The sequence below is a fragment of the Mesoplodon densirostris genome, chromosome 10 (assembly GCF_025265405.1).
Source record: "Mesoplodon densirostris isolate mMesDen1 chromosome 10, mMesDen1 primary haplotype, whole genome shotgun sequence".
Taxonomy (NCBI): Eukaryota; Metazoa; Chordata; class Mammalia; order Artiodactyla; family Ziphiidae; genus Mesoplodon; species Mesoplodon densirostris.
This window is the reverse complement of record NC_082670.1, coordinates 67,348,695-67,409,642: the sequence shown is the minus strand read 5'-3', so window position 1 is coordinate 67,409,642 and position 60,948 is coordinate 67,348,695. Positions and strand designations below refer to the sequence as shown.

The 60,948-nt window shown below is 44.6% G+C and overlaps 1 protein-coding gene and 2 pseudogenes across 1 annotated transcript; all 3 read right to left on the bottom strand.

The window, feature by feature from the left end:
* Positions 1-8,154: 8,154 nt before the first annotated feature.
* Positions 8,155-9,150, bottom strand: LOC132497943 (protein SET-like; annotated as a pseudogene).
* Positions 9,151-11,076: 1,926 nt separating this feature from the next.
* TMEM42 (transmembrane protein 42) lies at positions 11,077-14,787 on the bottom strand. The gene is made up of 3 exons (XM_060110231.1): positions 14,565-14,787; positions 12,310-12,456; positions 11,077-11,691 (listed from the first exon to the last, which is right to left on the bottom strand). The coding sequence occupies exons 1-3, from the start codon at positions 14,754-14,756 to the stop codon at positions 11,551-11,553; spliced, it is 480 nt and encodes a 159-aa protein (XP_059966214.1). The 5' UTR covers positions 14,757-14,787; the 3' UTR covers positions 11,077-11,550.
* A 39,614-nt stretch (positions 14,788-54,401) lies between these two features.
* Positions 54,402-54,849, bottom strand: LOC132497556 (single-stranded DNA-binding protein, mitochondrial-like; annotated as a pseudogene).
* Between the last annotated feature and the right edge of the window lie 6,099 nt (positions 54,850-60,948).

The window sequence follows — 60,948 nt, the reverse complement described above, 5'->3', positions numbered from 1 at the left end:
TGGATGGATAGGTAGAAGTTGTTATAGCCACAGTGGCTTGTTGTTGTCACAAAACAGTTCTGTTTGTGACCCAGGATCTCCCCCCCACCAAAACCTGTGAGATGCTTGTTTTTATAAGATATCTTATAGGAGCAGTGGGCTCTCGGTTGCAATCCCAGCTCTCCCTCTTACCAGCTGTAGAACCTTGGCTGGTTACTTAATCTCTTCTGTGCCTCAGGTTTCTCATTTAGACACTTGGAATGACCATAGTGCTCCCCCCGCCCCAATAGGACTATGAGATAAACATTTATTAGCTCATTAAATGAACTATTGTTAGTATTTTGCTGGTGGGGAAGCAGGCTCAGAGAGGTGACACGGGAGGTGAAGTGGGGACAGGACTCCCCTGACACAACTCCGCCTGCACCACTCTGGCTCCCCGCACCCCCCTCACCTGCAGCAAAAGGAAGGCGCTGAGCCCCTGCCCCCAACCCACCAGGCAGCTGACCCACACGACTGATCCATGCGGGGCCGGGACTCCGTGAGGGGCATGTCCTGGCACCAGCAGAGCTGTGACAGTGCCCTATTCCGCTAAGCCACAGGGCAGACCTTAATTTTGCCTTCCCGGCTGCATCCCCATCACCACCCACAGTAGGCCCTCCTTGATATTACAAAGGAGTGCAGGTGACCCTCCAGGATGTGGGAAATGTTATTCACCTTGACCTGGGTGGTGGTTCCATGGGTGTATTTATATGTAAAAACTCATCGTAGGGACACTTAAGATATGCATCCTTTATATGTGTTGTACAGCAATAAAGTTTTTAAAAATAATACTTTGTTGAATGAAGAAATGCAGCTCCCTCCCCCACCCCACTTCCACCTCTCAAGCATAACCAAGAAGGCAACTTTCCCACCAGACTTCTTACAAAAACAGAGACTTCCAAATGAAAGGAAAATTAAATCAATGGCCTTTTCCTGGGAGGATTTTCATGAATCCCTGAAAAACACTCAGATGCTGCAAAAATCAGGATTGGGAGTCTGGGATCTGGACTGGAGGCCAAGGGAGGAAGAACACACAGGCCAGCAGTTGGCCCACTTACCTCCTCATTTCCAGCTGAAAATTCTGCTTCTGAAGAAAAAATCCTGGAATTAACCTCACAATTAAATTTCTGGGGATTTATCCTAAGGAAATATTCACAGATTAGTCCAAAGATCTGGTTGAGAGAGGGTTTATGACAACCCTGGGAAGACTGGACAACTATAAATCCTCAGAGCCCCCAAGAGGAGATGGGCCGATCGGCCACCATGAGCCCACATACCAGAGCAGGAAGCCGCCATGAACAGTTCTCTTGTAGGGGAACCACTGAACGAGCAGAAGCATTCACAGTATCTTATGACATGAATGAAGTGAGAGGCAAAACACTTCTACTTCTGTATCTAACCATTATAGAGTCATAGAGAAAAGCCTGGAAGCAAGGATTGACAACTGTTCATTGGTGGGATGATGGGTTACTTTTATTTACTTCTTGCTTGTTTACTCCAATGAACATTGTCCCTTCTGAAATGAAAAGGGGAGGAGGTGAGAGGTAGGAGGTTTGACCACAGTCAGAGCTGCTAAGAGCCTCGGGGAGGGTGAGGGAGCAAACGCTGAGACGTTTGGAGACGCAGCCCCTGCTACACTCTGCTGGGGGTTGGTCTTCAGCACCGTTATTGACTGAATGTCCTAGAACATCCCTGAGAGGTTTAGGCCTCTTGGACAGGAAGTGAAGGTGTCACCGTGGGTGGGTGGCCTCCCCCTAAAAGCAGATGGCCCACTGGGTCTGGGCTCAGGTGTTGAAGGCATCATGGGAGTGAATATTCAGCACGGCAAGGAAGGGGCTCCGCAGATTAGGCAGGAACCTGCCAGAAGCCAGCCAGCCACTTACGCAACAGCCTGGGGGCCCTGACCGCCACACTGGACTCATTGTGAATGGCTGCCTGCCAGGGACGTCTGTCTGATGATCTCGGGTCCAGCTCCATCACGATGTTGTTGGAAACACCAAGATTCAGCCCTGGAAACACCCGAGGGGCACAGAGTCTTGATGGTGGCCCCCAGAGAGGTTCCCTCGCTTCAAGACACGTGCTGCCCCCTCAGCCCAAGCCTCAGCTCCCAGCCCCCTTCGAGCCTCCTCACTTGTGTCCTCTGCCTCTTGGAGCCCTGCGTCCAGCTCTGCAACCTGCAGCCTTTCCCCATCCAACTGTCCTCGCCCGCCAGGGCCGCAAGGCCTCCCTCTGCCCCGAGTGTCCAGTTTTCACTTTCTGCTCAACTTGGATGAGTCTCCTCTGCCTCCTGTTCTCCACGGCCTCCCTGTTCACCACAACGGAACCCAGGCCTCCTTCTTGTCTTTGCGTGTGGCACTTTCCGGTGCCTCTGCCACATACGTGTCCCCCACCTGCTTCTTTTCCCTGCCTGTTTAGCCCTCGCTGGGCTCTGCCCAGATGCACAGGCTCACTTGCTTTGGGCAGCCAGTGCCAGCGGCTTAGCCTCTGTTTCTCTCACCTGGAAGAGGCAGATGCCACTGCCCACCATGCCAGCTTAAGGACTTAAGAAAACGTTGGTCAGGTTATGTCATGACCTCCGGGAACTCCCTACTGCTCTTGGGATCAAACCCAACCCCTCCTTATAGCCTGCACATGGTTTCCGTGCAGCTTCTCCAGCCCGCCCAGTCCCCTCCCTCTCCTCCCTGCAATGACCAGCCTCTGGTCCTCAGACACAGTTCATGACAATGCTGATGGCCAGTGTAGCCTCCCTAGGGGTCACACACTGTGCCCCCACTGGGAACCCTGCTCTCAGGTCTTTAGTGGTGACTCCTGCATGGGGTGTGGGTCCCATCAGGGAGGCCACCTCCCAGGAGAACCCTCCTGCCTTGCCCTGACCCTCTTGTTTTGGTTTCTTGGGCCCATGTGTCCCTGTCTGAAATGACCTTGTGCTCTTGTTGACTTCCTGTCCGACTCCCTCCACTAGAATGGGCAGGTTTGGGAGGCCAGGCACTGCTTTCCTTGTGGATTCCTGGAGCCTGGGATGTTTCTGGGCACACAGTAGGTACTTGGCATTATTTGCTGAGTGAGTGGGTGAGTGATACAAGGTAAATGTTTGTGAGAGGGATACACGTGAACTCAGGGGCACTATATATTCCCTGATGTTGGGGACCGTGATGTCCTGTCGTCCATGCTGAGCAGGGGGCCCTCAGCCCAGAATATAGTAGGTACTTATCTTGTCTTGACTGAAGAGAATGGAGACCATTCTGACTGTAAGGTCCCCCAGCACATCTGAGGAGACCCTCTGCCTGTCCCTCCCTTGGAGAAGGAATGAAAGCTCTCTCCCAGGAAGTGGTGTCATATACCCTCTTGTGAAGCTGATCTACTAAATCTATTTATAAAACTTAAAAAACAGCATTAAAGAAGCAAGACCCTCCCCCTTATCCCATTCCCTGTCACCAGATCTGTAGATCTGTTCCCCTAATTGCACATATGCCCATAGATATAGCCAATCATAACCAGCAGCTGAGCCATTTCCATTATCTATTACCCCAGGTGTGGTGTTTTAATCACTATTGCCCACTTGCCTCCAGCCCACACTTCCATGGTGTCAGCAAACCTCAGCCCTATGATTCATCTCTAGAAACATCCCAGACCCTTCTAAAGCAGCTGCCCAGCTGAGCCTCTTCTCTTTTCTCTGCCCCTCCCCAGCCATCCTCCAGCTCCTAGCCAAGGAACAGGAGCATCTGAGGAGGGAGGACTCACCACGGGCCAGGTCTCTCCCATCTCCCACTGCATCCTCATTGCACCCCATATCATTCCCACTTTACAGATGGGGAAACTGAGGGCCAGGGAGGCGAAGACACTCCTGGCTCAGACTTGAGGATCAGAATCCACATGGTCCGGTCCCTGAACCCCGTGCACAGGTGAGCTGCAGGTGCGCCGTCCCAGGCCTGCAGGGCCTGCAGAGCGCCAGCCACAGGTAAACACCAGGCCTCACCAGAGCAGAGTTTGCACATCTGGAACTGCAACGTGTGGTGAGGAATGGCGTCTCCTTTTTCAGGAAGTCAGCATGGAGAACCTTCAGACCTGTCAGCAACACACCGTGTGGGATAAAGAAAGAAAAGAGAGGAAATTCCAGGCAGTTCGGTGGTTAGGACTCTGTGCTTTCACTGCCAAGGGGCTGGGTTCAATCCCTGGTCAGGTAACTAAGATCCCACAAGCCGCACAGCGCAGCCAAAAGAAAAAGAAAAGAGAATGTTCATTTCTCCCGTTGTCTCTTTTTGGCTCCAGAATCTGACGTTGCAGTGAGGTAGAGCCGGGCAGAGCTGGGTTTCCAGCCAGGTGTGGGCCTCTCTGAGACTCAGTTTCCTCACCTGTAAGATGGGGGTGAACATACCTACCTTGTGGGGTTACACAGATGAGCTGAGACAAATGAGCATTAAGTGCTCAGCTCAGCACTTCTGTTGTAGCCCATCAGGTGCCACCTCTATGTTACTGAACCAGGTCCACTAGCCCAAACGCAGTAAAGCCAAGCTACTGACCCCAGGTTGTGGTGAAGGAAAGCACAGCGTTTCTTGCCGATGCGCCCAACCTGGGTCAAGCAAGGAGAATAGGCAGCTCATACTCAAAAGACCCAAACTCCCCGATGGCTTTTGGGGGAAGGGTTTTTAAAGGCAAGGTGAGGGAATTCCCTGGCAGTCCAGTGGTTAGGACTCCACGCTTTCACTGCTGAGGGCGCAGGTTCAATCCCTAGTTGGGAACTAAGAACTAATCCTGCAAGCGGCGTGGCGCGACCAAAAAAAAAAAAAGGCAAGGTGAGGGAGAGGCTTGTGAGGTGTGTAATCAGCTTGTGCACAATTCTCTGATTGGTTGATGGGGAGGTAAGAAGGTGGTATCACGGGGTCAGTATTATCAATCCTCAGCTCCAGCTAGTCTGGGGGCTATGTGCTGGTGGTCAGCACACAATTAACTTCCACCTGGTGGGGGTTTTAGTATCTGCAAAGCTTAAGGAGGAACTAAAGGCCCTTGACTTTCTTTTATATCTCAACTATTATTATTTTGTCTTGCTTGACTCTTGAGGCTCCATGACCTCACCCACATGTGGCTGGCCATCCCAGTTACCATCAAGATCAACTCTAGAAGAGCTGGACTAACAGAGCTGTTGTTTGAGATAATGTGTGAGGAAAGGCTCTGCACCACGAATCTCTGAGTGCCGCCAGCACCTGGCACACAGTAGGGCCCAAACCATGGAGGCATCACTGACTTCTTCCTCTCATAGGCACATCCAACCCATCAGCAAATCCTTTTGGCTCCGCCCTCAAACTGCATTAGAGTCTGATCACTTCTTATCACCCCCACTGCCACCAAAGGCTCCTCTCCCTCATCTGCAGTGGCAGCAGCCTCCTGACAGGTCTTTCTGCTGCTGCCCTTGCCCTCTGTAGTTTGCTCTCAATGAGAGGGACTCCTTTAATATATGGCTGACCAGCTCTCTCTTCTGCACACTCACTCAGAGTCAAAGTCCTTTCAATGATCTAAGACAGGCCCTGCATTATCTGGGGTCATATTCTGATGTGGCAACGGATATAACACCAAATGCACAAGCAAAAAAGGAATGGATAAACTGGACTTCATCAAAATAAAAACTTACATGCTTTAAAGGACAATATCAAGAAAGTGAAAGAGACAATCCACAGAATGAAAGAAAATATTTGCAAATCGTATACCTGATAAGATACACTTGTATTTAGACTATTTAAATAACTTTTTCTTTTATTTACAGAACTTTTACTAGTCAATAATAAAAATATAAGAAACCCAGTTTTAAAATAGGCAAAGGCTCTAAAAAGACATTTCTCTAAAGAAGATACACAAATGACCAGCAAGCACAGAAAAGACGCTTGACATCATTAGTCATTATGGAAACGCAAATCAAAACCACAATGAGGTGCCACTAAGATGACTACAATAAAATTATGGACAATAAAAATTGTCAGCAACAAGGTGGAGAAATTAGAACACTCGTATTTTGATGGTTGGAATGTAAAATGGCGTGGCTGCTTTGGAAAGCAGTCAGTTTCTCAAAAAATTAAATACAGTTATATATGACCTAGCAATTCCACTCCGAGGTATATACCCAACAGAACTGAAAACACAAATCCACACAAAAACTTATACACAAATATTCTTTTTTAAAAAAATATTTATTTATTTGGTTGCACCAGGTCTTAGTTGCAGCAGGTGGGCTCCTTAATTGCGGCAGGCGGACTCCTTAATTGCAGCTCCAGGGTTTCTTAGTTGTGGCTCGCCAGCTCCTTAGTTGCAGCACACAGGCTCCTTAGTTGTGGCATGAGAACTCTTAGTTGTGGCATGCACGTGGGATCTAGTTCCCTGACCAGGGATCAAACCCAGGCCCCGTACATTGGGAGCGCGGAGTCTTATCCATTGTGCCACCAGGGAAGTCCCCACAAATATTCTTAACAGAATTATCCAACAGCCAAAGTGGAAACAATCCATATGTCCATCACAAGATATACTGATAAACAAAATGTGGTACATCCACACAATGGAATATTATTCAGTCATAAAAAGGAATAAAGTACGGATACATGTTACAACATGGATGCGCCTTTAAAATATTGATACTATGCTAAATGAAAGAAGCCAGACACAAAAGGCCATATGTTGTGTGATTTTATTTATATGAAATGTCCAGAATAGGCAAATCCATAGAGACAGAAAGCAGATTAGTGATTGCCAGAGGGTTGGGGGGAAGGTGGATAGAGAGTGACTGCTAATAGTGTGGGTTTCTTTTTGTGGTGATAAGATGTTCTGGAATTAGACAGTAGTGATGGTTCAGAACTTTGTGAATATAATAACAAACTATTGAATTATACACATTAAAAAGAAATAAGTAAAATTCTAAAACCAGAAAAAAAAATACCAACACTGGCCATTGGCTGTTAACATGGATGTCAAATTGCCAGCTCCAGAGCAAACAAACTCCAACCCATCATCCAGGGTGCACACCAGAAAGACAAATTCAGATACACAGTTCATTCTCTTATCAAGATTTGATACCTCTGAAATGAGTAAAGAGACACAGTGAACACTTCCCCATCTTCTTAGATGGAGACACATATCTCTCTGCTTTTTGAAAAATGACAAACCTTCCTCTTAGACAAACATCTCATTGTGTCCCGTAGTCTCCTGCAGGCACATCTGTTGAGTTGAGAGTGAGAGGGTCTGGGTCAGCAACAAGCGCTTTGTGTGTGTGTGTGTGTGTGTGTATACACGTTTAGTTTTATTGTAACAAAGCAACTTGTACACTTTTAACGTTTAAAACTGAGCATCATCTTTTCTTTCCAGTGAAACAAAAAGAAAAATTTTTAAATAAACAGGAACAAAATTACAATAGAGAATGTCAATTGCAAATAAGATCCTACAGGTTCTGCTGATTCTCCCATTGAGTGGCAGGGCTCAAGTCATCATTAGGAGAGAATTTTATTTTAAAAGTGTCATCTTAAACTACAAGGATGTCCATTAAACATCACAATTAAACATGTCAAAGGAGAAACCATGATGTCAAAATGCCCACTTAACCCACCCAAACATCTCAAACCCACCCTTTGCTGACCTTCTATAACCCCATTTTTTAAAGTTTTTTTTTCTTTCTTTAAATAAGAGAAAGTAGGCGGATACATGTTGGTAAATGCTAACTGTCCATATTCACATAGAGACACAGTGTAATCTCTGAGCCCAATCAATATACAGAGAAAGGAGGAAAAAAGCTAGAATTCTATGCATTACTACAGAGGGGCCTAGCACCCTCCAGCTTCCAGCAGAGCTAAGGGAGCAGAAGGTTTTTCTTTTTTCCCACAGAGCATGGTGGTATTGATTCCATAAAGTTTTTGTTGAGACAGGAAGGGATAAAAGTGAACTTGGAACAGAAGGGGGTAGAGATCCTTTTCCCACTGAATTCTGCTCAAGGTATTTCCCCCCAAATAAGCTGTGAGCCATGGTAAAAAGAAGAAAAGAGACCTCAAAAACAGGGCTACTGAACACAGGAGGAGGAGGAGGAGAAAAAAAAAAAAGACTGCAACATCCTCCCAGGGACTGGTGAAAATTTAAAAAGGAGGGTCAGAATCCATCAGTGTTCCATTAGTCATCTTCTCCTTCACCTTCCTCTCCTTTCTCCCCCTCATCATCATCTTCATCTTCTTCACCTTCAGCCTCATCCCCTTCTTCATCAATATCTTCCAATCCTTCTTCCTCTCATCGTCATCATCATCTTCTTCCCCTTCCTCATCATGCATGTCCGGGACCAAGTAGCACTGTAATGGATTTGACCAAATATCATCTTTGATGACCTCGCCTAACTCATCTGCACCTGCAGCAGAATGATCAGTAAACCAGGTGAAGAAGCTTTCTGGTTCCTCATACTGTCTCTTCCTGCTGGCTTTATTCTGCGTTTGACTTGAACGTTTTGTCAGATCCTTTCTGGATTTCCATTTGATTTCAGTGGACTTTGAAGATGGATCACCACTCTCATTCAGGTGAAATTCTTTGGAGAGAATTTTATTTTCGAAGTAAGGGTTTTCATCTAAATAAAAATCTATTCTGTAACCTGATTTAGTATCTTCAAATTCTGTCACTTAGACTCTTGTCAAATAATGCAGCGCCTCTTCATCCTCCTGCCCAAGCAGTGCAGACACTTGTGGATGGTTAACAAACGTTGTTACCCCAAAATTTGGGATTTTGGCGATCAATGCCGACCTCTTCTGAAAAAATGGTTGACGGAGTTTGTTATATTTCTGTTCTACTTTCAAAATCTCCTCACTGGCTTGTTCGTTAAGTCTATTTCATTATGTACTTCATCAATATGTTCAATTGCTTCTTGCTGTTCTTTTTCTGAGGTCTCGTCAGCCGCCTCCTCCTGGTGCTCGCTGGCTCGCTTTCCCCTCCCCCTGGCTCGCGCGCTGCCCTCACGGCCTGACGACGCGGGAGGGGCTGGGGCAGCATGCTGGGCCCAGCCCGGGCTCCTGCTTACGGAGGGGAGGCGATGGCGGGCGGGCAGGCGGCTCAGCTCTCTCACTCACGCTCCGTGCTCCAGCTCGCTGCTCCATCTCCCAGAGCCGCCTCCTCCTCCTCAAGCATCTTTATGTATCCGGCAGGCGTCTAGATGGGAGGCTGGGTCCCCTCGTGGCAAGTCCGAGATGGACTTCTTCCTGCCCTTTTCATGAACTGCTCAGGGAGGCCAGGCCACCAGCTCTCAGTAGCCTTCACGGCTGGCCTTGGATGGGTGCCTGACTCACATATGTGAACACACCCTGCAGAGCCTTGAATGGCCTTCATCTTCCTCACTGGTAGAATAATGGGGTCAGATTTGACCAGGGAGATGTGAAGAGTGTTCCAGGGAGCATCACCTTCAGAGGGGTAGGAGGTGAGACTTGGGGAGTGCTATTAGACACTGTAAAACAGGCTTCTCGTCCACAGGACCTCTCCAGGGCTTTAATGTGCTGAAGTGGGAGGCAGGATGTTTATACGGATTAAGAATCAAACCCTGGAGTCACACAGTGATTTGACATTCATTAGCTGTGTGACCTTGGGCAAATGACCCAACCTCTCTGAGCCTTAGTTTCCTCACCTCTAAAATGAGAGTAACAAGAGTACCTCCTTTGGGCTTCTTCCTTCATGGCGCAGTGGTTAAGAATCCAGCTGCCAATGCAGGGGACACGGGTTCGAGCCCTGGTCCGGGAAGATCCCACACGCCGTGGAGCAACTAAACCAGTGTGCCACAACTACTGAGCCCGCGTGCCACAACTACTGAAGCCCGCACGCCTAGAGTCTGTGCTCTACAACAAGAGAAGCCATCGCAATGAGAAGCCCGCGCACCGCAATGAAGAGTAGCCCCCACTCGCCACAACTAGAGAAAGCCCGCGCATAGCAACGAAGATCCAATGCAGCCAAAAGTAAAAAAAAAAAAAAAAAAAAACTCCCTCCCAGTGAGGCTGGGAGGCTTCAATGTGTCAAAGTGGGGCTAGTCAATTACCATTCTGTGAATCACAGCTTGGCCTTGGTCCCTGCGGGAGCTCAGAAAGAGCAGCAAATTGTGCCCTGTTGGATATGAAGGAGGAGCTTTCCAGGGACAGGGGAAGGAGGAGGGAATCCAAGGCAAAGGGAAAAGCAGGCACAAAAGCATGGAGGCACGACTGGCTGTGGTGGCCTCGAGAACTGCTGAGATGCAGACGTGTGGGTGACTCAGGCACGGTGAGTAGGGGAGGGAAGGAGGCAGCAAGGGAGCAGCTGGAGAGGGGGCTGGGTCACAGCAAAGTCACTGGGAGCCACAGAACAGCTCTGGAGAGCATCCGGCCACTGCCACGAGTAATGGAGGAGAGCAATGAAGGTGCTGTGTGCGTGGGGAGGAGGGGCCAGCTGGACACGACCCTTCTCTCCCCCAGCCTCGTGGCTAAGAAGGCCTTCTCTCCTGCAGGGGATGTGAAAGGAGACCTCCTGGGGCCGGCAGTCAGGCTCAGGAGAGCTGAGAGGGCTCTCAGACAGCCAGGGGAGCCCCGGGGAACTGGGGCAGGTGAGCATCGCACTTGAAGTTATGCACGGGGACAGGGTGCAGGCAGCAAACAGACTGTTTTGAACTAGGAATTAGATTCACGTGGCGTAAGATACAAAAACGTCACGGGACCAAAAGGCAGAAGAGGTAACATGAGGGGGTGGGAGCAACCTCTGGGCCAGTTTCATTTCCTAATAAGTAAAATAAAACTAGGCCCCCGAAGTAAGGTCAAGCTTTTCTCCTTGGGACCAAGAGAATGGACAGATGCTCCTGAATTTGAAGAGCGCCAGCCTGGGTGAAGTCAGGAAGGAACCACGCAGGCAGGCAGAGAGCAGTCAAGCCCCAGGCCTGGAAGCAGGGGGAGGAGTTTCAACTCCCACTCCGGGAATTGCAGCTCACCCTGGTTGCTCTTACTCCAAAAAATTAGGAAAGGAAAAAAAGTAGGAAAGAATTGAGATTCCACACCTGGCAGTTTTAACTTACAAATAAAGTATTTATTAATCTAATTTTCCTTCTCTTGCCATAATCCAGAAGCATGACGCTGACAGCCTGACATATCAGTGTGAAGTTGTCAAAAGCCCCACCAGTCACTGATTCCAAAATTCCATGACTGGCCTTTGTTAGGCAACAGGACTGCAGTTACAGCATGGTTTCAAGTCCATACAGGAAGCCCACCAACCCCAGGGTCTCCCACACCTGCCATGGCTCACTGGGTGGGTTGTGGAGCGTGAGAATCAACAGCACCGAGCAGACGGACCGAGAAGGCTTCGGGCAGAACACTGCTGCGGTGTACTTCCCCTGACAGAAGCCGGAGCTGTCCACCAGCAAGGCTGCTTGGTCACAGGCCTGGTTCCCTGGGAAGCATCTCTCTTTGGTCGAGGGTCAGAAGGCTGCACACCTAGATCGCCCTGAGAAGCAGTCCCCACACGCCAACCCGAGCCTGAGCCGCCATCACTGTCTTTCCAGCGGGTCCGCCCAGCCCGCTGGTGCTACTGCTGTTTGTGTGGAAGAGGCTTCCTCGGTGGTGGGAGCTCCCTGTGGATCAGGGTGAGTCCGCAGAGGATGAGGAAGACTCCTCCCCACCACAAAACCTCCTGGCACTCTCCATACAACACAAAACCCAGGAAGGCCTGCAGGACAGAGACAGCTGTGAGGCTGGGCAGGCACGTGCCCGCAGGATGCCACCACGGTGGGTGGGCACCACCTGACTCCCCTGTGGCTGAGTGCCCTCCTAGGGCGGGAGGAAAGGTCTGGAGCTGGAAGTCTTGGGCCTGAAACCCATCTGTTACCTTCAGCATATCTCACCTGGAGAAGTGGGGAGGGTACCTCCTCACAGCATCGGACCCAGCAAAGTGCACAAGAAAGCCCAGCAGAGGCCGGCAGCCAGGCCCAGCACACAGCTGGTCCACCAAGTCCTCCCTGCCTGGACTGCAGGGCTGACTGGCTCAGCCCTACCTGGGAGAGAAGAACCTCGACCCTCCACATCTCCTGCCTGAGTTCACAGACCCCTGAGGAGCAGCAAGCAAGTAGGCTTTTGACAGTTGGACTTCATCCCCGTGTAACTTGAGAATTCCTCCAAGTTAGAGATTAGAGGAGCAGCCACCGGGAGTCAAGACACAGCCCAACCTCTGCTTCAGTTCCTGACCCTTCTCCTATGTGGAAAGCAGGGGTTGCCCAAGGACAACCCACCCAGAACCCTCCCAGAACCCAGGTTTGGGACAGAGGAACTGTACGCTCAGGCTACTTACCGAGCTGAGGATATTTGAAAAAGTCACTGTGACAGATGCAATGGCTGAAGACATGGAGAAACTGAGGCCCCGGCTAAAGAACGTCCACATCAGAGAATTGGTGGAAGCCATCACAATAATGCCTAAGACGCAGAAGCCCACGTTCACCTGCAGGAGAAAGTGTCACTGCAGCTACGGCCAGCCCTGGGCAGCATGACCGGCAGACCCCCTCACAGCACCCAGGGTCATGGTTACTGCTGGCAGCCGGGCCACCACAGCCTGGGGGTCCTCAGAGCTTTCCTGCACAGGGCTTCACTTAACCCTCAGCAGGGAGCACACCCATTTAATAGCTGAAACAACCTCAGAGAAGACACTTATTTGGCCATCTTGCCAGCCATGTGACCTTGGGCAGAAGTAAAATGCGAATCCATACCAGTTATCTTCTATTGAACACCAGTCCCTTACTGGCCTCACAGTGACCAGTGCATGAAGTTCAGTCTCAGCAGGCCAAGTGGTTATTGCTCAGTCTGAGGGATGAGTAAATCAGGGGCGGAGTCGTCACTTCCCGGGATCAGGTAAAGCATGAATTAGTCGTCTCCCCACCCCCCACCCCCACCCCCATTCTGTGAAGGCTAAAACCCACTCAGGCCGGTCCCACCGGGCATTCTTTGTTTTTTGTTTGTTTGTTTGTTTGTTTGTTTTTTGCGGTACGCGGGCCTCTCATTGTTGTGGCCTCTCCCGTTGTGGAGCACAGGCTCCAGACACGCAGGCTCAGCGGCCATGGCTCACGGGCCCAGCCGCTCCTCAGCATGTGGGATCTTCCCAGACCGGGGAACGAACCCGCGTCCCCTGCATCGGCAGGCGGACTCTCAACCACTGCGCCACCAGGGAAGCCCCCACTGGGCATTCTTGAGCTTTTACTCTGTACCAGGCCCTGTGTTAAGTGTTTTAAGTACATTTTCATTTATTCCTTAACTCATTTTAACAGATAAAGAACCTAAAGCATTAAGTAACCTGCCTAAAACGCCACAGCTGGGGGAAGCCGCCAGGATTCAGGCCCAGGAAGTGTGGCTCCATGATCTAAACTAGGACACAGCCATGCCTAAGGAAACCACACGGGGGACTATTTGACTGGTGACCCCAGGCATCACTTGGAGAACTTGCAGATTTTTTTTTTTTTTAAAGGAGAGCACTGAAAGAAGAGAGGATCTTTAGAAGCCTCCTACACAAAGGATATGCAGACCCCTTGCTTGGTTTTGAGTTATAAACCTGCCTGCAGACAGAGCTGCTTCCCCTGGGGATGGTGCCCATCCATACCTCATCCTCTTACTTCTCATCAGCAGCTGAATATACAGAGTCTTGAGGATGGAGTGTCTCTATATAATTTACACAGAAGCATTTTATGTGCCAGTGCCAGCCTGCTTATGTAAAGGCTTATGAAGGTCTGATGCACAACTGAGAAGACTAGAAAACCTCATGGCTCATAGTCACTCATCTTACTTTGGACCACTTACTCCAAGAATTACACCCAACAGGATACCAACCTCGAGCATGGCAGCTCCCACTGGATTAGCTTAAACCTAAAGAATCAACCTGTCTACTGTCCAGGTCAGGGCCTAACCCTGGGTTGCAGATGCCATGAAATCTCTTTAACAATCAGAAGGTGGCCTGTGACTCGCGATGGGAGAGGCAAAGGTACACCTTTAGCAGACATGGGGAGGCAGTTAAGGAGCTCTCAACATCTGGGTTATGTCCAGAGTGTTTCTCTCAGTCTCCCTTATACCTAGGATATCCCAAATTCCCAAGTTTCCGCCAGCAGGGGAGACCAGTCAAAAACAGCCATTAACTACGGAGTTAAAGAGATGGGCAACAGGTGTCTCACCTTTAGAGTCACGTGAAGAGAAATGTTCGGGCACAAAGGGCTTAAAAGGAGAGGTAGAGAGTGGATGTAGGAGGTGTGCGTCTTCCCCGAGAGTGAACTAGCCCAGTCGGAGGACAGATTTTAGGTCCCTGGTAAGGGAACAAGCCTCAGTCCCCGACGTCTCTTACCACCTACAATGGACGAGGGTGGGCGTGATATGGAGTCGAGGGATGCCTTCCTGCCCACGATGTAAGTAAGTAGTGCCCGGCTGCGGAGTGGGCCAAACAGGCCAGCGGGGGTGAGGCGGTCCCCTGCGCCCCCAGCCCCGCTCCATCCCGAAGCCCCGCTGCCCCGTAGCGCCCCTCCTGCCCCGGCCCCACCCGCCGGCCCGCCGCAGCAGCGCCCCCGGCTCGACCTCGCTGCCGAAAGCCAGCTTGGCGGAGGCGGCAGCCAAGGCCCCGAACGCGCCGGCGCACAGGCAGTTGAACACGCCCCAGAAGCGGCGCCGCATCGCTCCCGCCTGGAGGTGCGGGGGGAATCCGGCGGAGGCGTCGGGGTAGGCAGCCGCGCACACCCCTCCACCGGCGAACTGAGACCTTCCCTCCATGGTGCCCGCCAACACCTCTCCGTGCGGCCGCCGCGCCAGCCACCGGCTGGGCCGAGAGCGCTCCGCGATTGGACGGTGGCCTCACGTGATGAGACGCTCACGTGAGAGGGGTGACCAATTGAGGCTCCGCGAGGGCCTTGAGGGGCGGGGCCGCCGGCTGAGCCACGGACAGCCTTCTCCCGAGGGTGGGTGGCTTTCCGTGTTAGGTTTAGGCTTTCCAAGGAGCACTGCTGGACCGGTGTCCAAGGCTGACTGTGGTACTGTGGTTGCTGTTGTAGAATAACTCTTCGCTGCCTAGCAGTTTCAATCCTTGTCACTCGGTGTGGTCCAGCATCAGCTTCCCGTGGGAATATGATTAAAACGCCCAATCCCAGGCTCCGCCCCACATCCATTAAATTAGCATATGCATTTTAGCAAGACCCCCAGGAGTCTGGCCTGCACCTTCTAGTTCGAGAATCGCAAAACGTAGAGATGCTTCGGCAGAGGGCGCTAGAGACCGGCAGATTCAGAGAGAAAGCGTGGGTGGGGGGCTCGGGGGGTAGGGGTGGTTAGGGCTTTTTTTTTTTTTTTTACATCTTTATTGGAATATAATTGCTTTACAATGTTGTGTTAGTTTCTGCTGTCTAACAAAGTGAATCAGCTATATGTATACATATATCCCCGTATCCCCGCCCTTTTGCGTCTCACTCCCACCCTCCGGAGCTATCCCACTGCTCTAGGTGGTCACAAAGTACTGAGCTGATCTCCCTGTGCGATGCGGCTGCTTCCCACTAGCTATCTATTTTACATTTGGTAGTGTATATATGTCAATGCCACTTTCTCACTTGGTCCCAGCTTACCCTTCCCCCTCCTCGTGTCCACAAGTCCATTCTCTACCTCTGCGTCTTTATTCCGGTCCTGCCCCTAGATCCATCAGAACCAGTTTTTGTGTGTGTGTTTTTTTTAGATTCCATATATATATGTGTTAGCATACTGTATTTGTTTTTCTCTTTCTAACTTACTTCACTCTGTATGATAGACTCTAGGTCCATCCACCTCACTACAGATAACTCAATTTCGTTTCTTTCTATGGCTGAGTAATATTCAATTGTATATGTGCCACATCTTCTTTAACCATTCACCTGTCGATGGACACTCAGGTTGCTTCCATGTCCTGGCTATTGTAAATAGTACTTCAATGAACATTGTGGTACATGACTCTTTTTGAATTATGGTTTTCTCAGGGTATATGCCCAGTAGTGGGATTGCTGTATCATTTGGTAGTTCTATTTTTAGTTTTTTAAAGAACCTCCATACTGTTCTCCATAGTGGCTGTATCAATTTACATTCCCACCAACAGTGCAAGAGGAATCCCTTTTCTCCACACTCTCTCCAGCATTTATTGTTTGTAGCTTTTTTGATGATGGCCATTCTGACCGGTGTGAGGTGATACCTCATTGTAGTTTTGATTTGCATTTCTCTAATGATTAGTGATGTTGAGCATCCTTTCGTGTGTTTGTTGGCAATCTCCAATGTTCTTTGGAGAAATGTCTATTTAGGTCTTCTGCCCATTTTTGGATTGGGTTGTTTGTTTTTCTAATATTGAGCTGCATGAACTGTTTATATATTTTGGAGATTAATCCTTTGTCCGTTGATTCGCTTGCAAATATTTTCTCCCATTCTGAGGGTTGTCTTTTCATCTTGTTTATGGTTTCCTGTAGCCTCTCTGCTAATGGGTGGGGTTGTGTTCCTGTCTTGATACTTGTTTGGCATGGGGCATCCAGCACTGGAGCTTGCTGGCCGTTGGGTGGAGCTGGGTCTTAGCATTGAGATGGAGATCTCTGGGAGAGCTCTCACCGATTGATATTACATGGGGCCAGAAGGTCTCTGGTGGTCCAATGTCCTGAACTCAGCTCTCCCACCTGAGGCTCAGGCCTGACACCAGGCCAGAGCACCAAGACCCTGTCAGACACATGGCTCAGAAGTAGAAAAGGGAGGAAAAAAGAAAGAAAAAAAATAAAAGAAAATTATTAAAATAAAAAATAATAATGATAATAAGAAAAGAAGAGAGCAACCAAACCGCTAAACAAATCCACCAATGATAACAAGTGCTAAAAACTGTACTAAGATAAACATAAAAATCAGAAACAAATCATTTGCAAGCAGCAAACCCCAAGTCCACAGTTGCTCCCAAAGTCCACTGCCTCGATTTTGGGATGATTCGTTGTCTATTCAGGTATTCCACAGATGCAGGGTACATCAAGTTGATAGTGGGGATTTAATCTGCTGCCCCTGAGGCTGCTGGGTGAGATTTCCCTTTCTCTTCTTTGTTCGCACAGCTCGCGGGGTTCAGCTTTGGATTTGGCCCCGCCTCTGTGTGTAGGTCGCCCTCAGGCAACTGTTCCTGCCCAGACAGGATGGAGTTAAAGCTGCGACTGATTAGGGGGCTCGTGCTCATTCAGGCTGTGGGGAGAGAGGGGTATGGAAGTTATAATTGGAATGTGGGGCGAGCCTGCAGCAGCGGCCAGCGTGACGTTGCAGCAGCCTGAGGCTCACTGTGTGTTCCCTCTGGGGAACTTGTCCCTGGATCACAGGACCCTGGCAGTGGCGGGCTGCACAGGCTCCCGCGGGTGTGTGGATAGTGACCTGTGATTGCACACAGGATTCTTGGTGGCTGCAGCAGCAGAGTTAGCGTTTCATGCCTATCTCCGGGGTCCAAGCTGATAGCTGTGGCTCATACCTGTCTCTGGAGCTCGTTTAGGCAGAGCTCTGCCTTCTGTGGGCAGACAGGGAAGGAATCCCCTCTCCTAGTGCACCCTGAAACAAAGGTTTCTTGCCTCTTAGGCAAGTCCAGACTTTTTTCCAGACTCGCTCCCGGCTAGCTGTGGCGCACGAGCCCCCTTCAGGCTGTGTTCATGCAGCCAACCCCAGTCCTCTCCCTGGGATCTGACCTCCAAAGCCCGAGTCTCAGCTCCCAGCCCCCGCCCGCCCTGGTGGGTGAGCAGACAAGCGTCTCAGGCTGGTGAGGGCTGGTCCACACCGATCCTCCGTGTGGAAATCTCTCTGCTTTGCCCTCCACACCCCTGTTGCTGAGCTCTCCTCCGTGGCTCCGAAGCTTCCCCGCCGCCACCCACCATCTCCCCCAGTGAAGGGCTTCCTAGTGTGTGGAAACTTTTCCTCCTTCACGGCTCCCTCCCAGTGGTGCAGGTCCTGTCCCTAATCTTTTGTCTCTGTTTTTTTCTTTTTTCTTTTGCCTACCCAGGTACTTGGGGAGTTTCTTGCCTTTTGGGAAGACTGAGGTCTTCTGCCAGCGTTCAGTAGGTGTTCTGTAGGTGTTGTTCCACATGTAGATGTATTTTTGATGTATTTGTGGGGAGGAAGGTGATCTCCATGTCTTACTATCTTGAAGGTCCCCTAATTAGGGCTTCTGACAAATCAAATGCCCTAGATGGATACATGCTAATTGTAGGAAATTTAGAAAGTATAATTAGAAGAACATGTCATCCATAATCACCCTGCTCAGATAATCAGGATTAACATTACTTCCAATTTCCAATGCACTTAAATACTTTTAAAATGTTTTCGTTTAAGAAGTATACATTTGTTTCAAAATAAACTGCTGTTGAAGTATATAAAGGCCTACTTCTGCCCTCCAGGAAAGTCATTGTTCTTACAGGTCTTCTTCTCTATGTATAGTTTCATATATAGTACATGTTAAAAAATAGTTCATATAATATGTATGGGGCTTTTTTCTAAACCTCATTTCACAGTGCACATACTGTCCAGCAGCATTCTTTTTTTCCATTCAGTAGGTTTTCATGTTAGTCCTTACTTGCCATCCTCTCTCACAAGGTGGCTTTGTGGCTCCAATAAAAGCATGGATAACCCTGATAACTCCTATGTGGTACAAATTATCCTATTTTGCAGTTGAGAAAATTGAGGCTCAGAGAGGCACTGTGCCACTGAACAAAGAGCTGTGTGAACCCCAACTCAAGGGTGATCCCAGCTCTTATGTTACTTGGAACCTACAGGAAATCGAATTGTGTTGCACTGGATCAACTCTGCATGCACTATAAAGAGTTTTCTTAGAACAAATGATGCCTGTACTAGCACTAGCAGTTGAGCATCTCAGAGCCACCACCTCTGTAAAGCAGATTCTGCTACCCCCCTACCTTTGCACCACTCCTGTGGTTGTGTGTTTGTTTCCCTCTTAGCCTCCTAGAGGGCAAGGACACATTTATTTCTTCTCTAGGTCCCCAGCACAGGGCCCTGTTCTGGTGATGATGGTTGAATTGATGCCATCTTTGGACACTCTGCAGGGAAGTGATTTCTGTCTCCTGGACAAATCTCCTGTGTGCATAAGTATCAACTGCTAGCAGTCTTGTTAAATTGAAAATTCCGATTCAGGTCTGGAGCTGGATTGAGGTTCTGCATTTCTAACAGACTCCCAGATGATGTTATTGCTGTGGGGCAGTGGGGAACACACTGAGTAGCAAGGCTATAATTGATCTTTGCCCTCAGCGCACTCACACGCCTTGCAACATACTTGCCTCCTTAACTGGGCTCCATCAAGCAGATGCTATGCATGTTTTCTCTTTGTTCCTGCCACAGTGCCCAATATTGTGACCAGCTCATGTCCTTGCTACAAATGTCTGACTGAACAGACTATGATTTGATTATAAAAGATAAATAGGGCTTCCCTGGTGGCGCAGTGGTTGAGAGTCCACCTGCCGATGCAGGGGACACGGGTTCATGCCCCGGTCCGGGAGGATCCCACATGCCGCGGAGCAGCTGGGCCCATGAGCCACAACTACTGAGCCTGCGTTTCTGGAGCCTGTGCTCTGCAACAAGAGAGGCCGCAACAGTGAGAGGCCCACGCGCTGCGATGAAGAGTGGCCCCCGCTTGCTGCAACTGGAGAAAGCCCTCGCACAGAAACGAAGCCCCAACACAGCCAAAAATAAATAAATAAATAAATAATTAATTAAAAATGAATGTCTGCTAAAAAAAAAAAGCAATGAAAACAAACCTCAAAGATGGCTTATGGACAAAAGATGACCTATTGAGTTCTGGGAGACCCATTCAGACTCTCCCTCACCTTTAGGAGCTAAAGTTACAAATTTAAGAGGCCTTAGGGGCCAAGCAGGTAATTTAAATATGAGAACCACCCCACCCCCACCCCCACGTGCGACAAGAGGGATGGGTGTGGCCTGTGACAACCTAGGGAGTGCATGTCTTGTCTCTCTTAAGCCTTCACTCCAACCTTACCTCAGTGTCTTCCTCTCTCTCGTCTCTTTTCACTCTGTGTCCATTTATTTCTCTGCCCAGTTAAACAAATGAGTACATACATCCTCTGGACCAGGCCTGTTCCAGGCAGCAGAGTTGCCAGGATGACTAAGATCCTTGCACTCCTTGGGTTCTGGGTTTTTGCAAAACATTCAGTTCTAACTCCCTGTCCTGTACTGGCTGAAGGCTTTAATCTCCTTTTTCTTGCTATGACTGATGTTATGAGCTGAATTGTGATACACTGGGAATTCCCTGGCAGTCCAGTTAGGACTCCGAGCTTTCACTGCCAAGGGTGCCGGTTCAATCCCTGGTCTGGGAACTAAGATCATGCAAGCCGTGCAGCAAGGCAAATACATACATACCTACATACATGATATATTGAAGTCCTAATCCCTGGCACCTGTGAATGTGAACTTATTTGGAAGTGGGGTCAATTGCAGGTGTAATCAAATTAAGATGAGGTCATTAGGGTGGGCCCTAATCTGACTAGTGTCCTTAGAAGAAGAGACAGAGACATGGGGAGAATGCCATGTGACCACAGAGGCAAAGATTGGAGTGATGCATCTACACGCCAAGGAATGCCAAGTGTTCCCAGCAACACCACATGGTAAGAGAGGGGTGGAACAGATTGTCCTCTAGAGGCCGGAGCCTTGCCCACACCTTGATTTTGGACTTGTAGTCTCCACAAATGTGAGAGAATATTGTTCTGTTGTGTTAAGCCACCAGGTTTGTGCCAATTTGTTGTGGCAGACCTAGGGAACTCAAACAGGTGATAAGACACAAGCCTCTTTATTACCAGCTTCGCTACTCCACCTTCTCCCACCTCCAAAGCAGTCACAGGCAGGGAGGAGCCATCCCCAGTGGGACATGCTGGGCACCGCAATCAGCCCCGTGGATCACGTGACTTCTGTTGTTAAATCAGTCACCAGTAATTAGTGACTCCCATTGATTCAGTCAGCACCCTTGTATCACGTGTCTCCTGTATATTAAACCAGCCCCCTAAATTAATCACTCTCCCTTTCATGGAAGCATAATAAAGGAAGAAGAAAATAGTGTCCAAAAGTGGTCAGTGTGTTAAGGTTTCCTTTTTCAGTATTCCTATATCATGGTGTTTTATTTATTTAATTTTTTAAAAAGATTTTTTATTTTTTGATGTGGACCATTTTCTTTAAAGTCTTTATTGAATTTGTTACAATATTGCTTCTGTCTTAAGTTTTGGTCTTTTGTTTGTTTGTTTGTTTGTTTGTTTTTTTGTGGTACGCGGACCTCTCACTGTTGTGGCCTCTCCCATTGCGGAGCACAGGCTCCGGACACGCAGGCCCAGCAGCCATGGCTCACGGGCCCAGCCGCTCCGCAGCATGTGGGATTTTCCTGGACCGGGGCATGAACCCATGTCCCCTGCATTGGCAGGCAGACTCTCAACCACTGGGCCACCAGGGAAGCCCCGTTTTGGTCTTTTGGGCTTGAGACATGTGGGATCTTAGCTCCCCGACCAGAGATCAAACCAACACCGCCAGCACTGGAAGGCAAAGTCTTAACCACTGGACCACCAGGGAAGTCCCTCATGGTGTTTTAATAGACTGCAAATCTATGGAAGTTGTTCCTACTTGATAGTAATCTTGTTTTAAAGGGGGTATTAATTTTTGGTGTCTTAGTGGGAAAATATTTAGTGTAAAATTATTCCTAAATTATAAAAATCATAGAAATGTTATAAGCATGCAAATCTCAACTTTCCTTTAACAAGATTACAAAGACAAATTATTTGTTTATATCATAAAACTAAAGTATTGTTTCCAACACAAATGTAACTTTGTAATCTTGGAAAACACTAATCTTGTTACCTTTAACTTAAATGCAACTCTATTTTCTTAGTTTCTTGCTGCAGTTATTTATACAAATTAATATTTTTAGTAAATATGCAGAAAAAGTCAATTCTGAAATATTCTTACAAACCAATCTCTTTTAACATAATCTTTAAGTCCATAATCTTGGACTTCCCAGTTACTTTAGTACTTAGTAGATCCTTAACTGACATGGTTCCAAATCTCTTTACAGTTCTTTTTTTTTTTTTTTGGCCATGCTGTGCAACATGCAGGATCTTAGTTCCCTGACCAGGGATCGAACCTGTGCCCCATGCAGTGAAAATGTGGAGTCCTAGCCACTGAACCACCAGGGAATTCCCCTGTATTATTTTTTTAGATTCTACATATAAACAATATCATCTCTAGGTCCATCCGTATTGCTGCAAATGGCATTATTTCATTCTTTTTTATGGCTGAGTAATATTCCATTGTATATATGTGCCACATCTTCTTTATCCATTCATCTGAATTTTTTTTTTTTAGCTGCAGTGTGCGGTTTGCGGGATCTTAGTTCCCCAACCAGAGATTGAACCCAGGCCCTCGGCAGTAAAAGCTCAGAGTCTTAACCAATGGAATTCCCTGTTCATCTGCTGATGGACATTTATGTTGCTTCCATATCTTGGCTATTGTAAATAGTGCTTCTATGAACATTGGAGTGCATGTATATTTTTGAATTAGAGTTTTCATCTTTTCTGGATATATGTCCAGGAGTGGGATTGCAGGATCATGTGGTAACTCCATTACACTTGGTTTCTTAATCTCTGATACAAAAGAGTCAAAATGGATGCTCTCTCACATGACATTATATTGATATTATTTGGTACTCAAAATTTTTCACATGAGAACATGGTTTCCTTTGAATGGTAGGCTTCTTCCCTTGGCTATGATCTCCTATAAGGCTGCAAATGTTTAAGCAATTCTTATTAATTTCATTGGCAATCCTTGCTCATATCTTCCTCATAGTTGAGGTTCAATTGTTGATTTATTGAATCAAGATAACACCCAATAAGATTTCCATGCTCAAAGAAAGCCACAGACTAAGTTATCAGAATGCAGTTTATGAGAGAGAGGAGAAATTTAAGGATATACAAAATTGGCTTCACTAGTTTTATGCAGCAGGCCAAGGTTGACATGCAGTATGGAAAATCTTAGGTGAAGCATGTGTTATAGTTCAGTTCCAGTTGTGTTACTCTAAGAGTGAGAGACCCAAAGTTATTCCTGTAAAGTAACTATAGTAGATAATAGGGCTGCTAAGGGCTTTGGACTACATGTAGATGTTGGTTATCCCTACCTAACAGAGTTTATACACCATTTTCAATGTAGATAATTTATAATATACTATTCCCTTCTTTTTAAAGATCATTTCAGAGTTAGTATGAAGAAAGGTGAAAAAAGCTCCCAGATTAACAAATTAGGCATTAACCAGCACCATGATATTGTCTGAAAATCAGAAACACTTACATGCATAGGCATATGTATAGGATACAAAAAATTTTTCTACTGGACTCAGCTCAGATTGGGCTTTTGTTAAAATGTACTGTAGATAGACCTGCTCTATAATGTGAACTTCAGATTGTAAATGGATAACATAGAAAAGAGTCAAAGAATAGCCATATACATGATGAAGAACCTGGTTGTGTTCTAGGAGGAGTTATTCCTTACTTTTTTCACTGGTTATTTCCTGACTTTATCAGAGCCTGATCAGAACTCCAGCCACACAAGGAATTGGGTTCTCATGAAGTGAATTACTTGAGAATTACAGATAGGATAAGGATATGGGGGTCACTAATATAGGTAGCAAAGGACCTTTCTAATGTACATATTCAACATAACTAAGCTGGGTAATCTCAAAGACCTTTTAATTGCCAAGGGGATAGATGTACTTCCACAGTATGTTCCATATGTGCCCTAGTATTTGAAACCTATCATTAAATCAGCTATATTTAAAACAGTGTACAATGTGATAATTTTAAAATATGTAATTGCATGATCCTAAGCTCTCAGTAATCACAAAGGGTATTATCATAACACACTAATCCAAAAAGAGTATTTTAAATATACTAGTTTATCAATTGCTTCTTCATGAAAATGGAACAGTGGAAGAAATTTCAAAGTTTCCATACACCGTAGCTTCTATTTGTATTACACACATATCTGATAATACATATTATATAAACACACTTTGAATATGGGAATAAGATTCTTAATTTTTCAACTTATGATACTAGCAAAGAAAAATCTATACAGCAGAACTTTCTTCTAGATGCTGGATACCTGCAAAATCTTTAATATCCATTTGTCATTTAAGATTTAAAAGCTCCAAAGGAGCCATTGTAATGTGTAATATGCAAGCATTAAAAATAATTTGTAAGATGCATCAATAGTAATTGTTTTATGTTATCAACATAGAGCTTATATACAGTAAGTTCCCTACATATGATGAGTTCCATTCTAAGAGTGCATTCGTAAGTCCAATTTGTTCGTAAGTCCAACAAAGTTAGCCTAGGTACCCAGCTAACACAATTGGCAATATAATACTGTACTGTAATAGGTTTATAATACTTTTCACACAAATAATACATAAAAACAAACAAACACAAAAAATAAACATTTTAAATCTTATAGTACAATACCTTGACAGTAGTACAGTACAACAGCTGGCATACAGCAGCTGGCATCGTGTGAACAGGGAAGGAGAGTTGCTGACTGGAGGAGGGAGAGGAGATGGGAGATGGTAGAGCTGAAGGATCGTCAGCAATAGGAGATAGAGGGCAAGCTCTAATTTCACTCACACCTGACTTTGATGGCATAGGTTCTGGTTCCTAGTTGTATTCAATTCTATCCACCCTCTTGAAAAAATGATCCAATGATGTTTGGATAGTAGCTCTTTTTTTCTCATAATAGATGACACGGTACCACTGGATTGCATTCTGAATGGCTACTGCAACCTTCGTGTACCGTTCTACGTTCAGGTACAGTGCCTCCTCAAATAAAAAAAATCCCTTTGCCATTTCCTGCATCGTGAATCTCTTCGGTTCTTCAGTTACTTCTTATTCCTCTTGTCTCTCTTCATCCTTTCTCTGGGCCTCCAATTCTATCTTTTTGGCAAATTTGGCAATTCTATCTTCTTAGAAGTACCAGCTACATCACTGCTGCTTATACACTTGCTTCTGGACATCCTGGGCTTGAAATAAAAATACTGTACTACTGTACTCTATAAAGTACTTACAGTAAAGTACACAAAAGCACAACCAGTTGTAAAGGATTCACACATGTGACAATGTATACCAGACACATGAACTAACTTACGTGATTGGACATGCAAATGCACTTTGAAAGTATACAACTTGAAAGTTCTTATGTAGGGGACTTACTGTATTACCTTTTAGAATGCCATGACATTTTTAAAAGTTTTAAATCTTTATAAAGATATATAGATATAGACATATATACATATATTATTTTTCAAACCCTTCTGAAGTATAATTTTATTGAAGCAAAGAATAGTATGTCAAAGAATAAGTTAAAGCAAACTACTTTAACTTGCTCCAAACCTTCCACTGCCAATGTCTTTCCATCTCACTGTGAGGTCCCACTCATCGCCATAACATTTCTGCCTTCGACTTCTGCTACTCTCCCCTTCCTCACTCACTGGCCTCCTTGTCTACCTGAGTAGTCTCTGGAATATTCCAGAATTAGAACACTTGCATGTGGGTTCCCTCTGTCTGGAATACTTTCCCCAGGCATCTACATGGTTTGCTGGATAACTATCTTATTTATTCAAATGTCACTTTCTCAGGGCTTTTATGGTTTCCTCTGGGTTTAAAAATATGGGGAATCCCCCGGAAGTCCAGTGGTTAGGACTTGGTGCTTTCATGGCCGGGACCTGGGTTTGATCTCTGGCTGGGGAACTAGAATCCCACAAGCCATGAGGCACAGCCAAAAAAAAATGCAATGGCCATACACACAGCCTATTTTTCCCTTCTCTGATTTAGTTTTTCTCCTCGTCATTATCACTTGCAAAATACATGTATTATTTTAATTTTGCTTGTTATCTTTTTTCTTTTCCCCACTAGAATATAAGAATGTAAGCCACAAAAATTTATGAATGCTTTTTTTTTTTTTTGCTGTGGTTTCCCTGGCGCCTAGATCTGTATCGGTCATATGTTAGGTACATGATAATATTTGTTGAATGAATGAATGGCTATAAAACAAATATAAAGAGGTAATGCACAGGGTTTTGATGCTGAAATGTGTGTGGTGAGATTGTTGGAACTAGAGTTTAGGGCCATGAAGAAACCAGGACCAAAATATTCATCAATATTAACAATTTGGTTAGTATTTTTAAAGTTATTGACAGAGACTATAATGGTGATCATTTTGTTTTACTGTCTTAATGTTTGACTTTATGAACATTATGTATATTAAAAAGGGGTTTATGGTACTTTAAAGGAGTACTTTAAAGATTAGAATGCTATTCCATCATGAGTTAAAGAAAGAAAGGTCTGGAACACTGCTATAGGACAAGGCTCAAGGATTTTTTTTTTCAGAAAAAGAGAAAGAAAGAGAGAGAGAAAGAAGGGAAAGAAGGAAAGAAGGAAGGAAGGGAGGGAGGGAGAGATTGGGACCGAGTAAATGGACAAAGTAGGTAATTAAATAGTTAATCCCACTAGGGGATTGTAAGTAAAGAAAAAAGTATGGGAGACCCCTGTAAGTTAATGATCACTCAAGAAAGCAGGTTAGACAATATGGTACTGGCACAAAAACAGAAACATAGATCAATGGAACAAGATAGAAAGCCCAGAGATAAACCCACGCACCTTTGGTCAACTAATCTATGACAAAGGAGGCAAGGATATACAATGGAAAAAAGACAGTCTCTTCAATAAGTGGTGCTGGGAAAACTGGACAGCTACATGTAAAAGAATGAAATTAGAACACTTCCTTACACCATACACAAAAATAAACTCAAAATGGATTCGAGACCTAAATGTAAGACCAGACACTATAAAACTCTTAGAGGAAAACATAGGAATAACACTCTTTGACATAAATCACAGCAAGATCTTTTTTGACCCACCTCATAGAGTAATGGAAATAAAACCAAAAATAAACAAATGGGACCTAATGAAACTTCAAAGCTTTTGCACAGCAAAGCAAACCATAAACAAGACGAAAAGACAACCCTCAGAATGGGAGAAAATATTTGCAAATGAATCAACGGACAAAGGATTAATCTCCAAAATATATAAACAGCTCATGCAGCACAATATTAGAAAAACAAACAACCCAATCCAAAAATGGACAGAACACCTAAGTAGACATTTCTCCAAAGAAGACATACAGATGGCCAAGAAGCACATGAAAAGCTGCTCAACATCACTAATTATTAGGGAAATGCAAATGAAAACTACAGTGAGGTATCACCTCACACCAGTTAGAATGGGCATCATCAGAAAATCTACAAACAACAAATGCTGGAGAGGGTGTGGAGAAAAGGGAACCCTCTTGCACTGCTGGTGGGAATGTAAATTGATACAGCCACTATGGAGAACAGTATGGAGGTTCCTTAAAAAACTAAAAATAAAATTACCATATGATCCAGCAATCCCACTACTGGGCATATACCCAGAGAAAACCATAATTCAAAAAGACACATGCACCCCAAAGTTCATTGCAGCACTATTTACAATAGCCAGGTCATGGAAGTAACCTAGATGCCCATCAGCAGATGAATGGATAAAGAAGATGTGGTACATATATACAATGAAATATTACTCAGCCATAAAAAGGAACGAAATTGGGTCATTTGTTGAGACGTGGATGTTTCTAGAGACTGTCATACAGAGTGAAGTAAGTCAGAAAGAGAAAAACAAATATCATATATTAATGCATATATGTGGAACCTAGAAAAATGGTATAGATAAATCGGTTTGCAGGGCAGAAATTGAGACACAGATGTAGAGAACAAACGTATGGACACCAAGGGGGGAAAGCAGCGGGGTGGTGGTGGTGGTGTGTTGAACTGGGCTATTGGGATTGACATGTATACACTGATGTGTATAAAATGGATAACTAATAAGAACCTGCTGTATAAAAAATAAATAAAAAAGAAGAGAAGAAAAAAAGCAGGTTTGCTTAACCAACAAAGCCAAGCAGGCTTGCTTAGCAACAAAACCATGCAAGAGAAGCATGAGACATGCCCTCAAACAGTAATACAGCTGTGGCATGAGACCCACATCCTTCCCAGTGAGCTCAGTAGGTTAATGATTCCCAGGACACGCTTCTCTGTGTGCACTAAAAACAGAAATATAAGGAAAAGGTGACATTATACTAAAACCTGAGGTGATTTACCATTTTAAGCATATGTTACCAGCTCTTTGCTCATTTCCATTGTGCCATGACAGTCCCAGCTTTACGATGTAGGGACAAGAACACTCCCCTGCCTGACATGGAGGAGGAGCTAATGACGGATGCGTGACGACTACTCAAGAATGAGGAGGAAGGTAGTCTTTCCCCCCTCCCCACTTTTCCTTTGATTATGAAACTATAGCCCACTAAGTTTTGGGGGTGCGGCACCTTCTTGCCCACCTGCTTGTAAGCCTCACAAGCGTCCTTTTCTAATAAATCACTTCTTATCTATCACTTTGCCTCTTGCTGAATTCTTTCTGAGCTGAGACATAAAGAACCACAGCTCCTTTTGGAGTCCCTTAAATGCCACCTAGCGGTTTCAGAAAGAAGGAAGGGAGGGAGGGAGGGAAAGAGAGAGAGGAAGAAAGAAAGAGGGGAAGGAGGGAAGGAGGGAGGGAGGAAAAAATAAGTAGTGTCAAACATTTGAGAATTCTATGCCATGGGCTGAATGTAACAAGAAAGAGATAAAAGTAACCTTGTGACCAAGTCCAAGCTCATCCTGCTCATTGCAGGACAGGCCAATAAATCAGGGGACGAGGTGTTGGGGCAGGAAAAACAACTTTATTTGGAAAGCCGGGATTCCGAGCAGATGGTGGACAAGGGTCCTAGAGAACCATCTTGCTGGGGTCTGAATGCTAGTTTCTTTTATAGAACAAAGAAAAAGGGAGGTGAGGAGGTAAAGTAAGATGACCAGTAAAAGTTACTGCAAAGAGGTCCTGGTTTCGGCCTAACTCCGGGAGGGAGTGTGTAAATTTCTTCTTTCCTGCAGCCATTCACAGGTGGGCTGGGTCAGGATGTTTCCTGTGAGCTGAACAAAGGTATGTTAGTTTAATCTTTGGGCATGGGGGACAGGGCTCCCAGAGACGAGCCATTATGTGTATTTTCAGCTATAGGCAACATCCCTTTAGTGAGTAACTTGTAGCAAAAGCAACAGAAAACAAAGGTTAAGGTAAAAGAAACAGATCTAATATGGAGTCAGATTTGTTATTCCCTATTTCAACCTAATTCAATTAATGAATTTTTAATTAGGTGAAGGTAAATCTGCAGGTCTGGATATAAATGACAATCAGTTTGTTTTCAGAATCATGTCAGAAAGTGATAGAATTACCAAAATATATTGTAGCTTTTCTTTCTGTATCAGAAGAGCTAAAGGAAGGCAGTTTTGATCAGGCCAAAGGTAAAACTGAAAAAGTCATTACCCTATAGCAAATGACTACAGGGGCACCATACTGAACTTGTTTTCATCGATTTAAGAACAGCAAGCTGGAAAGTATTCTGATAGAGAGGTGTGTTGTAATAGACGAAGGGCAGTTCTGGCTCAGAGGAAGGAAGGGGCCTGTCCAGAGTCTCTCAGGATAGTCTCAGCAGACCTTGAACCAAAGTGACTTTAAGAAGTTCCTAGATCAAGTATTTGTATTCTATTTATTCTTATTAATTCATGCTTCTATTCAACTAACATTTTTGAAGCCCTACTATGTGCCAATTACCATTCTAAGCACTGTGCATATAGCATTGAAAACAATCCCTGCTTTCTTTCCTTCTAATGGAGGAAGACAGACATTAAAAAATAATTCACATGTTCAAAGCTGGGCAGGTAGTTTGAGAGCAGCTGTGGTAGGAGTGGGACTCAGCGAAGGGAAGTTTGGCTCTGGGGCTCAGATCTGCAGGGGAAGGGGGGGCAAGGAGATCTGAGGAAAGATGGCTCTAGACGCAGGAAAGAGCAAGTGCAAGTCTTCGAGAAGGGGCTGCCTGATCTGTTGGACGAATGCAAGGAGGTTAGTGTGGCCAGAGCCCAAGTAGCAAGGTGGAGATTAGCGGGGCGGCAAGAAGGAGCCAGATTGCTGAGGGCCTTGGGCTATTTTAAGAACTAGACTTTGACTGTGGACAAGACTGGGTGCTACATGAAGACTTTGAGCTGTGTCAGAATCTGACTTGTATTTGAAAAGGCTCAGCCTGGCTGCTGTGTTGACTGTAGGCATCAGGGTGATCTTGGGTGGCCTTGGCCTGCAATGGCTTGAAGCACAGTTTCAGTTCCCTGGCCAGAGATTGAAGTCTGGTCAAGGCAGTGAGAACACTGAATACAAACCACTAGACCACCAGGCACAGTGGCCAGTGACAAGGCCCTGGCCTGTCAGCTGTGTAGAAATGAATTTCCACATAGAGATGGAAATTAGTGAAGCAAGTAAAGTGTTTCTTAGGAGGAAAAAGAGTACAGTACGTGTGGATAGACAAATGGGTGGGCTCAGAGAGAGACTCGCACCCTCGTGGTAGTTTGAATCACTCTTGTGGGGCATTTATTCCAGGTTTCCTTTGGCCAATCATCTTGCTTTGCCCGGTTTTGAGTCCATATTTTGTTTATCTCAGGGTCCTCCCTATGTAAGTGTGAATCTCTTAGCCAAGATGGATTCTAGAGAAGAGGCCTATGGGTAGTTGACCTCACTTACAGTGGGGTAGCACCCCCTCCCTTTTTGACCTCCAGGGAGCCTTTTTGCACATGTGTATTTGAGGAGGTTTCCTTGATTTCGAGAATGAGGGATATGTGGTCTTTTATCTCTTATCTGGGCAGGGCCCAGCCTCCTCTCTCGATTGTCCTGCTATTGATACTTTGGAGTCTCTGTCCACAGGGAACAATTCCAGATGCTCAGCCTGGGGCCCATCTATCTCCTGCCTCAAGGGTACAAGGGTGGAAAGAGGGGACTGTTTAGAGGTTCCTGTGGGATGCAGGCGAGGGGCCCCAGGGACTTCGACCAGAGCAGTGGTGGGGGATGGGATGAGGGGTACCCAGATTCTGAATACATGGAGCAGATGGGAGTCACTGACAGGCTGCATGCAGAGGTAGAAGAAAAGGGAAAGTTAAGGGCAATTCCAAGGCTTTTGAGAACTGGAGGGATGAAGTTGCCATTTCCTGAAATAGGAAGACCTCACTCCTATTGCCCTTGCCTAAGGGCAAGTTGAGGTCATCTCTTTAAATCTATAGCTCTGTGTGTGTGTGTGTGTGTGTGTGTGTGTCTGTCTGTCTGTCTGTCTGTCTCTTCCCTTGTAATTTATTGCTTACCTGTTGAAAAACTAGATTGTATGATCTATATGGTTTTCCACAGCATGGATTTTGCTGATTATTTCCCTTTGGTGCCATTTAACATGTTCCCCTTTCCTCAATATTTTCTAGAAGTTCGCAGGTAGGACTATAAGCTTGGTGAAATTCCAGTCTGATTTGTGTCTGCCTTGCTTCATTGTAGTGCTGAGTAAGTGCCCTCCCCTCCCAACCCCATGAGGCACACCTCCTCTCCTTTCACTTGTGGATATGTTAGCAGCCATGAATTAGCCTCCTTAGATCCTACTAACTTGTTACAAGTTACAAAATGATGACACACAGTCCAGTGGTTAAGACTCCACACTTCCAATGCAGGGAGTGCAGGTTTGATCCCTGGTTGGGGAACTAAGATTCCACATGCCATGGGGCCAGGCCAAAAAAAAAAATGGTGACACTCTAATTTATCACTTAGCCTTCATTTATGAGATGAAATATTTCCATAAAGGGAGTATTTAGTTATATTACAGTTCATATAGGTAACATGGACTAAACGCTGGATTTTTTGCCTTCTTTTACTGATATTCAAAATAATGTCTTAGCTAATCTTCCAAAATTAAACATTTCTTTTTTTTCAGTGAACTCATATAATTAAATATCCTTGATGTATTTTAATTCATTGCAGGAACTTCTGATTGATGTCTTTGGCCCTGGGGGTTTTTGAACAGCCCTCTGTCTCCAGTAGTTTATTTGTTTCTGATGTGACAATATGTTCCAGGCTCCTCTTATCCAGTTCCAGCCCTGGAATCAGCCATTTCTCCAGGAGCCTAGTTTTCTCTTAATGGAAAGTGGTATTCAGTGATGACAATCTGGTGCCAGAGGTTTGTCCTTGTTTGGGGACTTTTTCAGTGGACGGAGCTAGGACACATATCAGCATTTTAAAAAAGATAACATCATCAAGGGTTTATAGTGATACTTCTAATTCAAATACAGAACTATATAGGATTTTTTTTGACCATGTTGAGGCATGCAGGATCCTAGTTCCCCTACCAGGGATCAAACCCGTGCCCCCTGCAGTGGAAGCGGGGAGTCTTAACCACTGGACTGCCAGGGAGGTGCCTATAGGATTTTTTTAAAATTTATTTTTATTTATTTATTATTTTTGGCTGTGTTGGGTCTTCGTTGCTGCACGTGGGCTTTCTCTAGTTGCGGCGAGGGGGGGGTTGCTCTTCATTGTGGTGTGCAGGCTTCTCATTGCCGTGGCTTCTCTTGTTGCAGAGCACAGGCTCTAGAGCATGCGGGCTTCAGTACATGCAGCATGTGGGCTCAGTAGTTGTGGCTTGCAGGCTCTAGAGCACAGGCTCAGTAGTTGTGGCACAGGGGCTTAGTTGCTCTGCGGCATGTGGGATCCTCCCGGACCAGGGCTCAAACCCGTGTCCCCTGCATTGGCAGGCAGACTCTTAACCCCTGCGCCACCAGGGAAGTCCTCCTTTTTTTTCTTTAAATATATTTATATTTACTTTCTATTGCAGTATAGTTAATATTCAATGTTTTGTTTATTTGGGTTCTACAGCAACTTGATTCAGTTATACATCTAGTTGCACCTGTTCTTTTTCCAATTCTTTTCCCAGGTAGGTTATTACAGAGTGTTGAGTAGAGCTCCCTGTGCTCACAGGTAGGTCCTTGTTGATTAACTATTTTAGATATATTAGTGTCTGTGTTAATCCCAACCTCCTAATTTTGCTTGCCCCCTCCTTACTTCCCCCTAGGGTAAACCTACGTTTCTTTTCTACGTTTGTGAGTCTGTTTTGCTTCGTACGTTACTTCATTTCTATCAGTTTTTAGATTCCACATGTAAGTGATATCCTGGAATATTTGTCTTTCTCGGTCTGATTTGCTGGAATTAGTGTGATCATTTCCCGGTCCATCCATGTTGCTGCAAATGGCATGATTTCCTTCTGTTTTCTGGCTGAATAATAGTCCATGGAGTATAGGTAGCACATCTTCTTTATCCATTCATCTGTCGATGGGCATTTTGGTTGTTTCCATGCCTTGACTATGGTAAAGAGTGCCACAATGACAATTGGGGTGCATTGACTTTTCTAAGGATGGTTTCCTCTGGATATACAAACAGGAGTGGGATCACCAGTTTTCCATGTAGGTCTGTTTTTTATTTTTTAAGGAACTTGCATACTGTTCTCCATACTGGCCATTACCAATTTACATTCCCAACAACAACATAGTAGGGTTCCCTCTTCTGCCTGCCCTCTTGAGCACTTACTGTTTTTAGACTTTTGAGGGATGGAGCCAGGGAACTCCTCGTCTATGTTTATTTGCATTCTCTAATCATGACAGATCCTGAGCATCTTTTCATTTTTTTTTTAAAGAGTGTGAGTACAGTTGAACTCTTGAAACTGGCTTCTTGAGAGCTGGGCCTGATTTGAATCCATTTTCGATTACCTACCCCAGGACATTTCTTGAGGGCAGGGATCATTTCCAGCCCTGCAGGCCTTGTGAATATTAAGTGCCCTTGAGCACCGGTTTTAAATTTGTTGTTAAGAGAAACGGCCACCAGGCGGCATCACTTCTTCATGCTCACTCTGGGAACTTGGGGAAACAGCCTCAGAGAGCATCCTGTTCCTGGGTTGGAAATTAGAGTGGAAGTTGCCCGAACACACACACCAAAATGTTTGTGTCTTAATTACCTCTTCCCCCTTACCCTTCACCTCCTCCCCCAGACAAATCCCAAGCCCTGAAAATGTGCTATGGTGAGGGTGCGTGGTTCGTAGGTGGGATGAGTCTAAGGAAGGAGGATGGAAGTGGGAACCCCACCAGCAGGAGCCATGGAGATCCGGTACCTTTTCACAGCTCTTCCCTCCAAGTGGGTCCATCATCCTTTGGGTGCACTAGGCTTCATTCGGCTGTAAGAGGACCAGCATGGATCTGGAGATTGTGGTCCCATGCAGAGGTGAATGGGCACTACAGGTCCATGGTGGGGGGGCTCAACTGATGGCACATCCTTCCCCTAGCTCCCTCAGCCCCAGGCCTGTCCAGCCTTGAAACCCAAACCTGCTCAGGCTCCTGGGATGTAAGTCCCACCCAGGTTGCCGAGTCCTGAGGGTAATAGAGTAGGCATTACTTTCCTTTTCTTTCTTTCTGGCTGCGTTGGGTGTTTGTTGCTGTGCTCAGGCTTCAGTAGTTGTGGCATGCAGGCTCAGTAGTTGTGGCTCGTGGGCCCCAGAGCACAGGCTCAGCAGCTGTGGCACACAGGCTTAGTTGCTCTGTGACATGAGGGATCCTCCCGGACCAGGGCTCGAACCCGTGTCCCCTGCATTGGCAGGTGGGCTCCCAACCATTGCACCACCAGGGAAGCCCAATGCCTATAGGATTTTAAATTAACCTCATCAATCTTATATCTGCTTCTCCTTTTCACATAGTGAAATTTTCAGGGTCCAAAACACCAAGATAATTACTTATTTGCATCTTCCCACATGTGTAGAACATTTCAATAACAGAGCATACAGTGTCTCCTTTTACCTGAAAGGTCAGAGTGAAAAGAACCGTTGTTGACAAGGTGAGGATGCATATTCTGATGAGAGCAAACACCATGTACAAAGATCTAGAGGCTTGAGGGCACATAGTTCATTTAGGGAGGAGCTGATCCTGTTCTACGTGAGGAGTGAGGGGCTCCAGAGAGGGGAAGGCACTGGAACAAAATGGGCTTCATATTCAATGCTGTGGACATTAGAGCATCAACCAAATCTTGCATTTGTTTTTAATAAAAAACATGAATTTTCTACTTTGTCTATAGAAGCAGCATGTAGGTGTGAGAAAAGGGTAGGGGTTACTTTAAGGATTACTGTCCTTAAGTCTGTTCTACAGCAGTTCGGGGAAAACACCAGTGAAAGCATAGCTCACTTATTTTCTGACATTTGAAGATATATTTGCATATTAATGACCCATCATCGTGGCATTTTTCTCTCCACAGAGGACAAAGTATGGACCATAGTGTCTCACAACTTGCAGATGCAGATGACGTTGGTGGGCTACAACCCAGAAGAATACTCAGCTCATTTACAGCACCTCCATGTGAACAATATGTCACCTATTTCTGCAAGATGTTGAGTGAGTTGAACACCCCAGGTAGGCTGTGAATGGAGCTGTCTCAGCTGGTGGTTGGTATGACTGAAACAATATAATAGGTGTGGCTTATTATCTTAACAGTCCAGTCTAAAGTGCAGGCAGCTGTGAAAGTAAAATATAACCACTTGGGCTGTTTTCTGGGAAAGGAAGCTAAGAATGTACGAATTTAAAAAACAAATTCCATTGTTTTTATAGAATTTTTTCAATTTTCTATGCATATATATGTGTGTGTGAGTGTTTCTAGTGTTCAATTATCAGTAATTGCTTTGGGCAAAAGTTTATCAGAGCTCCTTGTGAGCTTTCAAGTAATTCCCTTTGAGTTCTTCAGTTGTTTTTAATGTAAAGATGAAAGAATTCCAAAGACTGTCTGCAGGTAAATAGCATATAGAATAGCATATAGAACAGAGCTCTTTGTTGTCTGTAGTCATTTAATAGTATCTGGTGGTCTCAACAAGTCCTCCCTAAATTTTTTTTCATGATGGTTTACTTTTAGCAGTGCTTCTGTATGTGTGTATGTATACGTTAGGGGTGGAGAAAAGAGAGAGTTTACAAAGGCTATCCTGGAAATATCTTTACTGCAAGACACATACACTCTGGGGTTCTTGGCAGTAAATTCAACACGTTGACAGAAAACTAAATCTCTGTCTCTAGTATAACATAGTAAAAATAACGCATATGCTTTGAGTTAGAAAAACATAGATTCATAATTTTCGGCCTTGCTGCTCCTCGGGTATGTGACTTTGGGGGAATTCCTTGAACTTCTCTGCCTCAGTTTCCAGTGTCTTTTTCAGTCAAATAAAGATCATAATGCCTATATCAGGGTGATTGTGAGAATTTAATGAGGTAATGTACTAAGTGGTTATTATAGGACTTGATGCACTTAAAGATTTAATAAATAGCAAATACTATATAGATTATTTTTTCTATTAAGAAGCATTGGAAGTAGCGTTATGTCAGAGATCAATGGGCTGTTTGATGCCCCAAATCAGTGGTGTATTGGAGCTGGTGTTGTAGGGAGTCGCTTACAGAGAAGAGTTATAAGCAGGACAGTCTATAATATTTTGAAGATTTAAGTACTTTTTATATGGAAAGGCTTGTGCTAAAATTACAGACAAGTATAACCTATGAACTCTAAGAAAGTAAAATCTGTAAAAATATGAAAATGATTGGTTCAGACAATTAGTGCTTCTGCTGTCTGCAGAAAGAAGACATGACCTTGGCTGGGATGTTAAAGTGATGCTTCATTAAAGAGGTCGAAAGACAATGCGAAGTTGTGGAAGGACAGTAAACAAGAGTCTGAAAGAATACGAATGATCCTTCAGGCCACGGTGAAAAGGAGTTTAGCAGAAGCAGAGGTCATGTCAAAGAGCAGTAAGAAATTAGGTGGGAAAGTAAAAATGGGAAAAATTGTGGAGGAAAAGAAATGGGATGTTGGGAATTTTCCTTGCAGGCCTGTGCTTCTCAGGCTTTAGCGTGCATGTGAATAACCTGGAGAGATTAATAAGACACAAATTGCAGGGCTCCATTTCCTGAATTTCTGATTCAGTAGATCTGAGGCAGGGCTCCAGAATTTTCAATTGTAACGAGTCCTATGGACTGAATTCTGTCCCCCCAAATTCATATGTTGACGTCCTCATGCCCAATGTGACAGTATTTGAGATAGGGCTTTTAGGAGATAATTAAGGTTAAAAGAGGTTGTAAATCTGGGTTCCTAATCTGATTGGATTGGTGGCTTATAAAAAGAGGAAGAGCCAGGAAGAGCGATCTCACCAGAAACCAAACTGGCCAGCACCTTGATCTTGGACTTCCAGCCTCCAGCACTGTAAGGAAACAAATGTCTGTTGTTTAATCCACCCAACTGGTGGTATTTTGTTATAGCAGCCTAAGCAGACCAGTACAATGAGTTCCCAGGTGATGAAGAAATTGCTGGTCTCAAGACCACCGTGAGAACCATGGCTATGGGCAATGGAAATCCATTAAGGTCCCTATAACAGTTTTTCTGTCCACCTTCACTTATCACAGCCGTTTTTTTCTTTTTCTTTTTCTAAACTGGATCCTGTTTTCAGTTCCAGAAAAATCAACCAAGCATTATAGAAAATCCGGCACACTAAGCACAATTAATGAATCCTATCAGCTTGTCTGCACTCAGTTTCATGAGTGAGTGCTCCTTGGTGAAGTTCATTCCAAAGGTTTCAGTCAGTCAGTCTCCAGTCCTGGAGGGGATGGGGGTGAGGGAAAATTGCTGACCAGAAAAATAACTTGGTACCATCAGCTTTCTTTTCTTTATTTTCTTCCATTCTTCTATTAAACTCCAAAGTCAACTTTTACTGTTTGAATTTTGCTTTGGTAGTTAAAAAACACAATACAACTTCCAAAGAAATTTAACTCACAGTTTGGGCACCAGGAGAACTAGGCTGGAGGTAAGAGAAAGTTTGCCTTTAGTGCTTCTGGTCTTGTAGTTCATTTTTTCCTTTCCTTCCTTGGTACTCTCTGTCCCTTCCCCCAGCCACTGAGAAACCTCACACATTTATAACCCTCCTGTTGAAAACACAGGATGGTCAAAACCAGTTGTGGCAAGCAGGGGCTACTCTTCATTGTGGTGCGCGGGCTTCTCATTGTGGTGGCGTCTCTTGTTGCAGAGCATGGGCTCTAGATGCCGGGGCTTCAGTAGTTGCAGCACATGGGCTCAGTAGTTACGGCGCATGGGCTCAGTAGTTACAGCGCATGGGCTCAGTAGTTATGGCGCACCGGCTTAGTTCCTCCGCGACATGAGGGATCTTCCTGGACCAGGGCTCGAACCCATGTCCCCTGTATTGGCAGGTGGATTCTTAACCACTGTGCCACCAGGGAAGTCCCCTTAAGGTAAGATTTATTGAGGATAGACCAGTGCAGCTGCCAGGCTGGGGAAAGGGAGGGAGGCAGGAGGAAGGGATGAGCGTTGGCATCAGACCCGACAGCCGCCAGAGGGCGACAGAGCACTGGCGGAGCCCACCTGTGGCTCCAGCCTCTGAGATGGGGTTGGCAGAACCCCAGGGTGAGCCCTGAGAGGAGCGGTTGGTTGTCCGGAGCCTCTGACTCTCTGGCTCAAATTGCCACCTCTCACAGAGCGGGTAGAGCTGAAGCTTGCTATGGGAGCACTTCCAGCCTGGTGGGGACAGCCTGACTGGCTCTTTCTACAGAGGCAAAACTCTGGAGCCAGAAATACCTGGCTTGAATCTTGGGCTCCCAGTTTTCGAGGTAAAGGGCTGTGTGAGTGTTGGAATGTGGGAAATGGGGCTGGGGGTCCTAAATGGGGAGCTTGTAAAAGCACTGGTATTTTGGTGGGTGTGCTATGCTCATCCCTGTGTATTCTTTCTTTCTCTGGAGAGCTCCCTGAAAACTTCATTCTTCCCTTTCCATCTGAGCTGCTTCCTCCTGTTGCCACACCGGTCCCGGCCACACCAGACCTAAAGCAGGGTCAGCTGCATTAAGGGGGAACTGGTTGGATTTAAAGCAGGAATCATGTCATGTGACTTCATGGGGCTGATTGATTGAAAATCGTGCGATGGATTAGGGAGGGGTGAGTGCCCCGGGAGACTCTGAGAGAGAAAAAATACCCCCCCTCACAGGGCACTTCTTTGCATTTGGAGGCAGAGGAGGAAAGAAATCAGGCATACTGGTGCTCAAGGCCAGTGGAGCCTTCAGGGCTGGGGAGGGAGGCCTGAGGAAGGGCTGAGAGTTGACTGAGGTCTGACTGCCATTGTTCTCCAGGCCAAGAAATACCCTACTTGACTCTTGGGCTTGCACTTCTGAAGCTGTAGGCCTGCGTGGGTGTTGGCATGTTGAAAACGAGGCTGTTGGTAGTGAATGCAGAGCTTGTAAAAGCGCTGGTATTTTGTGGGTCGGGCTCTGCTCATCCCTGTGACCTTTCTTTCTCTTGCTACATCTCCCCAAACTTCCTACTTCTCTTACGATCTGAGCCTCTTCCTCCTGTCTCCACACCCCTGTTTGTGGACCTGACTTAAAGCCAGGGCACCTGAATTGAGGGGGAGCTGATTGATTGAAAGCCAGGTCACATCAAGTCACTTTAAGGCCTAATTGGAATAAAGTAATGGGTGTTGTAGGGAGGGATGAGTGCCCTGGGAAACTTTTCAGTAGGACCCTAAGTGGGGCACTTCACTGTCCTTAGAGGGAGGGGAGAGAGGAAATCAGGCGGGCTGGTGCCCGAGGCCAGTGTAGCCCTGAGGGCAGGGGAGGGAGGCTGTTTGAAGGGCTGAGAGTTGTTGTTCCAGCAGACATCCGCCAGGCGGTGCCAGAGGACTGGTGCAACCCAGCTAAGGATCCCTGGCTGGACCTCAGGGCCAGGAGATGGCTTTGGAGCACAAGGTCGCGGGCAGACATGAGGGCTTGGTTACCGAGTGGCTTTGACCCTCTGGCTCAAGTTGCCTCACCTCAAATAGGGGACAGAGGTCTGCTTTCGGCATTTGATGGGGGCCCTTCCAGCCTGATCGGGTGGCCTAGTGGCTGGACAGCGTGAAGGCTGTCTGCGGGCTGACTTCCCTTTATTTCTCCAGAGGCAGGACTCTGGACCCTGTAATACCTGGCTTGACTCCTGGGCTTGCAGTTTTCCGGCTCTAGGCCTGGGTGGCTGTAGGTATGTTGAAAACGTAGCTGATAGCCATGAATGCAGGGCTTGTAAAAGCACTGGTATTTTTGTGGATCAGGCTCTGCTCATCTCTGTGGCCTTTTTTTCTCTTGCAAGTTCTCCTGAAAGTTCCTTCTTTGCTTTTCATCTGAGCCTCTTCCTCCTGTTTCCACACCCCTGTTTGGAGACCTTACCTAAAGACAGGTTATCCGAATTAAGGGGGAGCTGAATTAAGAGGAAGCCATCTATAGGTAGCTTCTATTGTATGCAAACAATTTTTTTTTTGGCTGTGTTGGGTCTTCGTTGCTGCGCACTGGCTTTCTCTAGTTGAGGCGAGCGGGGGCTACTCTTCCTTGCAGTCATGGGCTTCATTGCGGTGGCTTCTCTTGTTGCGGAGCATGGGCTCTAGGCTTGCAGGCTTCAGTAGTTGTGGCACGCAGGCTCAGTAGTTGTGGCACACAGGCTTAGTTGCTCTGCAGCCTGTGGGATCTTCCCGGACCAGGGATTGAACCCATGTCCCCTGCATTGGCAGGCAGATTCTTAAGCACTGCGCCACCAGGGAAGTCCTGCAAACACTTTTTAAAAAAATCAATGATAGGGAAACAGAAGAAGAGAGAGAAAGGTGAGTCCTAGTATCTATGTCCTCATGGTTATTGAGACTCCTAGTGCCAAAATCCCAGGGTATTATGAAGATTAACTCCAATAATATCCATGAGGTCTCCAAAACCATAACCTACTTGTAAACACATAGTAGATGCTCAATAGTTGTTGCACTAATGAGTATATACATGTTGTTTAACAAATAGAGACTTACTCAGATGTTACAGCCTTTATTGCCTTCTGTAAACTTTAAAGTGCCAGCCAAACATGTGATCCTTCAAGATGTTGATGGTGGTCTTTCTTGGAACTGAGAAAAGGAGTATTTCCTGCCATATCAGTAAACAAAGGATGTCACAGTCATCAGCACTTGCAGCCCTCCAATGAGACCTGGTGAGCCCTGAGGGAACTCAGGAAGGAAAGAATACCTGCCATCTAGCAGCCTTCAGACTGCAGCCACTCCTTACCGTGAGCCCTGAGGAAACTCAGAATGTGAAAATACAGGATACTGGCCTCAGATAGCTGAGGTGCCTATCAAAGGAATGATTTCAGTGAGCCCAGACTCTTGCATCTTCCCATACATAGAAAAGCGCTAAATTCCTTAACTTGGGATATCTGGTTTTCTTGAATTAACAGTAATCCTTTTATGTTCCTGACTACCTGCCCTTTGTTGCAAAATGTCGATATAACCTGGCTCCCCACCTCGCCTCCTCGGAGCAATGTTCTCAGGGTTACTTGAGATGCTGCCTCCCGGGCTTGAAGCCCTAAAAATTCCTGCTGAATAAAACATAACTCGCAACTTTTAGGTTGTGAATAATTTTTTAAGTACACAAAACCAATAATAGTCACTTTGAGATAAGGTATTTGGTGGAAGGGGCTGAGGTGTGGTGTGCCTGCTTTCTCTAGTGCTACTAAAAACAGGTCTGGGGGAGCATCCCTGGTACAAGGAAGAAATTTGATAAAGCTGCCAATTCATGGGCCCCCCTCCAAACCTGCAGAATCCCAGTGTTTTCCATGGGTGTTTGAATGCTTTGTATGCATGTTAAAGTTTGAGAGGCAAGATTTACGTAAGTGCTTTGCACTCTAGGCTTACAATAAAAATGACATGGAGAGTTTTACTTACTATTATTACCTGTGACCTCCCTCACAGATTCTGTCTATTGGCTTGGGTGAGTATGCATTTTTAAAAAATGAAGTATAATTGACACACAATATTGTGTTTGATTCAGGGTTTCAACATAGTTTCAGGTGAACATGATTTATATAGATTACAAATAGTTTCAGGTGAACATGGTTTATATAGATTACAAATAAATTCACTTTAATTACGTTCCCAGGCAATTCCAGGGTGAAACCAGGGTTATGCAAGAGGGCTCTCATATTTCTGTGGTGTGAGACTTGAGTCCAGCCTTTGGTTTAAGGAAAGGTAGTAGAGTCTGGGTGGGTGGGTCAGGGCCGTGCACCCCACATAGCCCATTGCCGTAGCAGCATTCCTGGCTGACTGTGAGACAGAAGGGCGTATGAAAACAGGGAAGGAGAATACCCTTGGTCTCCATGTAGGAGCGCATTTCCTCCTGAATCTGTCACGTGACAAAGGAGAGGGGAGCGTGGTCTTTCGGCATTTCAGGGGCCTCCTGCCTCTGAGAGTGGGGGTAGCAGGTGAAGGCGCTGTGCTGATGCCGTCAAAGATGTACAGGTGCCATGTATCTACATAATATTGCCCGAGAAAGGAACCTAGAAGTGGAGGAGGAAGAGGAAGAAATGGCGGGTTCTCAGGTAAAATTTGTGACCCAGATCAGCGGCTGTGTCCCCTTTTCTTGCTGAAATCCCATGTATTTAGAACTTGCAAACATTTACTTCTCTACCTCTGGTGGTCCTGCCTAACAAATTTCTTTTTAATACTTTTCTTTTTTCTCTAATGATAGCCAACGTTAGATCTTTAGGATATTCCTCACTTATATCCCATCGCCTTCTCTCCATTTTCTCCATCCAGGCTCCTTTTAGAGCTTAAAGAATTCCTACCATAAATTACTGATGTGCAAATGTTGAGAAATATCCCTTTTTGTCATATCAACTTGGGGATGTGTTGATACACATATTCCCACTGAATATGAGGTTGGGTCCTGGGATATCAGTAAAGAAGGAGAATATGTAATATTTAGGTCCTGTGTGGATGCAGCATCGGTCTATGTAGTCAAGCATAATGAAAATGCACCAGTAAAGCTGATTGCTATATGGCCCAGAACAACCCAAAGTTCTGAAAAAGGAAGGGAGCTCTAAACTGCCTCAAGGAAAGACTTCCTATTTAAAATACACAAGAGTACAGGACATGGAAGCTCTATGTTGTTTTAAATGTGCTTAACCCTACCTATTCTCATGATTAGATTAATGTTTTGGGGTTGCTTTTCAAAACTATCCCAGCAATGATGATGAGTCCTGTGTGCATTGATCAGCTGATATCAGTTTGTCCCAGTACAGCTGATGTTAATTTTGTTCACTTGATTCAGGGGCAGTCTGCCAGATTCCTCGACTGAAAAGCTAATAATTTTCCAATTATAGGGTCTTGGAGGGATTTACTGAGAGATGTGCATAAACTATCACATTTCATGTGACTACTCCCCATCTACTTCATTTCCCTTTACTTGTAGATTGCTTTGGAAAATGAAGGCTCTCACCTTTGTTCAGGCTTTTGTTAGTAAATGTTCTGTAAATTTCCTTTTAATTCCATTGTCATTTCACAGTTATTCTCTTAGTTTCTTACTTTTTGTATCTCCAGGAAAAGAAAACAAGAGTCCCATAGTATATATTCAGGTATCTTAAAATGCTATAATATAATGAGCACAAATGAGAAATGAAATCATTTCAAAGAAATAGAGGTTTGTTGATGCAAAAAAAATCTTCATGAGGTTTCATCTTGTCCTCATTTCTTGAGTTGATCTGCTTCTTTCACTGTAGATCAGTGATCATTTTAGATATTTATAAAATGAAATAAGGTATTGTTGCCCACATCATAAAATCGGCTATCCATTCCTTATTTTTGATTGCGTACTACTTGGAAGTAGAGTTAAGGATCTGCAAATTAGAAATGCTTCCTAAGTATTTTAAAGGGGCTGTCAGGAAATACTATTTGGTGAAGTAATTTTCTATAATTTATAGTGTTCTCTCTTCTCTACTGAACACAGTGCTGGATTGGAAATTGTAGAATCCCCAGGATGAGTAATATGTTCCTTTGTTTAATAAATAGGTGTTGCTGTCTCTAAGCTGAACCTGGTCACCTTTTTTGAGCAAAGAGCCCTGGGATGTGAAGAAAAGGAGACAACAGTCATACACCCAGGTAGGTGGGAATGAATAAAGCAGATAACACAGGAGTGATGTACAAAGGTGAAGGAGGAAGTGAGGCTTAAAAATGTTGTTTGGGAGGTTCTGCTTCAATGGAAATTATTTTGAGAAGCCCAGGTGTATGTCTCTTGCTGTCACAGAGGTACTTATCCTGCTCCACTCGTATCCTGCTCCTAAATCCTCTAAGGGTTTTCCTTTTGCTCCAGTGACCTTCCATGGCAATCAGAGTGAGAGCCAAAGGCTTCCCCATGGCCTCTGAGGGTTTGCATGTTCTGGCTGTTATTCCAATGCTTTTGGGGACCTGGGGAAAATCTGTGCACATACAAAGTTCTTTTATGGAATTTATGTGAGTTTCTCCTCCCTTGTCTTCGGAGGTACTTGTCTCCTAGAAACACGTACACATTCCACTACAGCCCTGGGAATGTGAGATAGACTGAGTGTCCCCCATTCAAGTCTATGTAGACCAGGCTTCCCCATGGACCAGACCCTGTACTAGGTCATCAGAAATGAAGCTGGGAGCCTCACAGTGTTTACCCAGCCTCATGATAGAAAAACCTGGGCCACTTCATTAAGATATCATTGATGCTGGGCCCTGCCAAAGACTAATTGACAGAATCTACGGGGGTGGGACACAGGTGGTGGTAGTTCTAAAATATACATAAATGATTCCAATGGGGAGTCAAGGCTGAAAATGACTTTGGGGAACACTGCTCACCAGAATTTCATGTCTATACAAATCACTTATGGATCCCATTAAAAACAGTTACTGGGGCTCCACACTCAGACGTTAGGAGTCTCCAAGTTGGGATGAAGGTCATTAATTTGCACTTTGAGCAACCACTGAAGTCGCTTACCCCAGACCTCATTTCCAGCAGCATTAATCTAGAGAAATCAAGAACAGCACCTGAGTGCCTATCCGAACACAAATACTGGTTGTTCCCAGTGAAGGCCACTAAAAACTTCTGAAAAGGTGACATTCTCTGCTCACCACTTTCACATTTGATCAGGGACTAGAGAAAGCAGTGGGGTCTGAGGAAGACTGTTATGGGGAAACATTTATTCATTCATGAAAGGAATGTTTCATGAGGATCTACTGTATTCTCACAGACATGTGAGGATGCACTGTGTTCAAGACACTGTGCTGACATCCTCACATTATGAGAGTTGATTGGCGTAATCTGCTGGGAACTGGGTAGTCTAGGATTTAGTTGTCAGGCTTGCCTTCCTGGGAGTAGAGATTATCTTTGTCTCTTCTCTTTCATTATCATGGATGATAAACATAAAATCCACCCATCATATTTCAAGTCCTTTACTCTCCTTTATCTGAGTATGAGCATCAAAAATTATGAACGCCAGATCCATTCACAAAGGTGGCAGAGTTTTCAGGAACTCTGGTCTCTGAACTGCTCAGAAAAGGATGACCTAGGAATGGGGGCGGAGCCATGGCAGGACTTTTTTTGTTTGTTTGTTTTTTTGTTTAAGTGGTCCTTTTAAACGGAATCTGAATTGACCTCTCTTATTAGGCTCTGCAAGTCTGATTTTGGAAGAAGGACTATATTCTGGGTGGAAATTCTGGGGCAGCAGAGCTGTGCCTGCAGTGTTAAGCCTGAAGTATGAAACAGGAATCTGTGGCATCCGATGGGCTGCTCTAGAGGTGGGACTGACCAGTGCCTTATGCGTTTATTATTACTCAGGGTGATTCTGGGTGGCTAGTCCCTGATTCCAGTCTGTTCTTGGGTCATATGCATTGTTAGAGGTACTAGATTCAAGTCCTTATGAGTTTCACCTGCATTCCCTGTGTGTGCCTGTGTGAAGGTTTGGGCTAAAGAAGAGGCCAAAAAAGGGAAGGCTGTCAAAACCCAAGGGGTAACAACACGGGTCAGAGGGAGAACTGGCCTGTGCTACAGATTGTGGTACCAGCTTGCCTGAACTGAGAACTCAGGTGTGTGAGCTCCATTAAAATGGAATTCAAGGCTGGTGATCTTGAGCCCAGGGCTGGTGAAGGGAGGAGTCTGTGACTGGAAGTTTTGGCCCTGGGAGGGGCTGGTGTGTGCCAGAAGTCCTCTGTGCACTGCTCAGCACGTGGTGGGCCACTCTGCTGGTGCTGTCAGTGTGGTGTTACTATCAAGGATGCAGTCTGGTCAAGTGAGGGCACAGCTGTGCTGGTGTGTTGTTGGCGTGAGTGAGTGGGGGCAGGGAGAAGAGGGGAGAGACTTCACCCTGAGTCCTCAGGCCACGCTGCACCTGAGCGAGGTGTTTAGGGACTAGACGAGGGGCTAGTGCTCAAAATGAAATGTGGCACTGTGTGTTAAAATGTTAATTTATGAGCATTCCAGTTTTCAAGAGTTCATCTGAGCCAACCTCTATTCAGTTCCAGCAGACTCAAATCAAATGTGGTTAGGAGCACTTTATTTGCAGGAACTCAGAGAGAGGTTTTTCTAAAGAAGACACCACATCAAAGCAAGGATAATAATTGATTGTATCTTAACCAGTCACCTTAGTTTGGGAAAGCCTTGCTGGTTGTGTGTGATTGGTTGTTCATAATTTATTTTCGCAAAGTGCCTTGACTCTGGATTAAGTTTTGTTTGCTTAAACAGGAGAAAAAATTCATGACCTTCCACCCGCTGCAACCAGCATCACCCACCTCCATCCCTCTACTCCACTGTCCTCTATTCCTCATTGTGACCTCAGTCTCTCTGCCTCTGTGACCTTTAGATATCTCTAGAATGAATTATTCCCCTTTTAGCCTTCTTTATTGCTCTCCCATGTCCATCCTGTGCATTTTAGACCTCCATCCCCATGAAACCTCTATCCCCTGGATTCCAGAGCTCTCAACCCAACCTCCTCCCCTTCTACTGCTCTCAAGCCTTTTATCCTTCTTATCTTCCTTCTCTCTTGCTCTTTATCCTCCTCTCCTTCCAGTGACTTCAGCCCATTTCTCGTGTCCTGTATGTCTAATGCCCCCAAATGTTCCAGTCATCAGTTACCAAGTGTCCTTAGTTTCCTCATGACCCTGCACCCATTTCCCCCAACCCTACAATTCCTGACTCTGCAGTTTCCTCTGCCATTTTTTGGAATAGTTGGAGAAGAATAGGTGTTAATTCTTCTCTAAATGTTTGGTAGAATTCGCTTGTGAAGCCATCTGCTCCTGGACTTATGTTTGTTGGAAGTTTTTTTCAATAACTGATTCAATTTCATTATTGGTAATTCATCTGATTATATTTTCTATTTCTTCCTCATTCAGTTTTGGGAGACTGTACATTTCTAGGAATTTGTCCATTTCTTCTAGGTTGTCCATTATATTAGCATATAATCGTTCGTGGTAGTCTCATGCTCGTTGGTGTTTCTGTGGTGTCAGTGGTACCTTCCCCTTTTTCATATCTGATTTTACTGATTTGGACCCTCTCTTTTCTTTTTTTTCTTCTTGGCGAGTCTGGCTAAATTTTGTTTATCTTTTCAAAGAACCAGCTCTTAGTTTCATTGATCTTTTCTATTGATTTTTCATCTCTATTTTATTTATTTTTGCTCTAATCTTTATGATTTTTAAAATTTTTACTAACTTCGAGCTTTGTTCTTCTTTTTCTCACGCCTTTGGGTGTAAGGTTAGATTGTACATTTGAGATTTTTCTTGTTTCCTATGGTAAGCTCGTATCACTGTAAACTTCCCTTTTAGAACTGCTTTTGCTGTGTTTCGTAGATTTGGATCATTGTGTTTTCATTTCCATTTGTCTCTAGGTATTTTTTATTTCCTCTCTGATTTCTTCAGTGATCCATTGGTTGTTTAGTAGCATATTGTTTAGCCTCCACGTGTTTGTGTTTTTTGCAGTTATTTTCTTAAAGTCGATTTGTAGTCTCATAGCATTGTGTTTGGAAAATATACTTGATGTGATTTCAATTTCCTTAAATTTACTAAGGGTTGTTTTGAGGTGTAGCATGTGATCTATCCTGGAGAAAGTTCTGTGGGCGCTCGAAAATGAAGTGTATTCTGATGCTTTTGGATGGAATGTTTCATATATACATCCATCCATCTGGTCTAAAGTGTCCTTTAAGGCCAGGGTTTCCTTATTGATTTTCTGTCTGGATGACCTGTCCATTGTTATAAGTGGGATTTTAAAGTTCCCTACTTTTATTGTGTTGCTATCAATTTCTCCCTTTATGTCAGTTAATGTTTGCTTTATGTATGTAGGTGCTCCTATGTTGGGTGCATAAATACCTAAAATTGTTATATCTTCTTGGATTGATCCCTTCATCATTATGTAGTGTCCTTCTTTGTCTCTTTTATTTTATTTATTTTTTATTTTTTGGTCGCACTGCATGGCATGTGGGATCTTAGTTCCCCGACCATGGATTGAACCGTCGTCCCCTGCAATGGAAGCATGGAGTCTTAACCACTGGACCACCAGGGAAGTCCCCTTCTTTGTCTCCTAACAGTCCTTATTTTAAAGTCTCATTTGTCTGGGAGTTCCCTGGTGGTCCAGTGGTTAGGACTCAGCACTTTCATTGTGGTGACCCAGGTTCAATCCCTGGCTGGGGAGCTAAGACCTTACAACCCATGTGGCCAAAAAAAGGCTATTTAAAAAATCACTTAAAATTTAAATACACTGGTATGTGGAGCATGAAACACTTATTGGGATATACTATTATAAAAGATTCAAAACGCTAAACATAGAACTACCCTATGACCCAGTGATTCCACTCCTGGATTTACATCCAAGAAAAACCCAAAACACTATTTCAAAAGATACATGCACCCCGATGTTCATAGCAGCACTATTTACAATTGCCAAGATACAGAAGCAACCGAAGTGTCCTTCAACAGATGAATGGATAAAGAAGATGTGGTATATGTATACAACGCAATACTACTCAACCATGAAAAAATGAAATTTTGCCATTTGCAGCAACATGGATGGACTTGGAGGGCATTATGCTAAGTGAAATAAGTCAGACAGCAAAAGGCAAATACTGTATGATATCACTTATATGTGGAATCTAAAAATACAACAAATGAGTGACTACAACAAAAAAGAAAACAAATGCACAGATACAGAGAACAAACAAGTGGTGACCAGTGGGGAGGTGGGAGGGGCACTATAGGGGTGAGGGAGTGGGAGGTACAAACTATTGGGTATAAGATAGGCTCAGAGATGTATTGTACAACATGGGGAAAATAGCCAATATTTTATAATAACTGTAAATGGAAAGTAAACTTTAAAAACTGTATAGAAGGGCTTCCCTGGTGGCGCAGTGGTTGGGAATCTGCCTGCCAATGCAGGCGACATGGGTTCGAGCCCTGGTCTGGGAAGATCCCACATGCCATGGAGCAACTAAGCCCGTGAGCCACAACTACTGAGCCTGCGCGTCTGGAGCCTGTGCTCCGCAATGAGAGGCCATGACAGTGAGAGGCCCGCGCACCGCGATGAAGAGTGGCCCCCGCTCGCCGCAACTGGAGAAAGCCCTTGCACAGAAACGAAGACCCAACACAGCCAAAAACAAATAAATTTATTTTTAAAAAAACTATAAAAGATATTTTAAGTTTTTAGGGGCTTCCCTGGTGGCGCAGTGGTTGAGAGTCTGCCTGCCGATGCAGGGCACACGGATTCATGCCCTGGTCCGGGAAGATCCCACATGCCGTGGAGCGGCTGGGCCCGTGAACCATGGCTGCTGAGTCTGCGCGTCTGGAGCCTATGCTCCGCAACGGGAGAGGCCACAACAGTGAGAGGCCTGCGTACGGCAAAAAAAAAAAAAAAAAAAAAAAAAAAAAAAATATATATATATATATATATATGTTTTAGGTTTTTAAAATAAAATAAATAAAAAATTTTAAAGGTACAGTATTCTCAAAGAATATTTGAAAAAGTGGATGTGCTTTTCTCTAATTTTTACCTTAATCAATGCACTTTAAATATTTGAGAAAGTATAAATATGTGAGGGGGGGTGGAGAGAACAAACTCTGGAACCACAATTTATAACACATACACATAGACACACAATAAACAAAAAATTCTGATCTGTTGATTCAGTTATAATGTGCTTTATTAACATAGATCACGACTTCCTTTGTGAATCATCAAATATGGATTCATGGCATCATTTTCAAAGTCTTCTGTCCATTCCCAGCACAAAATGTTAATCCACCCTCCGTTGCTGCCTTTGGTTTATTTTCAAACAAATCTGTGATGCAAACAACTTCATGCTCTGGATCTTTGGGGGTAGGGAGTCTTGGCTCACCTGAGGACAGGTGGTCATGCCCTGCTCTCAGGTAGTCCTGTGGGTCAGGTGGGCCCTGAGAGGAGAGGGGGCTAAAGGACCTGAGGACTAAGGGTACCTTTGGGTAGATTTCTATGGGCCACCCCTCACACAACCCTAAACCCACCATGTGAGATTTCCACCAACCTAGCAGCATGTCCCCTAGGCAACAGCAAGGCCACACCTATTCCAGGAGGGGCTCAGCTCCTAGGAATCAGGCCCAGGGAACCTGCACTTCTGGAAGTTCTTACCTGAAACCTTCACACTACTCAGTGGTCTCAGGTGTGCTCTGCCTGATAGCTCTAGCTCAGTGCTACTGGATACGGGTCTGAGGAGTAACATCTGCACCAACAAGAAACTTGTTAAAGATGCCATTTCATGAGCCCTACAGGAGAATCATAACTTCAAGTGGGGCCCAGATTCCCCCCAAATTTCTATACACTTTAAAGCTTTGGAAGAAATGTTTGCTTCATGGCTCCCATGCACTTTCCCATTAGCATTGCATGATGAGTATTTAGCAATAACATCACCTGTGTCCTCCCCACTGAGTCTATTGATATGGGTGGGAGCATTTGCATTGTTTTAACTCCAGGTGATTCTAAATTTAGGCCAGCTTTAAGCACGAGGGCTGCTGGGTTCATTGGTGAGTGTTGCTTCCAGTCTTTGATCCTTTTGCCATTGGAGAGGCATTGGTGTCTGCTCTACATGGGATTGGAAGGGGCAGGGCCGTGTAGCCCACTTGCTCTATGCTGTAGCAGAGTTTTTGGGCCTCTGTGTGAGGGGAGAGCACATGTAGACAGGAAAGAAAAACCTCACTGTTTGGTCTCCATGAAGGAGCCCATTGTTCCTGAATCTCTCTTTTTCAAAAGGTTGGCATGTCATGGTCCTTTTGCCTGTGGGTATGGTGGGAACAGGTGAAGGAGCCGTGCTGATGCCATTAAAGACATATTCTCAAGATACTGATGTGATTCCTCAACATAATATCGATGAGAAAACAACCCAGAGCAGGAGGAAGAAGAGGAGAAAATGGCAGCTTCTCAGGTAAACGTCCTGTCCTGGTCAGAGGCTATGTCTGCTTTTCTCCTGAAATGTCATGAATTGAGAACCTGCAAACCTTTCATTTTCTACTTCTGATGTTCCTGCCTAGCAACGTTGTTTTCAACTACTTGTTTTTTTCCTTCTTATAATAGTCAGCTCTTTACAATACTTCTCTGTGTTCCAGAGCCTTTTCCCCATTGTCTGCATCCAGGCTCCCTACAGAGCATGGAGAATTCTCACCATGAATTAATGACCTTCAACTATTGAAATTATTCCTTTTGTGAAAGATCAACATGGGAAGGCATTAGTATCCAAAATTCCTTATGGGATAATTTCAGATGTTGAGATATTAGTGAAGAAGGGGAAAGTGGAATGATTAATGTACATCTGAATGCAACATCAACTTAGCACAACAGGATTAACACACTTTTAAGTGGGATGGCATTAGTGGTCCAGATAGCTCAAAGTTCTGGGGAAAAAAAGTAACTAGGAGAGATTTGCTCTGTATATTGATAAGAAAGACTATTTAAATACAGTATTAGAGTCAGAGAACGTGGGAGGTATATGTGGACTGAAATTTGCATAAAACTGACATTTTTTCATGATAGTCTCAGATTATGATTTTCTTAGTATTTTCACCCAGAATACCATGACAGGGATAATGTGTCATGTGTGCTTCAGTGACCTGATAATTGTTTGTCCCATTACACCTGATGTTCCCTGGTTCAGGTGTTTTCTGCAAGATTTCTCTGCTTTGAAGTTCATATACTTCTTTTATCTTTAGTAAGGGTTTGGTGTGATTCACTGAAAATGTGCATAAACCATCATGGTGTATCTGGAAACTCCAATTTCTTCTTAGTTTTCCTTTACTTGTAGTTTGCTTGGAAAATGAACGTTGTCACCTTTGTTTACTAAAGATACTGGCTTTTCAAGTGGAGGCTGTAATCAGTCAAGGCTTGTTCTTGTAGGTTTCCATTATACTCTACGCTCATGTAACAGACATACTCTTCTTTATCGCTTCTTTGTATTTTCAAAAGTTTACAAGAATCATATTATTAATGTATGCTCAGTTATGTTAAATTTCAGAAATATAGCTCAACTGAAATGATAAGTATTTTCAAAGACATCAAAGATTCAGAAACAATAGCTCTAACTTGTTTTATATCTTTGTGTGTATATCTCCCCAAGTGTATTTATAAAATGCAAAGTATATCATCCACAAATAGATTCATAAGATTTATCCAGTTAAAAGTAATTAGTATTAATTCTTCTTTAAAAGTTTTGTAGAATTCACCAGTGAAGCCTTGTAGTCCTGGTAAATTTTTGTTGGGAGGTTTTTGAGAACCGATTTACTCTCCTTAATAGTAATTTGGTCTGTTCAGATTGTTTTATTTCTTCATGATTCAGTCTTTTTATTTTTAATTTTTTTCTTTGGCCCATTGATTCTTTAGGATTGTGTTGTTTAATTTCCACTCATTTGTAAATTTTCCAGACTCTGTCCTATTGATCATTTCTGGTTTCTTATCATTGTGGTTGAAAAAAATACTGGATTGGACAAAAGGTTCATTCCATTTTTTCCGTAAGATGGCTTTAGTAGCACTTAGTTGTCTTTAACTTCATTCAAAACAATTTTGTTAGATTGTATGTGACAGCTGTCATATCAGTGTGCATTTAAAAAAAGACTTATAAAAATTGGTGAATTTTTGTGTAGCCATTTTAATATTGAAGTTGGAAGAAAAAAGCAACATTTTCGGAATATAATGCTTTATTATTTCAAGAAAGGCAAAAACGCACCTGAAACACAAAAAAACATTTGTGCAGTGTATGTAGAAGGTGCTGTGACTGTTCAAACATGTCAAAAGTGGTTGGCGAAGTTTCATGCTGGAGATTTCTCACTGGATGATGCTCCACAGTCGTGTAGACCAGTTGAAGTTGATAACGATCAAATCGAGACATTCATTGAGGACAATCAACATTATACCACACAGGAGATCTGGACACTTTTTTCTATTGTCTATTTCTCTCTTCAAATCTGTTAGTATTTGCTTAACACATTAAGGTCCTCCACTGTTGAGTGCATATTTATTTATGATTGTTGTCTTCTTGATGAATTGAAAACATTATCATTATGTAATGACCTTATTTTTTTTCTTCTTGCAGCTTTTGGCTTAAAGTCTATTTTGTCTGGTGTAACTCTAGCTACCACTGCTTTCTTTTGGTTTCCACATGTATGGAATATCCTGTTCTAAACTTTCACTTGGAGCCTGTTTGTGTTTTTGACACTGAAGTGAGCCTCTGATAGGCAGTATATAGTTTGATCTTGTATTTTTATCTAGCCACTCTATTACTTTTGACTAGAGAATTTAATATATCTATGTTTACAGTAATTATTGATAGGTAAAGACTTATCAATGCCATCTTATTGTTTCCTGGATTTTTTTTTGTTTCTTGTTCCTTTTTTCCTCTTCTGCTGCCTTTCTTTGTGAATTAGTGATATCCTGTAGTGGTATTCCCTTCCCTTTGTATTTTCTGAATCTAGTACAGGTTTTTGCTTTGTGGTTCCATGAGGCTCACAGAAAACATAACACTCTATTTTATGTTGATAACAATTTAGCTTCCATCACATACAAAAAAAAAATCTACTCTTTTACTCCCCTCCGTGAATTCTTGTGTATGGTGTTACAATTTACCTCTTTCTCTATTGTTTATACATTAAAATTACTATAGCTACAGTTATTTTAATAATCTCATCCTTTAACCTTTATATACTAAAGTTAACTGATTAACACACCACCATATCACACTATTAAGGTATTCTTACCTTAACTATATACTAACATTTACAAGTCTATTGTGTAGTCTCATATGTTTTCATGGTACTATTTAGCGTCCTTTTATTTTAGCTTGAGGAACTCTTTTAGAATTTGTTCTAAGACAGATCTAGTGATGATAAACTCCCTCAGCTTTTGTGTTTTTTGCTTTTTTTTTTACATAAGAGAGTATTTTAATTCTTGTACTTAAAAACTATAAAGACTATCATGATTTGGAAATGAGACTGTACCAAACAATGGCCAAAGAAGAATCGTACATTCTATGCCTTCTCTTTCCTTTGTTCACTCAGAAATATAATGTTATCAGCTATAATTGTTGTTGCTTGTTGTCTCACATTATTTTTATCCATATATTCACCATAGTCTGCTTTCCCTTCCAGGTAAATTCAAGACCCCTTTTTCACATACTGATATGCCACATCTCTGAGGCCTGGTCAGAATACTGAAATTCTGTGCCACGTTGTCTTTTGACTGACATCACCCATTTGGTAATGCTTCATTTGCCCCTGATCGCCACATCTCATTTGCTGCTACAGAAAATATCGTGACTGGGTTTTTTCCTTCTACCTGTCTCATGATAGGGTCCTAACCTACTCAACCAAGTAGCTGCACATGATTCAGAGAACTTTTGAGAACCAAACTGCTAGCTATTTCAGACTCATGTCTTACAAACTGATGAAATACCTGTACTACAGGTCTTTGAAACATGGCTTCTATTTTCTTTTCTTACAATCTAATCTTTAGTCTTTTCCTGACACTCTGGCCAGCTTTTGTTTTTTGAAAAGAGTTTTTAATCTCTTCATTCAAGAAGGACAATTATGATGAATAGGATGTTCTTGGTTGGCAAGGTTTTTTTTGGGGGGGGGTTGAGCAATTTGTATATATCATCCCATTCTCTCCTGACCTGTGAGGTTTCTGCTCAGAAATCAACTTTTAACCTTATGAGGCTCTAGGGACTTCCCTGGTGGCACAGTGGATAAGACTCCATGTTCCCAGTGCAGGAGGCCCAGCTTCCATCCGTGATCAGGGAACTAGATCCCACATGCATGCTGCAAATAAGAGATTGCATGCCACAACTAAGGAGCCAATGTGCCACAACTAAGACCCAGTGCAAACAAATAAATAAATATTTTAAAAAAATAATAATCTTAGGAGGTTCTCTTGTAAATTATAAACTTCTCTACTCTTGCTGATTTTAAGATTCTTTCTTTTTGATAGTTGGTCATTTGCATGGCTTGGCTATGGTAAAGAGTACCACAACAACTGTTGGGGTGCAAATGTTTTTTTCCAGTGATGGTATTCTCTCATTGTATGAACCAGAGTGGGGTTGCCGAAACTCGTGTTAGCTCTAGTTTTTAATTTAGTAAGGAACTTGCCTACTGATCTGTATACTGGCTGTTACCAATATACATTCAAACCAACAGCCTAGTAGGCTTCCCTCTTCTGCCTGCCCTGTTGAGCACTTCCTCTTTTTACGCTTTTTGAGGACTGGAGCCAGGGAACACCTTGTCTACGTTTATTTGCATTCCCTAATCATGACATTCTGAGCATCTTTTCATTTGATGTGCTGTTTTTTAAAAAGCGTGTGAGTACCACTGAGCTCTGAAATGTTTCTGCCTGAGCATCGGGCCTGATTTGAATTCATTTCAGATTACCTAGCCCAGGACATTTTTCAAGGGCTCAGATCATTTTCAGCCGTGCAGGCCTTGTGAATGCTAAGTGCCCTTGAGCACAGTTTCTAAATTTGTTGTTACGGGAAAGCGCCACAAGGCGGCAGCACTTCTTCATGCCCTCTCTGTTAACTTGGGTAAACAGAGCCTTAGAGGGAGTGTTGTTGTTGGATTGCAACTTTGAATGGAACCTGGCTGAACACCGCAGGGCTTGTGTATCTTTACCTCTTCCCCCTAACGCTGCACCACCCTCCCCGACACAAAACCCAAGCAGTGTAAATGTGCTATGCTGAAGGTGCTGTGGTTCGTAGGTGAGGCGAGTCTAAGGAAGTAGGTTGGAGGTGGGAACCCCACCAGCAGGATCCATGGAGATCCGGTGTCTTTTCACAGCACTTCCCTCCCGTCGGGCCCACCATCCTTTGGGTACACTAGGCTTTGCTTACCTGTAGCAGGGCCGTCTTGGATAGGGATATTGTGGTCCCATGCAGAGGAGAATGGGCAATAGAGCTCCGAGGGGCCGCTGATCTGGTGGCACGTCCTCCTCCCTGGCTCCCTCAGCACCAGCATACTCCAGCCTTGGGACTCAGGCCTGCTGAGGCTCCAGGGATGTGACACCAACTGACGTCACAGAGGCCTGAGGGTAATAGAGTAGGTGTTTCTTGACTTTTTCTTCTTTTATATTTTAATATTTATTTTCTATTTCATCATAGTTTATATACAATCTTGTGTTTGTTTGAGTTGTACAGCAACTTGATGCCGTTATATATGTAGCTGTACCTTTGCTATTTTGGATTTTTTTCCATGTTAGGTTATTGACCAGTGTTGATTAGAGTTACTGTGCTATCAGGAGGGTCTTTGTTGATGAGTCTTTTTGATGCATTAGTGTGTTTCTGTTAATCTCAACCTCCTACTTCATCCTTCCCTGATCCCCAGTTTCCTCCCATGGTAACTCTACATTTCATTTCTCCATTTGTGAGTCTGTGTTTGCCTTGTACATTACTTCCACTGTAACCATTTTTCGACTGAACATGTAAGTGATATCATGTGATACACGTCTTCCTGTGTCACATTGACCACAATTAGTGAGATCATCTACTGCTCCATCCATGTGGCTGCAAATGGCATGAGTTTATTTTGTTCTCTGGATGAGTGACAGTCGAGGGACTATAGGTAGCACAACTTCTTTATCCATTCATCTGCCAAATGTCGATGGACATTTCGATCGTTTGCTGTCTTGGCTATGGTAAAGAGTACCACAAGAACCGTTGGGGTGCAAGTTATTTAAGCCAATGATGGTATTCTCTGGTTAAATGAATTGGAGGGTTGTTGCCGAATGTCATGGTAACTCCAGGTTTTAGCTTCGTAAGGAAGTTGCCTACTGACTTCCTTACTTACCAGAATTAGTGAGATCATCTACTGCTCCATCCCTGTTGCTACAAATAGCATGAGATCATTTTCTTGTCTGGATGAGTGACAGTCGAGGGAGTATAGGTAGCCCAATTTCTTTATCCATTCGTCTGTAGATGGAGATTTTGGTCGTTTGCTTGTATTGGCTATGGTAAAGAGTACCACAACAACCGTTGGGGTGCAAGATTTTTTATCCAGTGATGGTATTCTCTGGTTACACGAATTGGAGGCATGTTGCCTAATGTCGTGGTAGCTCCACATTTTAGTTTCGTAAGGAAGTTGCCTACTGATCTCCATACTGGCTGTTAGCAATTTACATTCCCACCAACAGCCTAGTAGGCTTCGCTTCTCTGCCTGCCCTCTTGAGCACTGACTCTTTTTAGGCTTTTTGAGGACTGGAGGCCTGGAAAAGCTCATCTACGTTTATTTCCATTATCTAATCATGACAGATCCTGAGCATCTCTTCATTTGATGTGCGTTTTTTTAAAAAAGCGTGTGAGTACCACTGAGCTCTTGAAACGTTTCTGCCTGAGAGTCAGGCCTGATTTGAATTCATTTCAGATTACCTAGCCCAGGACATTTCTCAAGGGCAATGGTCACTTGCAGCCCTGCAGGCCTTGTGAATGTTAAGTGCCCTTGAGCAGTTTTTAGAGTTGTTGTTACAGGAAAGTGCCACAAGGTGGAAGCACTCCTTCATGCCCTCTCTGGTAACTTGGGCCAACAGAACCTTAGAGGGAGTCCTGGTGTTGGGTTGGAAATTGGAGTGGAATGTGGCTGAACACACACCGTAGGGCTTGTGTATGTTTAGCTCTTCCCCCTTAGCCTGCACAGCCTGATGCGAGGCAAATCCCAAGCCTTGCAAATGTGCTATTCAGAGGGTGCTGCGGTTCGTAGGTGGGGTGGTTCTAAGGAAATAGGCTGGAGGTGGGAACCTCACCAGCAGGAGCCGGGGAGATGTGGTGTGTTTTCACAGCACTTCCCTCCCAGCGGGTCCACCATTCTTTGGGTACACTAGGCTTTGCTTACCTGTAAGTGAGCCTGCTTGGATCAGGAGATTGTGGTCCCATGCAGAGGAGAATGGGCATGAGAGGTCTGAGGGGCCGCTGATCTTGTGGCATGTTCTCCCCCCTGGCTCCCTCAGCACCAGCCTACTCCATCCCTGGGGCCCAGGCCTGCTGAGGCTCCAGGGATGTGAGAGAACCACACGTCACCGAGGCTGGAGGGTAACAGAGTAGGCATTTTTTTGCCTTTTACTTCTCTTATAATGTAATATTTAGTATCTATTTAAGTGTAGTTTAGATACAATGTTGTGTTTGTTTCAGTTCTACAGCAACTTGATGCAGTTATAAATAAAGCTGTACCTGTACTGTTTCGGATTCTTTTCCCTGTTAGGTTATTGAGGAATGTTGAATAGAGTTCCCTGTGCTGTAAGGAGGGTCGTCGTTGATGAAATCTTTTTGAAACATGAGTGTGTTACTGTTAATCCCAACCTCTTACTTCATCCTTCCCCGATGCCCAATTTCGCCCTGTGGTAACTCTACACTTCCTTATTCCATATGTGAGTCTGTGTTTCCTTTGTACATTACTTCCTGTGTATCCATTTTTCGACTGCACTTGTAAGTGATATCCTGGAATATGTGTATGTCTGTCTTTTATTTACCAGAATTAGTGAGATCATCTACTGCTCCATCCCTTTCGCTGCAAATGGCACGAGTTCATTTTGTTGTCTTGATGAGTGACAGTTGAGGGACTATAGGTAGCCCAACTTCTTTATCCCTTCATCTGTCGATGGAGATTTCGGTCGTTTGCTTTTCTTGGCTATGGTAATGAGTACCACAACAACCGTTGGGGTGCAAGATTTTTTATCCAGTGATGGTGTTCTCTGGTTACACGAATTGGAGGCATGTTGCCTAATGTCGTGGTAGCTCCATCTTGTAGTTTCGTAAGGAAGTTGCCTACTGATCTCCATACTGACTGTTAGCAATTTACATTCCCACCAACAGCCTAGTAGGCTTCGCTTCTCTGCCTGCCCTCTTGAGCACTGACTCTTTTTAGGCTTTTTTGAGGACTGGAGGCCCGGAAAACCTTGTCTACGTTTATTTCCATTATGTAATCATGACGGATCCTGAGCACTTCTTCATTTGATGTGCAGTTTTGAAAAAACTGTGTGAGTACCACAGAGCTATTGAAACGTTTCTGCCTGAGAGTCAGGCCTGATTTGAATTCATTCCATGTTACATAGCCCAGGACACTTCTTGAGGGCAGGGTTCATTTGCAAACCCACACGCAATTGGCCTTGTGAATGAAAATTGCGCTTTAGCAGTTTTTAAAGTTGTTGTTACGGGAATGTGCCACAATGCGGCAGCACTACTTCATGTCCTGTCTGGTAACTTGGGCAAACAAAGCCATAGCGGGAGTCCTGGTGTTGGATTGGAAAGTGTAGTCGAATGTGGCTAAACACACACCACAGGGCTTGTGTATCTTTACCTCTTGCCCCTTAACCTGCACTGCCCCACCCCAGGCATATCCCAAGACTTTCCAATGTGCTATTCGGAGGGTGCTGTGGTTCGTAGGTGGGGCGATACTAATGAAGTAGGCTGGAGGTGGGAATCCACCTAGCAGGAGCTGTGGAGATCTGGTTTCTTCACAGCTCTTCCCTCTCAGCTGTTCTTCCATCATTTGGGTACACCACGATTTGCTTACCTGTCAGAGGGCCACATTGGATCGGGAGATTGTGGTACCATGCAGAAGAGAATGGGCAGTAGAGGACCGAGGGGCCGCTGATCAGGTGGCATGTCCTCTTCCCTGGCTCCCTCAGCACCTGCATACTCCAGCCAAGGGACCCAGGGCTGCTGAGGCTCCAGGGATGTGACACTAACTGACGTCACAGAGGCCTGAGGGTAATACAGTAGGCATTCCTTGCCCCTTTCTTTCTTTGTTTTTTGTTTTGTTTTTTTGCAGTATGCAGGCCTCTCACTGTTGTGGCCTCTCCCGTTGTGGAGCACAGGCTCCGGACGCACAGGCTCAGTGGCCAAGGTTCACGGGCCCAGCCGCTCCGCGGCATGTGGGAACTTCCTGGACCGGGGCACGAACCCATGTCCCCTGCATCGGCAGGCAGATTCCCAACCACTGCGCCACCAGGGAAGCCCTCCTTGCCCCTTTCTTGTTTAGTAATTTAATATTCATTTTCTATTTCAGCATAGCTAATGTACAATATTGGGCTTGTTTGGGTTTTACAGCAGCTTGAAGGAGTTATAAATGGAGCTGTACCTGTAGGATTTTGGATTCTTTTCCCTGTTAGTTTATTGAGGATGTTTTGTAGCGTTCCGTGTGCTTTCAAGCGGGTCATCCTTGATGGACACGTTTTGATACATGAGTGTGTTTCTGTTAATCCCAACCTCCTAATTTACCGTTCCCCGATCTCCAATTTCCCCCTCTGGGAACTCTACACTTCTTTTTTCCGTTTGTGAATCTATGTTTCCTTTGTATACTACTTCCTTTGTATCCGTATTTAGACTGCACATATAAGCAATATCCTGGGATATGTGTCTTTCTGTCTCTAACGTACCAGAATTAGTGAGATCATCTACTGCTCCATCCATGTTGCTGCAAATAGTATGAGTTCATTTTGTTCTATAGATGAGAGGTAGTTGAGGGAGTGTAGGTAGCAGAACATCTTGATCCAGTCATCTGTCGCTGGATATTTCGTTCATTTACATCTCTTGGCTAT

Coding starts and splice junctions, on each gene's coding strand:
- TMEM42 (XM_060110231.1), bottom strand. CDS start 14,756: ATGGAGGGAAGGTCTCAGTTCGCCGGTGGAGGGGTGTGCGCGGCTGCC. Junction 12,457..14,564: donor AGCTGGCTTTCGGCAGCGAG/GTCGAGCCGGGG, acceptor TTTCTCCTGCAG/GTGAACGTGGGCTTCTGCGT. Junction 11,692..12,309: donor TTTCAAATATCCTCAGCTCG/GTAAGTAGCCTG, acceptor TCTGTCCTGCAG/GCCTTCCTGGGTTTTGTGTT.